The sequence below is a fragment of the Amblyomma americanum genome, chromosome 5 (assembly GCF_052857255.1).
Source record: "Amblyomma americanum isolate KBUSLIRL-KWMA chromosome 5, ASM5285725v1, whole genome shotgun sequence".
Lineage (NCBI taxonomy): Eukaryota > Metazoa > Arthropoda > Arachnida > Ixodida > Ixodidae > Amblyomma > Amblyomma americanum.
In genome coordinates, this window is record NC_135501.1 from 71103079 (window position 1) to 71175167 (window position 72089).

Sequence of the window (72089 nt, forward strand, 5' to 3'; positions counted from 1 at the left end):
TCCGAGTTTCATGAGCTTGTCGTTGGATGTATTTCTTGGGAGATGAAGAGCTGTTTTGTATGCCTTCCGGAGTATTGTCTCCGTTTGCTCCTTCTCTGCTTTGATAGTCACATGGTACGGTAATGAATATGTGGTCAGCCGGGTAAGGAGAGGAAAAATATCTTGGTGGACACCCGAACCGCGCTTTGAGGCAAGAAAAGCCAAAATAAGTTTTTTAAGGAAAGGAAAGGACGCTTGTCTGACATATCTCGGTGGACACCCGTACCAGGACGTAAGGGAATAAATTGAAATGAAAATTGATTTTAAGGAAAGCAAATGATGCCTGTCTCACAAATCTCGCTGGAAACCCGTAACCGCACCATAAGGGAAGGGAAATTTCCATTACGGCGCAGTTAATAATATTAATAATTGATTTGGGGGGAAATGAAATGGCGCAATATCTGTATCATGTATCGTTCGGCACCTGAACCGCGCCGCAAGGAAAGGGATATAGGAGGAAGTGAAAGAAGAAAGGAAGAGAGAGGTGCCGTAGTGGAGGGCTCCGGAACAATTTCGACCAGCTGGGGATCTTTAACGTGCACTGATATCTCACGCACACGGGCGCCTTAGCGTTTTGACTCCATAAAAACGCAGCCGCCGCGGTCAGGTTCGAACCCGGGAACTCCAGATCAGTAGCCGAGCGCGCTTACCACTGAGCCACCGCGGCGGGTGGCGTGGTTCAGGTGTCCACCGAGATGCGCCATTTTTCGCTCACGGCCAAAGACGCCGACGACACCGGCTTTTCTGCGACACGAGCACGATGTCGAGAACGATGTGCCGACGAAGTACGACTGCAACTTGAGTCCCGCGTGTTTCGGCAAGGCGCTTGGCAGCGCTTCTACGTGGTTTTCCGCTCCGCGCGTCCGTTTCATCGTACGTAGCAGAGCGGTTTGTCTAACGGGCAAGGCGTCGCGCCAAACGGGCGATGGCGTTCCGTGTACTCCTTGGCAGTGCTGCGACACGCTGTCGCGTTCCACTCTTAAACGCGAAGCTTAAGCGTCTTCCAATGTTTTGACCCCGTTTCAATCGTCTTTGTTATTTAGCGCACTTCATCTTCTGTGTTTAGCTGCGTTAATTCTTGGCTTCACCTTTGTTGTTAAATTTTTGTTTTCGTACCCGATCGCCATTGTGTTTTCATTGCGTGTTTTTTTCTTGCCACTACGCCTTTCTCATTTTCGCTATGTTTGATCTTTGTTTATGTGTATGTTCTGGTTCAATGTTATCGGACCATTTCTTGAAAATTCCTTTAGTCAAACCGCACCACTTCTTCACGTGTCAGAAGTTTTTCCTTCTTTAAGTGGCTTGGTAAAAATTATTTTTGTCTCATCTTGTTCTTGTTTTATCCTGCCAAGTTCTGTTCTTTGGTTTTGAGCCATTGTTGTTTTACCACTACTTCTCATATCATTTCTGTTGCCACGAGGGCATTATATTTTCGACGCTTGTGGCCCCTGCTATTTTTGGTATATATGCAGTATTTCGGTGGTTCTTGAATAAAGTTACTGTTCAGCGCCAGTGACGTCGTCTGCCATGTTTTCTGCCTTCTGTCCGCGCTTTTAAGCGCTGTCAACAACAAAAGTATGATTGAGCAATATATTCTAAACTCCAGGGGTTAACGGCGAAAGCTGTTTCCCTTTTCTTATTTTTATCCTTGAATTTCATGCCTGTGTGTTAGTGTGAATAAATACCTTAAATTTATTTTAAAATTTTTATTGTTTGTTTTCTGCTAGTACTAAATGCTTGTAGTTCTGCACTTCGCGCTTTTTCTTCAGCGTATCATAGTCTTGCAGTAGATTTTCTACTGTATAAATTTTCCTTCTATCTCTTTCCACTTCCTGTTCAATGACTTTTGTGTTCTGTATGGGTTTCGTGTAAAACTGCAATTTTTATGATTGGCGCATGCCCATCGTTTTTCCGCTTCGGCCTTCAGTATTTCCTGAGTAAAATAAATAAAACAATATGGTATAAATGGGCAAAACCCTCTACACCGGATGGAAGCTCTACGTCTTTGTGTCTTACAGCAGCTTTGGAAAGAACACTGTCAGGGACGATGTTCTGTGCGGCACCATAATTCGCGTTTTTAAACGCAGAAATCTTGGAAGCCCACGCAGCGCTCTGCAGTCGTTTCTTTTTGTAAATAAGCATGCAAAGAAAATACCATGAAAAAGTAATAAAAGTAACTAGCTTGAGTTCTCGAGGAATGGCGGAGCTGAGGGAAGCAAACAAATGGGGACTGCCAGATGCCGGCAGGTGGAGGGATATCCGGGAAATGCAAATAAATGCATGCGTAGCAATGGTTGAAAGTGGGACTTAAAGTATCAGAAATGAGGACGGGGGAATAAATTTAGTAGAACAAAAGAAAGATTGCGCGTTTGATTCATAGCACAAAAAATGGCTAATTCTATTCAACCGCTTTTTATTGGCTGCTGCTAAAATATCAAAACAACGAATTTCCGGAAAAGCCCTGCTATGCGTGCGCAATATATCTTGTATCAATATACATGTGTCCAGAAGAGGCAGGTTTAATCGCATTCCGGAGTGCCCGTCCTGAAGCGCACAAAGTGGCAGAGAAGAGATAACGGGCAAGCCATATTCTTTGCTCTCAGCGCTGACATGGGCTAAACTTCCTGAATATGAAGTACATACGTTGCCAGAAATTCTCACAAAGGTGCCCTGACGCAGTTTCTAAGACATTGCGAAATGTATGTGGGCAAGTTGGTTTGTAAAAATCGGAAGAAAAAGATATAAGAATTGCGCACGAACAAGGTATATTACGGCACCGCTTAGCGTGATGCAAAATATTGCTCATATTTAATAAATCAGCGTTGGAAAAGAACAAAAATACTTACAAAAGCTAACGAGGGATGTAAAACTCAGAAATAAATAAAGTACTTAAGAACACTAGTGAGTGTTCTTAATCCAGTGAGTGGCAGGGTTGCGGTACTGGGAAGAATTGCCGGCTGTAAACAGCGCTGGCAGCGAGCTTGACACGTAAAAAACCGAAGTAACAAACAAACAAGCAAACAAACTGTTGCGAGTAGCCAACGATTTTAGGGTGGGGTACGCAACCAAGACGCGTGCTCAAAGGAATAAAATTTTGTAAATGCGGGCAGAGTAGCATTCCCTAAAGCTTCCGCTGCTTCTCAACAAGGCAGGAAGCCCTATCCTCGATGAATATGGCTCAGGCGACAGGCCGAGAAAGAACCTAAATTCACGTAATACTTGCTCTGGAATTCTAATAAAGCTATCAAGCAGAGATGAGGTGTTTAGAATGAACTAGACTGCAAATATGCAGCAGGCCTTCTCGAGGGATTCTAGACTAGAAGGGTTTTTCGTGCCGAAAATTTAATGCGCTAAAAACAGACAGTATGATTCAGTTCTCACGTGGGCTAGCATAATTATATCTCACGGAACCTGAATACTGCGCGCACACGGAGACTTCAAGCACAAAAAACGGGCCACTTAAGGTAATACGCAGTTTTTTATCCCATATACTGTCTGAGGCGCTTGGACGCTGGCTGCTCCACTCACGTCCCTACAAAAACAATCATAAGCAGATAATAAATATGTGTCTGAACACAGATAAACCGTGGAGAAAAGTAACGCACGACTCATTAGTCATGTCAATCCTTCAGTCGTCGTAAAACCAGGCTCGAGTTTTTTCGTCGCCTCTCCAACAGACCTTGCAGTGCTGCCTTTCTCCGCTGTTTTCGCTGCCCAAGCTTGTCAGTGTCGACAAAGCCAAAAGTTTTAATGTCATTCACTTCAAAAACACGCATATGCTATACTCCTCACTGAATCAGTTCTTCAAACATGGCCGCCGCGCAAGCACCTATACAATGCCGCAAAGACGTAAAATTAAAAGCGCACACAGCGAAGCGGCAACGGCAACTGGTACTTTTTTGACGTTACCAAGTCATAAATCAGTCGTTTTAAGGATCTCCAGGACTTTAATTGTGTTCTACGAAGACAAAACACTATGCATTTTAAAACTTTTTATGGTAATGATTTCTCAACGCTGATGAAGTTTTCAATGCTTTTTCGTATGGCGCAATCCCGCTGTCTCATCGTGTAGAGCATACAGTATGGCCTGGCAGACGACAAGAAGACGAAGAGTGGAGGTGACAGTGGTGGCTTAAAATTTCGCGCACTGGAGGCTAAAATCAATTAGCTCTGAGGAAAAGCGAAGAGGTATATCCTATCTTAAGCCGGATAAGAAAGTCGAACCTTGGTAAATACAGCCCGAAAGAGATGGCGGAATACTGCAATATATAAAGAAATGACAATATCTAAGTTCATGTGCAGTCATGTGGAGTTCATGTGCAGAAGCAAGGTATGCATCTATTGAGTAAAGCTGAAGTTTGGGCGAGTTGGTAAGCATTTTGGTGGGTGAACAGCGGAATAAAGGCGCTGCTTTTGACTCAGTTGCTAGTCAGCGCTTGTCTTGCCTTTGTCCCGCCTTTGTTGCGCTGTTCACCCACCATGATATGCATCCAGGCTGCAGAAGCTATTCGTGCAACAACATTGCGCCCGCCACATGCTGGTAGCGCACCGCTCGCTTGAAAGTGCTAGGCCTAACACACTTTGCATCGAAGCAGCAATGTATGGTGCTTTTGAACTAGCTGCAGCCTTTCATAACTTGTATATTCCCGCTATCAGCAGGCAATATATGAAATTTTGCTTATTAAAATAAGAGTACAATTGGTTGCAGCTATGCCTTCGGTTCGAAGCGCGCCAGGCGACGGCCGTAGCTAGGCTTGAGTCGTGTTGCTTTCAACACATGGCAGTTATGTGGACTGGGAAATGAGTACAAGAGACCAAAGGCCTCCTCAAGCGCACCCCACATTCTCCTCGTGACGTGCCTTCACAATGCTCGTGTTGCCAACAGGTACCCCTAGTCGTGGACAAGACATTTGTTTAAGCGTGAAAAGTGATTGAAAAGTGAGAACTAATTGCAGGAGCATGGCGGGCCATTCGATGTATCGAATGACCGGAGAAAGTTGAGTTAGTTATACTGCGACAGTTTCCTATTTTTTACACTGAATTTTCGAGGAGATAATGTATGGATTCCCCAGCCTAATAATTCGAGATATCTTGAATTGATACATACGGACTTAACTATACAATGTATCATGTTCGAGCGAAAAAAGGGAGAGAATCTGTGATGAATGTATTTCAAGGCTACTCTCGACTACATAAAGTGGACAGGTAGACGTGTGGTTTTTCATCGGGCGGATTGCTTTGGTACAAAGAGCGGTATGAAACTCTTGTGGTAATTTCGTTGCTCATGTGCAAGAGACAGCTCAGTGACCTCGCATCCTGTTTTGCTGCACTTAAAACAGCAGGAAAATCGCGAATGGGATAGAGTCAGGTGTTTCGTTGAATTCACATTGTTCTCAGAACCCTGTGAAGGTCCTTTGCGCACGCGCAGTCATCCACGCAGCTGTTTAGAGCGCTCTGGCAGCGCGCTCGGTTTTTCATTTTCGAGTCGCCGCACCCTGGTGGGCGCTATACGGCGTTTAAAGGCATGACGAATTAAACGCCATCCATGTTAATGTACATGCGTGATGCGGTCTCGTTTCGAGCCCTAGGCCAGTCATAAATTACGCCAGTATACCACCTGGTGCGTCTTTAGAGCGATCTACGCAGGTCCGTGGAAGACTGCACGTGGACGATCGCAAGCCCTCCCAGCTCTGCGTCACGAAAGGTGAGGATCGCCTCGAAGACATATACTTGCACTGAGCGTCCGACACCACTAGCCCATGGGCGCAAAAAGCTGTTTACCTTTTCTACAAAAGCGTGCTTCAAGCTTTGCGTCATGCGCATCGATTCGTGCCCGACAATTAGACGCTTTCCGTTTACGTAACCGAATAGTGAGCAATTTACTTTGGAAATAGTTGCTTGGGGTATCATGAGCTCTCGGGGAATTAATGATAGCCTCATGTTATTCAACCAATCTCGGGGGCACCGGCTCAGCAGAGGCTGGAAGATGCCAGCTTTGTATTATCTTTACGCACGTTCGTTCGATCACGGCTGAAGTGTGCACGCTGTCTCCATGCATCGTTTTTTTTATATTTCCGTTCCACGTGTTTTTGTACTGTCCTGAGAAGAATGTTCGGCTAACGACGCAAAGGTCATCGGTTCGTATTCCCTTGCCAGTATCGTTTTTATTTCTCTTTGGCATTTTACGTTTTGAAAACAACCAACTGAATTATCCGCGAAATTTCTCTTATTACTTAAATTCACTCCGCCTTATGAAGAGACTCCGGTAGGGAGCTGAACATTTTCACTGAGTGGCCAGGACTCACGTGGGAAAGTTGCCCTAGAAGGTTGGATTTGTTTCGCTTTGGCGAGAGTAGCTCTATCACTTCTACTACTAGATCTTTCCAGCTTTATGAATTTAGATGATGGAGTTTTGTGCACATTTATTTCAGGCTTAAATTGGAAAGTTAGGTGTTATGCCCATGCACCATGATATGCTTGCAATACCTATTCACGATCAGAGTTAATTGGCTATTTGTATAAAATTTTGTAGGCTTAAGTTTTTCAATCAGCCATGTTACTATAGGTTCAATTTAGATTCCAGCTGTTACTTGCGGCTAGTCGGAGGACTCTCATTACGAGCTAATAATCCATCTGGAGTCCAGACGTCTATAAATTTATGTTTCCGCGAAAAGCAATTATAAAGTGAAATACCATTGACCGACAAGGACATGGTCAAACAACTTCAATATAGAATCTTCCAAAATTGTTGAAACTCTGCTGTACTGAATATATGTACACTCGGCACCTTTAAAGAGGCCTGAGAAGCTAACAGTATGTAGAAAGAAATAAACATCTAGAAAATTTCAATGAGCGTTTCTCAGCTAGAATGCATGGCGCCTTTCAAGCTGGCAAATTTGCAATCTGTTAAGATTACAATGTTGGGCCACTATTGGAAAATACTTTCAACTTCCAGCCCCCTACACTTGACAAATCTTCGCACAGGGCGGGCTTTTTTGAAATATTGGCACTAGGTAGCTTACGTCACCTGTACAAATATATGTATACCTTTAGTGATAGAAAAAATTTCTAAGGGTTTGAGGGAGACCGCTGATTCTCTTGCCGGCTCCTAGAGGTGCACTTACTTATTGTTCCATGTTTTTTTATTCGAAGCAGACTATGTAAAAATAATTTGTTCGACATTCATATATGCATTTCTCAATTTCGCAGTGCTTTCCTCTTTACTAAAACTGCATGGTTTAAGATGGCAGCATTGTAAAATCTTATTGTAGCATACAACGCTGAAACACAAAATAATTAATGATTACAACACGGAAGTAGTAGACATGCATGTACCATGCTGCCAAATGTAGCATGTCACGTTGTATGTGTTCATCTAACCAAAGGTATGTGCGTGCCAAACGCTTAAGTTTATATACCAGCAATTGATGGTATCTCCATACAGTTCACATCGAATACTTACCAAGGCTATGTATTTTGCATTTAATACCTTACCCTCAGGGCCCGTAAGGTACATTAGAGAGAGAGGGGGGGGGGGTCTGTCAAGGCAGTAAACAAGGAAATAGAAAAACTATCAGTCTAAAAAATACCATGGGCAGGCAAGACGATAACGCAGCAAATTCATAAATGAGGTGAGCTTAAGCGCGCACTGCGTAGTCAAAGCTTTTAGGTTGGTTGGTAGTGTGCGTCTAATCTGGTTTTTAATGCTTGTGTTTCATCCTAAATTTTGTTAAAAATTGTTGCTATGCAGCACACGTACATTGCTCCACTACTACACCAACTAGTCCCAACACAAGCAGTATTTAATGGACTGTGTGCGGCCCTTCTTTGTAAAGATCTCAATAAGGACTGAATTTGGTAGGTAGACCATGGTTTCCCCTAAACAGAATGCCAATGTGGTCTTACACAACTTTTTTTAATTTGTGCAAAGCGAAGTTCTTCATTTTCTATCTCAAAACGACTTTCCAGCTCTCTGCACCGCCTTTGCGAATTTTTGAGAGAACCATATTGCTTGAATAATGTTTTCTTCAAGAGTGGGATCTGCATCGCATACAGCGCTTCATATGAAAAGAAGAGGCAACTGTTGGGCTACTTAGTGATCATACATACCAATAAGATTTTGCGCCAAAACAACACGCACCAGAAAGACGACGATACGACGGGCGCCCGTGCTGTCGTCGTCTTTTTTGTGTGTGTTGTTTTAGCGCAAAGTCTTTTTAGTCATATGCCAAGATACGCGGTAAGTATTTCTTGTGCGATAGCTTGTACAGCATAGCTGTGATAGTGTTGTGTACCACAAACATCCACGCGTGGATCCATTCCATAGTCACATGACCACCCTCTGCACATGCCTCACGATGCCTTTATCGTCTTCATGTATGCTAGAGGGGATGCGTGCAAGAGGGCCTCACCCTACGGGCAACCCGCCTCTCACTTATTGCAGTCTTTGACGTCATCACGCGGCCAGCGGGGTCAAGAGACGCCCCAAACGCTTCAAAGCACCTCACCGACGTCGCACGCAGCCAGGTGAGAAACCAAACATATGCAATGGGTTCATCATAGGTAGCTTGCACATTGGTCGCGCTACCCGAAAACATCCCCAGATCGCTGCTTATATATTTGATAGACAATGGGAATGCAGATTATCGCCTGTCTTTGAATTTGCTACTGCGAAACACCAGTGTCACAAAAAAGCAGCCGTTGCGCAACACTGGCTGGCAGTGAAAAGCACACATACATTAATAAGTTATTTACATTTTAAATATAACCTACTGTTTTATTATCTTTGTTCTATTTTCCTAATTTCAACACTTTTTTGCGGCGAAGGGGCTGCGCTAGCACTCGTCTGTGAGGATGCCTAAAGTATGTCCGTTTGACAGTGATTATTCTGTCTTTAATGATAATGAATACTATCTCGCGATGTTTTCGACATGAACTATTCAATATACGAAAACAAAAAAATCGAAGACGCGTATTTTGAACTTAAATAAAAACTGGTTTTTATATGGTTCTTTTTTAGAACATTGCCAAGTACAAGGTTACGATGGAAATCTCATCTAGCTCTATCGGAGCAATAAACCCTGTACGACCAGAGAAAACAGGGCTGTCTGGCTGCAAAGTTCCTCAAAAACCGGCAGTTTTACAAAAAGTTTCAAGAATGTTATTACAACTCCGATATTGTTAACTAATAACCATTCACAACTATTCATTATCATGGGATACAAAAACCTTTATGGTTACCTAGTTTTTCCGGTTTTTAATGGTAGCATTGAGTTGTGGCCCCTTTTGGCAGCCTTCTCTCTCCGTTTCATAGCTAATAATAATAATTGGTTTTTTGGGGATAGGAAATGGCGCAGTATCTGTCTCATATATATTTGGACACCTGAACTGCGCCGTAAGGGAAGGAATAAAGGAGGGAGCGAAAGAATAAAGGAACAAACAGGTCCGTAGTGGAGGGCTCCGGAATAATTTCGACCACCTGGGGATATTTAACGTGCAATGACATCGCACAGCACACGGGCGCCTTAGCGTTTTTATGGAGATCACGAATTTAACCGTCACCTGGCGGGGTGGACGCGTTGCCTATCCAGGGTGCGGACTGCACTGAACATTACAGTCCAAGCCGTGTCTACTTATACGATCCACCGCAGCTTTCGCTCTCTAACCAGGCGCAGCAGTATTTCAACCTCCTATAATTTTTGTTGCGAAAAAGACACTGCGCAAGCCAGGCAACCACCTCGGCTCGTCCCGTGATCGCACTTCAGCCGTGCCGTGGCGATGCCTAGCAACGCCGCAGCCGAACTCCAACAGATGGCGCTGCAGTATACGCCGCTGCTGTCACCGGTCGCTCCACCAGATGCGCTCCGCTGGGGAACAGGGAGAGGAGGTGTTGCCTCGAGAGGGGAGGGGTATATATATATATATATATATATATATATATATATATATATATATATATATATATATATATATATATATATATATATATATATATATATATATATGCGCTTCGCCCCAGTGCATTATAATCGTCATTGAGAGTTCGAAAGAGAGGCAACAATGAAAGAGCGAAGCGAGGAAGAGACAACGCGCTCAAAAGACAGCACAAGAAGGTGCCGCAAGACTCGAGAGGCGTCGTAACGAAAATGCGGCTAGAAGAAGTCGTGCCACGCCCCGGAGTGACTCTTTAACTGCTGAAGAGAGTGCTCTGAGTTCCCGAAATTTTATGAAATATTTTGTAAATTAATTTTGCCACAGTCCCAATCAATCCAGTGGCGCCATACCGCGGCCGAACTGTATTAGATGGGACTTGCCATGCCTTGCGCACTCGAAGGGCTAGAGGTTTCGTCTTCTTCCTCGCTCGAGCGCCCTGCTGTCTTGCACGCCTAGCACGTGTAATTAAACCTTGTTTTTAGTGCTTCGACCGTGTATCGGTGATATATTTGTGGAGGTGCTGGGTAACGGTCCATGTACGCTGACCTCGAGGACCCTCTTGACTTCAGTTCTCAACGCGTGGCTACAACACCAGTCCACAAGGCGAGCCGGCGTCTGCGAGGCCTACAGCCAGAGCTCAGTTCACTCGCAAGACCAGCAAGGGCCATGACGTCCACTACGGCTAGCCAGACAAGTCAGCATTCAGGGAAAGCCCCACCGTTCGTCCTTCACACGCCTCGGTCGCCCCTGTCACTCAACAGTGAGAGGTTTCAGGGCGTCGAAGACTGGTTAGCCAGCTTTGACCGTGTGGCGGGCTTGTGACAAGTGTGACGGAGAGCGAAAATTGCGGAACGTGTACTTCGCACTGCAGGACTTGGCCGAGACGAGGTATGAGAACCACGAAGCTTCCTTGACTAACTGGGAGATCTTTTGCCTAGAGGTCATAGCCACCTTCAACAGCAGCGAACGAAAGGACAAGGCTGAAGTCGCCTTGCAATCGAGGTCGCAGCAGCCGAACGAGAGCGTCGCCATGTTCATCGAGGACATGACGCGACTGTTCAATCGCGCCGACCCTGCTATGCCCGAGTACAAAAGGTGCGCCACTTAATGCGCGGCGTCAAAGAGCAATTGTTTGCCGGACTGGTACGTGACCCGCCAAGAAAGGTGGCCGACTTTGCCAAGGAGGCAACAAGCATGGAGCGTTCTCTGCAAGAACGGGGCGCGCACTACGGCCGTCGGGATAGTGTTGCAGCCGCTCACCACTGCACACCCACGTCGCTACCCACTGAGGAGCTTTGAGAGCTTGTGAGGAGCCCGGTGCGTGAAGAACTAGACAAACTTCGCTTCGAAGCTCCACAGGCCAGCGTCGCTGCCGTACCGGACGTAGTCCGAGATGAAGTCCGGCGAGCTGTTCAGTAGCCACCAGCTCCGCAGCCAGCGCCCTATGTGATGACATACAGTGAAGCACTACAAAGTCGTTCAGGGCCAGTGAGAAAAGCCTTTTCTCCCGTCACTCCTGTGCGTTCACTGCGGTACCCAACTGCAGCTGTACCCGTCGTACCGCAGGAGCCCCTGTCCACCATGAGCAAAGCGCGCGTTTGGCGTACGCCAAACAATAGGCCGCTCTGCTACCACTGTGGGGAGCCCGGCCACATCCTCCGCCACTGTCCCTACCGCAGAATGGGCTTAAGGGGGTTTCCACTTGACTCACTGCGATCACGCCACGGAGAACGGCCGCGGCACATCCCGCAGTATTTGTCCGATAACGTGAAGCCAACGACCTCGTGGCGACGCCAGTCCCGGCCGCTAACCCCAAGGCGGTTTTCTTCGCCAAGCCGCCCGTCTTTTTATAGCCAATTCAGAGGCGCGTCCCCACATCGGGAAAACTGAAGACGGCGTCCCCCGAGGGTAGGGCCGCCGCTATTCGAAAGTCAAGAGCCTCCACCCGACGATTCGCGGCTACGCTCCGACCGACGACGACCTCACCCGACGACCTCAACGACAACGACGGGCTGTGACCGACTGGTGTCGGCCGAAATCCCAGTAATCGCTGATAATCGCGATGTGACCACACTTGTGGATACTAGCGCTGACATTTCTTTAAAGAGTAGTTGGCTAGCTACGGCCCTCGGAATGGTTCTGACAACCTGGTCTGGACCCCAGATTCGCACCGCCGGAGGCCATGTGGTTACGCCAATTGGCGTCTGCACGTCACGAATCCAGATCCGCGGTGCTACTTTCCCTTGTTGCTTTGCTGTGCTACCCGAGTGCTCCAAAGACCTGATACTTGGTTTAGATTTCCTTCCGGAGTACGGTGCTGTCATCAACCTTCAGGAGCTGGTCATGTCATTTTCAATTCAACCCCCTGTTGACGGCGATCCCGAGCCACGCGGGACTACGTTACGCGTCTTTGATGACGACGTATTAATTCCGTCAAGAGCTAGCATGTTTGTTACCGTAGATTGCGACATCACTGGTACTCGCGGCATCGCTGAAACCAACATGTCGCTGCTCCTTGGTCGGCAAGTCTGTGTTGCTCGCGAAATTGTCGAGCTGAACAATGGCCGAACCGCGCTCTTGTAACCAATTTTGGCTGTGAACCTCAGTGTTTGCCTGGCAGAACAGTTATTGCGTATTTCGAAGAACTCGGCGAATTCGCGGGACAGCACGCTTTGTCCGAAGCCTCGGTATCAGTGGAGGCACCGACCACTCCCATAAAAACTGACGTGAACCCGAACCTCCCGTCTAATCAGAAACGCTGCCACGAAAGCGTTATCCAGTCTTTCTGTGACTGCTTCGCCTCGAACTCTAAGTTTAGGCAGACACCGCTCACAAAGCACCGAATTATAGTCGACGCCAACCAGCGGCCGTTATGTCAGACGCCTTACCGGATCTCTTCAAAGGAGTGTGATGCCATTCGCCGCCAAGTTCAAGAAATACTCCAGGACAACGTGATACAGCCGTCGACGAGCCCGTTGGCGTCGCCTGTTCTAGTAGCAAATAAAAATGGAACCCTACGGTTCTGCGTTGATTACCGACGTTTAAACAAAATAAAAAAAAAGTTGTTTATTCTATGCCACGCATTGATGACTCCCTGGATCGGCTGCGCCACGCCAAGTACTTCTCATCGCTTGGTCTACTCAGCGGCTATTGGCAAATCGAGGTGGACGAATGCAACCGGGAAAAGACCGCCTTTATTACACCCAACGGTCTGTACGAATTTCGGGTGCTCTCTTTCGGCCTGTGCTCGGCTCCTGAAACCTTCCAGCGGATGATGGATACCGTTCTTGCCGATCTGAAATGGCAGTCTTGTCTCGTGTACTTGGATGACGTTTTCATCTTCTCTGATACGTTTGAGGAGCACCTGAGACGCCTGCGCGCTGTGTTCGAAGCAATTCGGTCGGCCGGTCTTTCCCTGAAGCCCGAAAAGTGTCACTTCGCTTTCGAAGAGTTGAAGTTTTTGGGCCACATCGTTGAGGGTTATCTCCGACCCCGATAAGACAGCCGCCGTGGCTGCTTTTCCTGTGCCCACCGATAAGCGAAGCGTGCGCCGTTTTCTGGGTCTCTGCGCCTATTATCGGCGTTTTGATCAGAACTTCTCCCAGATCGCTGAGCCCCTCACCTGCCTCAAGAAAGATTCCGAACAGTTCTTCTGAGGCCTGGAACAACAGAAGACCTTTGAAGACCTCCGAACTCGTCTCCAAAGTACGCCCATCCTTGGACACTTTGACGAGTCGGCCGCCACTGAACTGCACACAGACGCCAGCAACATTGGCCTCGGTGCGGTCTTTGTGCTGAGGCAAGATGGTCTCGAACGCGTAATCGCATACGCAAGCCGCACCTTGTCACAATCTAAGACGAACTATTCCACCACCGAAAAAGAATGCCTGGCCATTTTGTGGGCAGTGACCAAATTTCGCCCGTACTTATATGACCGCCCTTTCAGGGCTGTCAGTGACAACCACTTGTGTTGGCTGGCGAACCACAAAGATCCCAATGGACGGCTTGCACGCTGGAGCCTTCGCCTTCAAGAGTTCGATGTCACCATCGTTTATAAGTCCGGTAGGAAGCACAGTGAGGCCGACTGCCTGTCTCGTGCTCCTATCGAAGACAACCGAGCTGATCCCGACGACGATTCTATTTTTCTCAGTGCCATCTCCACGTCCGTCCTCACTCAACACCGAAGGGACGACAGCGAACTTCGGCCTTTCACTGAATATCTTGAGGAAGCTCTGCGTCGCCACCACGAATCTTTTCGCGCGGGCTGTCGTCGTTCTGTTTACGTGACGGCGTTCTGTATAAGAAAACTACAGTCCAACAGAAGCTGTCTATCTGCTCGTCGTGCCTACGGCCCTTCACGACGAAGTCCTGCAGGCGAGTCATGATGACCCATCTTCTGGTCAGATGGGTTTTTCCCGCACTTTGGTGCGGATACGCCAAAAGTACTACTGGCCCAGGGTTGCTTCCATTGTCCAGCGTTACGTCAGAACTTGCCGCGAGTGCCAACGTTACAAGATGCCGCCGACTAAGCCAGCCGGACTACTGCAGCCTAATAATTCGCCACAAGACTCCTTCCTCCAAGTCGGCATGGACTTACTCGGCCCATTTCCGGAGTTCTCGCTGGGTAACCGCTACATTGTGGTCGCCACCGACTACCTCAGCTGGTACTATGAAACTAAAACTCTCCCTCGTGGTACCGCTGACGAAATTGCGAAATTTTTCGTTCAAAATATTGTGCTTCGTCACGGTGCACCGATCGTCGTTGTAACTGACAGGGGAACAGTGCTCACCTCGGCCCTTACGCATGAGGTTATGCACTTTAGCGGCGTAAGTCACCGCAAAACAACAGCTTACCACCCTCAGACAAACGGACTCACCGAACGGCTCAACAAGCCGATCGCCGACATTATTTCCATGTATGTTGACGCAGACCACCGCAACGGGGACGCCATTCTCCTTTAACGTCAAATTTTCCTATAACAGTGCTCTACAAGAAACGAGACGTTTCACTACATTTCGTTTACTTCATGGTGGCGAAGCCACAACCATGCTGGGCGCCGTGTTGCTCCCGACTAGTAGTGCCTCATCTGTTATGGGTTTTGCCCAATACGTTCGTCACACCGAGGCCGCCCCCCAACTCGCCTGACAGCGCATCCGACACCAGCAAGCCCTCGACGCTCGCCGCTATAACCTCCGCCACCGAGCTGTTAGTTACCGGTCCGGCGAACAAGTCTGAGTTTGAAGCCCAATACGAATGCGTAAGCGCTCCGAAAAGATTATGTGCCGATATTTTGGCCCCTACGAGGTACTCCGCCATGTGAGTGAGGTGAACTGTGAATTTTTCCCTCAGGGTACAGTTCGCTCCTCTAGACGGCCCACCCCCGAAGTCGTCCATGTCGCACGGATGAAGCCTTACCAAGCCCGCTAGCGCTTCAGGCGTGTCTACACCAGCCGCTGGACACAAGCGCCGTCCCTTGTCTCCGTGCTTCTCCTTGTTGCGGTAACCAGCGTTGCTCTTCAGAGAGGGGGAGTAATGCCACAGTCTCAATCAATCCAGTGGCGCCATACCGCGGCCGAACTGTTTTAGATGGGACTTGCCATGCCTTGCGCACTCGAGGGGCTAGAGGTTTCGTCTTCTTCCTCGCTCGAGCCCCTTGCTGTCTTGCACGCCCAGCACGTCTAATTAAACCTGGTTTTGAGCGCTTCGACCGTTTATCGGTCACACTATAAATGAAAAATTTTATTTCATTTTCTCGGTCGTAACGTGCGTCGCGAAATTAATACGGCTATGATCCAAAAACAAAGGACGATAGTCCAACGCCAATTTATGTGGTAAAGGTATACGTAATCAAGAAAAACTTTACAGCGTTTACTGGATTACATTAAACATGAAATCCAACAATAACTAGAGTAAAGATGGTCATTTTCCAGAAACCTGCGCCACAACACATAGTCCTGAATTCTCTCCCTCGCAGTACATTCAAGCTGCTCACACAAAACACGTGTTTTTACAGAATAGTACATTCTCTCTTAGATGTAGTAGTGTAACGCGTTAAGGGTAAGTCAGCAATGAGACCACAGTGTGACGAAAAGAAGGTCCTTTTACCCACACGTGTTTTGGGCGCTTTCTATGGGCTCACAGAGAAAAGGAAATACCGCCCCTGCAGAAAGCAATGTCATACCGGGATCAAAAGTTTACGGTACAAGAGTGTATTGAAGATTCATTTTTCTTAGCAGTCACGTTATCTAGTCGCCTGAAATGTGTCACAGTATTAGGCGCAAGTACTGTCTATCGGCTGACATCAATACCACGCGACTGTGTGGCGAGGTAGAGCTGCAATAAACGTTTTTCCGAGAACATGCGTTCTGTACCATTGTGATCGCGATAGCACTTGCTAGCTGCACTGCCCATTCGTGCTAACGAGAATCGCAATTGATAACTATATGTGAAAAAGTTTGATACCGTGTTTTTATCATTAGTGAAGCGCACCTCAACTGAAGGGCTTTTAATCATGAGCATATTTAAAACTTGTTTGCATAGAGTTAGCGTTTCATTGATTAGTGAATTCTTTTTTTTTTTCAGAACTTTTGTCCTGAAGCTGCCGTGGCCGTCCGCAGCGTGGTGTACTGCTATCCGTCCTACTTGGTCGCTTGTACTTCTTATTTGATCACATAGCACTGCGGTGCACTTAACTCTGATTTCAGGCACTAAATCTGCGCCAGTATGTTTATAGCTGTCCTTACGACGTCGATTTCGGCGTGCGTGCTGGGATGGCTTGCAGTGTGCCTTTGGAGGCGGCGAAGGCGCGTTCCGCAAGGAGCAAGACTGCCTCCGATGCCACCGGCAAGCTCAATTTTTGGGCACGTAGAACTGCGCCAAAGGGATTTTCATCGCACGAAGGCTATAGAGTGGGCCAGTAAATACGGCTCCATCTTCAGGTATGAAGCTTCTGAAAGAGAGCACTTTGAGGTTGTGATCTTTACAAGTGAACAGCTTGCTTTCGTTACTACGTTTGCGACTGCGCATTGCCCACAGCCAGTCATTTTGTAGCACACTACAAAGGTTACAGACTTTATCTCATATGCTATTGATCGTATAATTGCTCTCAGTAACGATTGTTTGGTGCAGCAAGCTTGATTTTTCGAGTCAGAGCCCATAAAATGTTCGCCGGAATCAGCAAACGGGGACGCCAGCACAAGCGACAGCCACATATTCTTCGCGTGCAGTGAAGAAACTACGTTCAGTTTGAATTTATGGCCATGGCGCCTCAAGTGGCATGGCAATGTTGCTGTGAGGTCTTGTCAACAGACAAGGAAGTCTTTTCACTACCAGCCGTGCAAACAAAAACGCATGCACTGAACGAAAGAGGCACCCGTAATATTTCCATGTGTTATGAGACCCACCCTATTGGTGTGAACGGTGAGGATCATTATTCTATTCCATGACAGAAATGCGTGAATAACATACCCGCGCGCCTATTGGGCGCTCGATTTTTGGTGGTTTGTGTGCCGCACTTCAGGAAATGTTCAAATCGAATGAAATATGAGAGTCGTGGTGACCATACGAGAAGGACATTATTAACTAGGTGGGGAAGGCGATGATACCGGTAATAGTCTTGAGAGCATAGCTGGATGATTGCAGTCTAGCAGGAATAAGAAGATGACGTTACTGCAAATGTAATGGTATGAATACTCCGCCCCCTTTTGAGGACACCTTAGCCATGGTGAATTAACAACTGTTACGTGATCCTCGGTGGATCGTTTGAATGCATTGCGATGAAATGTATCTTACGTCCCAGGTTAACGCACTAGATTTTAGTATATACGATGTGCTACATCCTCAGTCTTGCTGTACCTCAGGCAACACACAAAAGTTAGTTTTATTCGAGTTTAAAACACGAAAGTTTGTTGTATCCAATGTTGCATATGTAGGTTATGTATATTCCAGGTTAACACACGAGAAGTGCTTATGTCCAAGCAGGCATACTGAGGCTTGTTAAATCTTAGGCAGTATACTAAGCTCTTCTGAGCAGTATACTAGGTGCGTTCGTAACCCGGTGAGCAGATTGCCTCCTATCCGCCCTGGCAGTTGGACCGCTTGCACTGCCACCATTTCCGCTTTCAGCGACCCCTCTAATTCTAACGCATTAAAAGCGATCAAGGAGAATCAACAATTTTAAACTAAGTTTTCCCGCAGCGCTACTGCTCTGGTTCGAAGTGTTTCTTATTTTATGCGGGAGAGCCAGAGCACAAATTCTCGCAGCATTTTTGCGTACGATCATTATCAAAAACATCTGCCTCTGCTTGGTAATAATAGGCGCCGAAAGTAGATGAAGGTTTCAGAAGAATTAGGCAATAGACTGCAAATGAATGAATCAAATGTAGCTGAGAGTACCTGCGCCCTACATAGTAACGCCTGTTGGCTTCAACAGGGTCGCAGTCTCACCAAAACGATAATATTAGACTCTTCCATAAAAAAGGAGTTGCTGAGGTTTTGAAAAATAATATTCTAATCAGCGTCCTGTCCGTTTTATAGAAGGAAGTTACTCAGGCAACTTCTGCTAGGTTAGACGACTTTACAGTTCAGTCGACAAAGAGTCGTCGTGACTATGGGAATTTCCTATCAGACAAGCTGCAATGTTCACAAGAACAAATAAATGAAATAAAAGAGCACAGAAAGAAACCAGCTCCTATATGTATTTTTCGTACACTACGAGAACGAGTATCACTAAGCTGAAGTTCTCCAGCCAAGGACGCACTTTCTGATAAGTCATTAGAAGAGGAACATGTAAAGTTGCTGAAAAATATCTAAACCGGCTCCGTAGCAACCAGAGTTCACATGGAAAGCGATAAAAGCCTAATCTGCAAGGGAATTGGGCAGGGCGACAGCATCTTTCTAGTACTGTTGGTCGCGTGTTCACTACAGGGATTCCATAACAGAGTTTGGAAGAATTGGGGTTTTAAGTTAAGGGGGACTAGCTTAGCAAAATTGAAATTACTGATGACTTTTTCATACTGGGCTAGCGTGCGGATCAATTGCAGAGCTTTAGTTCAGAGAACCAGACAGGGTCCTCATAAAAAAAAAACACATATTATTCAACAGTCTCGCAATGAGGAATAGTTTAGATGGGCCGCGATGCATTAAAGTGGTAAGGAAATGTTTCTATTTATATCAATTTGTCCCAGCAGATTTTCAACGTGAGACGAAAAATGAACAGTAAGAGTACGGGAACTGCGTTTGGCAGGTACTGTCAATGCACGAACCGGAGCTTAGCAGTATTACTCAATAGGAGTGCATGCAACAGTTCCATCCAGCCAGTACACATCTGTGGGGCGAAAGTTTGGTTGGTCACAAAAAAGTTTGAACTTAAATTTGGGACAGCACAATGAGATATGAAAAGGAAAATGATATATGCAACTTAAGGTGACCGGAAACCATCAGAGCAGGTCAATGAAGAAACCGGCGTATTGCTATCCGAGTGAAAATGAAAATGAATCGATAGGAATGAGGCGAACATGTAATGCGATCAGACGGTAACCGATGATACCTTAGCGTAACGTAGTTTATCTGATGAAAGAGCAGTAAGAAGGGAAAGTGAAAAATTTAGTTTCCTGACAGAATCTGAAAGTTCACGGGGATTCACCGCGAAAGTTCATGGCGAAAGCGGCCGCATTTGGTCCAGGCCAGCCTTAATAAAAGGGATATGGCAGAAGCCTTTGTTCTGTAGTGGAAGCAGGCAAATTATCAAATGGATCTGCGTTCAAACGCCAATTAAATAAACTCCGTGAAATATGAGAAAATGCTCGCTTCGGTGACAGTTTTCTGGAGTAAACAAAGAGCTGTCGCATTTAACTTGTTCGCAAATGCATTTATTTTACTGTAATGAAAACATTTTTTTGCTGCTTACTTCGCGAGCAACTTTTTCCAAAGCTCTCAGGGTTTCAAAACATATTATTGGCTGTTTCGGTGAGAGTGGTTGATATTCTTGCCCCAAATGTTTTTTTCTTTTCCTTGTTTCTGAGCTTTAAAGTTTTCCAACAGTGGTATAAACTAATACTTAAATTCCAGTCAGCTGATGCCTTGTGTAAGCAGATAAATTAGACTTCGAGCGACAGTCGAAGATTTTTCTTTTATGACAAGAGCGGATAGTTGAGCGAGCTGGTTTTGTTATCTCTGCATGATGAAGAGTTAGAACTCAGAGAGATTGAGTTACCAGACAAAATCTTTGCACACTCATTTCTCTTGGTTAATCGTGTGCCTGGACGTCGTCGCCGAGTTATGTAAAGCCTAGCTAATATTGGCTTGGACATTCTTCAGGCATTGGGCATAATATGGCAAAAATGAATTCATGACAATAGCACTCTTTCAATCTTGTTTCCTCTTTATATGCTCTTGTTTTCAGACTGAGAATAAACTTCACGGACGTCGTCGTGATGAACGACATCGAGAGCATCAGGAAGTTTGTAAACCATAATGAGCTCCTCTACCGCGCCGATGTCTTTCTGACTCCACTTAGCCCTAACCAAGGTAATTGCGTACGACGAGAAGTAACCTTAGCAAAGGTATGGGCAGGTTTAGTATTGGTTTACAGTAGAATTAAAGGAAAGACAGTTGAATATCCGTTAGCTCAAATCCTTCGGAGAGATTTTGATCTTCGTTTAGTTTTGAGATTTTGTATGCTTTGATTAATGTTTCCGTTTTTTATACAGCAGCCAGCGACGCCGGTACAGTTGCGTCGTAAGCAGTGTTATGGCTAATGTAAGCGGTAATAAAAATATATTAAAATTCACAATTGGTTATTCTAATGGGTTGACACGGCTTATTCTAGAAAAGCTGTTTGCGGCGGAGAGGTCGCCATATTTTCTGAGTCACCATTTTGAAGGCTCACGTCGGTGTTTGTACGTACCACCCAAGCAGCACAGGTCATCGACCCAATATTGCAACAGGATGATTCCATCCTGGTCCTTTGTAGGGCCGGCCTTTGCCGATATGGCTCCAATGTTGGGCCAATTACTTGTGCTACTTGGGCAGTAAGAATGAAGCGGCAGTAAATAAGTGAAATACTGTACTGGGTGGTGGTCAACCTTGTTCTTGCTATGCTCTGCAACTGTCAATGCCGCCCCTGGACGGAGGGGAGTTGAAAGAAAGAGGTGTGGAAGGACTGAAAGGTAAAACGCGCGTCACAGCCACCGCATCCACCATTGTGATGACGTCGGCTGCTTCAGGAACAGACACTGCAGTTCTTAATTTCAATACCCTCCGCTGCGCCCTTGAAAGTAAAGAGCGATATGCCGGTGCTTAATTTTATAGGTTATCCTGGCGTCCGTTACCTTGCCCATGCAGAAAGGACGGTGCCTTCTTTTGCCTTCGTTTCACCAAGCGGTAAGGCACTCACTGGACGGCCGCGGCGTTCACATTGAACATCCTTCCTTTCACGCCACCGCAAAGAAGTTTATCTGCCAGCAGAGATGACAGTCTGGAAACAAAAATGCAATAACTCACTGCGTTCAGCGGCGGCAAGTGGGACAGTTTCGGCAAATACATTTATCTATTAGAAGTAGGTCCGTCCGCCCTTAGCGGAAGGTAGTGGTTTCAGCGATGCATTAGGACTACCGATATTGTGAAAGGGCTGGTCACGTGATTACAGGTGAGAGCAAGCTACACCCGAAGACGGTTCAGGAAGCTTGAGGCGCGAGCAGGGTGTGCAGCGCATCCGTGTTTACGACCAAGTGAAGGGCATTGTGGTTCAGCTTTCTATGACAGGTTTGTGTGTGTGTGTGTGGGGGGGGGGGGGATAAGGCCGTGAGCACAAGCTTCACCTATGCTGGAAGCAGAAGCAGCAATAGTGAAATGATCGAGACAATTCCTAACCCTAATTTGTGAAGTAAAATGAAGATTACCAACAGTTTACCAAGGTAGCGAATGAAAAACTGCCCTTAGGCAGCCAGCCCATCATTGGGTCTTAAAGGTGTGATGACAGAAACGAAATCTGCAATAAAATATATTTTACTCACATCCAAGCAATTCATTTTAGATTAATTCCCTTTTTGCTTTCCAAGACAAATATCCCCAAACATCTTCAATAGCTCCATAAAAATAGAGACTGTCGGCTTTCCAAGACAAATATCCCCAAACATCTTCAATAGGTTCATAAAATAGAGAGAGAGAGAGAGAGAGAGAGAGATAGATAGAAAGAAAGAGAATCAACTTTTACTAATATAAAGTAATTAAGCGAATGGCTCACCCACGTCCGGGAAAGGATTGGCGAATAAGGCCCTGCAGGCCTGACCGATCAGCTGGCGCTGAAGGGGGAGGGCTGTGTGAGCTAGCTTCGCCTCCCAAAGCTCATGGCTGAGTTTCTATAAACCGTACGCTTTACGTTGATCAGGGCAGTTTCAAACCATGTGAATGATGTCGGAAATTTCTACTCGACAGTCATCATCGCCACAATTGTTACACAATCTTACCGATGCGGCTGTGGTCAAATATGTGAAGTTTCAAATGAGTCTACGAGTTTGCTTTCACCAAGGATATATTTCTAGCGCTTTATAAAGAAGATTGTTTGACATTATAGCATTAAAGACTATTAATTCTGAGAAGAAAAGCGTTATAATTGTTCTAAACATGAATGTTGGCTTTGTTGTGTAAAAAAAAAAATACCTACACTCTGTGGCGTTAGGAGCGGTTCTTTGTCTTGGGGAAAAACTTGAAAATTCAAGCATCTAGTGCCTAGCGTTGCTCATTCGTGATATTGATTCTCTTGATAACGATCCGCAAGATAAGCTTCGTAAATGTATTCATTTAACATTAAGCAGAAAATTAGGCCCACACCATTGTGGTGGTGCCTAATCACATCGAGCCTTGAGTGTTTAACCACTGTTGCTGCAAGTTAACACCATGCGTTTTTCCTTCACAGGATTAGGTGTCCTAAATGGCGCCGAGTGGAAAGCAAATAAGAAGTTCTGCATGAGTATGCTGCGAGATCTAGGATTTGCTGATACATCGCTTGAGGGCCGTTTGATGGTGAGAGCCGGATGGATCTAAGACGATCACAGGATGTTGGACGAGAGTAAATACTTTTGAACTAAAAATGACAAATAACGCAACCTAAATTCAAATGTAGCAACGGGACCTCGTCGGGTGACATTTAAAACGGGGTTTAAGTTGTTTTCCAACCTGAAACAATTTTACATTTTAGAATTTTTTTTTTCAGAAATTTACTGAAGAGAATTTTTCGGGGTCATTAAGTAAAACTTGGTGGTACTTATTTGGTGTATCATAAGCTGGTGAAAACACAAAAAAACCAAATGTGTAGTTTTGTGTAGTTTTACGTGTTACCTTCAAAGATTTTTGATGCGCTATTAACCACTGCCGATAGGAAGAACGGTCAGTACTTGGCAGCTAGTACTTACTTGGCAGCCATGTTGTCATTGCATCTTGGGATACTAATTTCTGCTAGCTGCGTGAGAACATCTTCTGTGGAACGCTGCAAAAGTGGCGTGGTAGAATTGCTAGTTAGCTATTATCTCTCCTGGGGGCAAAACCTAATTACTGTTATTATTTATATTTTCTAGTTTAGTACTTTCGATTTAGAAAAAAGGATCAGTGTACACAAAGAGAACTCTGCAAATACTTATTAAAGAGGGTTTTGACAAAAGAAACTATGAGGCGAAAAGAGAGGTGCATTCAAAGCAAAATTTCAATAAAACCAAAGATGGTATCATTGCACGCCTGATATGCCAGAAGAAAAATATAAGAAACATCTTTCTCAACCTCGATCAAAGATTTGGTTTATGCTTCTCTTCATGGGGTTCGATGTCCCAAAGCCTCTAAGGCTATGAGGGACGCCTTAGTAAAAGGCTCCTGATAATGTAGGCCATCGGGGGTTCTTTAAAGTGCACTGGCATTGTAGAGTGCACGGGCCTCTAGCATTTTGCCTTATTAGAAATGCGACCGCCGTTGGTCAGGATCGAACCAGCCCCTTTCGTGTCACCAGCCAAGCACCGTAACCACTGAGCCACAGGGACGTAACCGCCTATAAAAGCAGACTAGATACCTGTCAGTTGGCCGCTTCCAATGAAGGTTAACATTTCAAGGACACCTTATAGACGGGCACGGAAAAAAAACCTGTTATGTCGAAAAGATTTATGTACGAACTACAGATGATTGTAGTAGCACGTCGTACCTGATCGTACAAAAGGGAAGAGGAGAGCAAAATGATTTTTTTTATTCAGAAAACATTCACAAATGATGATAATGTCACCGTTTACTACACTTTGTAGTAAATTCTGACGGTCCTATTTTTGATAAAGCCTCTCTAATACAGAAACCAGCACATTTTATTTTCCACTTCCCTTTAAAGGCGCGAGAAGAATCTGCTGCTTTAATCATCAGTGGTTTGTACATGAATCTTTTCAACAATGTATTTTTTCCATGCCCGTCTATAAGGTGCCCCTCAAAAGAAGACCTTTATTGGAACCGGCTCGCGTCTTAAGAGCCCTTTTTACGCAATGCCCTGATATTAAATCATTTTAGTGACGATCAAATCAATGCCCCTTATGGTTGTCTACAAGTACCGGTAGTTTATGTGTGCAAAGCAGAACAAAATACGCCTCTTGTCCATGACAATTAAGTGCGTTGATTTGATCACCACAGTAGTTTTTCGCAAGACAAAGTACTGCGTAAGAACGGTTGTTGAGCCGCTAGCCTGGTCCCGCGCATTTACCTAACGCAGCACGGGTTATACAGTCCAAAGACACGTCCAGCTAAACGAAATCAGGCAGGAATATACGTCATATCGTTCAGAATTTTTTTAGGACTGCGCAAGGCGATTTCATCCCTTCTAAATGGCAATGTGCTGCCGACCATTCAAGCCTTCAGTAAAGAATATATCTGTGATTGGGCATGCGCGTACAAAATTCTCACTGAAGATAACAAAAGCGTCCCTAAATTACCTCATCGAATTATGTGCACCACCAAGTTTTTGTTTCGAAAGCGGCCCTATCATGAAACGAATCGTTATGTCTTTGCAATAAGGAGGCATATGTTTGCATAGCTGTGCGCATGTTTTGTAGCCGATTTCAAACTAATGGTGAAAGCTTGAGTCCTGCACGGCCAGGGCTTCTTGAAAAGAGGCACCGACACTGACTCAGGAGAGCAGATGCGAAAGTGGTTGGTGCCTTTTGTTGAAACACATAATAGGCTGCGGTGATCATTTCACAGCGATAAAAAATTGTTGCGACACTACTTATGTAATGAAAAAGAGCGAATCTCCGGTGATAGTGGCGGTAATGCCGAGTTAACTGACCGTTATAAAAGGATAACAGAGTTTTACTTATGAAAAGCATCCATTATATTATTTCTTTCATTATTTGCATTCAGAGCAGATCAAGCACACCGCAGCCAACTCAGCCACGTTAGTGCACTTGGATCTCAGAACATTTAGCCCGTTATAGTTTGAAATATAAGATGCCTGAATGAACTGACAAAGAGTATAAAATAAGAAGCAGCGCAAATAGCCAAGGATGAACACAAGACAACGGGGCTGCCACCAGTCCTGCTACCTTGTGTTCGTTCTTGTCTATTCGCGCTTCTTTTTAATAATATGCATTCTGACCAACAAGCCTAAATCCAGACTCTAGTGAAAATGAGCAGTTTAAGTACCTCATATAGGGTCTATTTTATGACCACTACATAAAGTTCTAAATTTCCTTCCTATTCTTCAATTGAGATCATAATAAATTAAACTCGAACTGCAACTATACTTCTTGACTGGTGCCCATACTGAATTACTTTTCTTCACTTTTTCTTGTTTTGACAGAAGGAATATTGCAAACTGTCTGATCGAATCGGTGAAGCAAACGGCAACCCTATGTTCATATTTTCGGATATCTTGGCGGCTGCCTCCAACAACATTGCCTCCTTTTTCTATGCATCTAATGAGCCGGAAGAAGAAGCGTGGCGGAAAGATATGAACCAGATGCTGGGCATGATTAATGCAGTCATTATAAAAGCAGGTTTCTTACAGTTCCTTCCGAAGTTTGTACGCCGATTGTTCCAGTATATTCCATTTACCGTCGCCGGTAAGGTTAGGACCATCATGGTGAACTTGGAAGACATAATCATGTAAGTCGTCCTCATTTACTCACACTGAATATGCTCCATAGCATCGGCTGATTTGCATAGAATTGCAGGTGGCTGCGAATTTACTGCACCGAAACCGTCCAGTCCTTTTCAAAATCATTTTTACTACTCTCTGGTATTCTTTAAAATCTGCTAAGATAAATAATTACCCAAGATGACTGGTACTTTCTGCACTGTGGCGTCAGGAGCGAAATGTGTCTAGGAAGTGTGCCGATAAGCATCACAAAGAAATGGCCAGGAGTGTTTACGACAATGTAAGCTAATGCCAACACCCTAAAAATTGTTTAACAACGTCACACTAGTGCCAAATAAACAGCAATGGAGCGGCTCTTGAAAAAGGCAGGTGGTGAAATGAGCTAGAAAACGCACATGCGCGCAAAGTGTGTGTTAGTTGCGGCTCGTTTTTGGCTCCGCTCCATCAGAAAGCGTGTTAGGAAGCACGTTCAACACTCAAATCACGCTGTTAAAGAAATAGCCGGGTGTACCTTTTTACTTATATCATAGCATATGATACCACGGATAACATTTTTACGGATATGATATTATGATATGATTTTTACGGATATCTTACCATAGAATTTTTTCGGATATCATATGAAGGCTCTCAAAAAAAAAATTAAACCCATTAGAACAGGCTTCGTTTCGCGCTCTCAGGGAGCTAAATGCTTTATCTCAGAAGTGCAGTACCCACGGCGTGGTTACAGTGCCCACTGAGAAGTCCGTTACGGTGCCATTTCCTCCCCTCCCTCTCGCCCCCCCCCCCCCCCTCCAAAAAGAAAAACTATTTGTCAGAAGCGCAATCCATGATATGCATTAACGTGTCTCTGCGCTGTAACTTTGCCCTGGAATCTGAAGATGTGTCGTGCGAAACGAAAACGCTTTTGTTTCAAAGGCAGTAAACTGTGAAGACCAAAGAACACAACAGGATGCTTGCTTTTGTTTCGCATACGAAATTGCTATTAGACAAAATTTGTTCAGAACCTTGATTCATTTCACTTGACGGCGACCTGGCACGATATTGTACACGGAAAACGTTTATTGTACATGAAAAGCATTGGTGCTTGATTGCACTGCCATGCAATGACTGCTTGACACAGATGTATAGTAGTTGCTCAGTTGTTTTACGCGAACTCGCTTTTCATGATATATCAGCAGTTTCTGGTGCGTCCCTGAATGCCACCGCATAAGTCTGTGGCCGTCGGAGACAGCGCATTCGATATGAATGGCTTAGTTCTTTGAGATCGCGTACGGGAGGGCTAGTGCGAATAGGTATCTTTGAACTTGACGCACGTTCTTCTGCAACCTCATGAAAATAAGTATTGAAGCCGTAGTTTGATGCAAATATTACAGACTATCTCTTTCAAAGCTTTCTAGAACGTACTTATTGACACTTTATACCTGAGACTAACGGTTGAGGAGTAAGCAAAATATATCTAATTGTAAAACAGGCTAAGTAAAGAGACCCCAAAATGTCCTTAGTTTGTTACGCTTGTGTAAGACGCCCCGTAGTTTTGCCTGTGGTCATCGAAGTTAAATTAAATCGATTGTGCGGTGTATTTTAACAGAAGACTTGGTACCGTATACAGCAGATTGAATTTAATCGCTCTTTCCGACTCTAACTTCTTATAACTCGCCAAAATATTGTGATGACGTTTCAGTTTGTTTGCTTCATTGTGAGGCTCTGCATCTGGACGCGCAGGATAGCTGAAGGTCAAGCTCAGGTTATCTCATTGCGCGCGAGTTGCACAATTTATATTACTAGGCCTGAAGTGCAGTTCTACGCCGCGTCACTTTATCGCAGAAAAGCAGGAACGACTGCGAGCCACGATCTCGACCGTCCTCGTAAAGATGCTTCATTGTTAGTGTTGCCATGGTCAATTATTTTGGACACTAAATACCTTACACAAATAAAAGTTCACCTGAGATATAATTAACGATCCAGCATTATTGAAACTAATCCTGCACGTAGGCACTTTTAAGAGCGGCCACAACTGAAAGGACTGAACTTAAAAGTGTACCATAAATACTGCAGTTTGAAATGAAAAAAAAATGGCTGTGGTTCAACTCTGGTTAAACCTGGAGTGACGCGAGAGCTGCAGCTTCCTGACTATGCTTAGGTTCGGCTTGAAAGTGAGGACAAAATGGTTTTGCACACATAGTAGTCACGTAACGGCTTGAGCGACGTGACCAGCCACGTGACCAACCACGGCGCCGCCACAGAGCTCAAGAAGTGGCCCCGGAGCTCAAGGGGTGGCTACAATGGCCACGGTCGGCACACTAAAGTCTCGAAGAGCTGGCGTAGTGTAGCTCTCGCTACCAAAACCATCTTAGTTCGCCTGTAAAAGTGTATCACGCTAATTGAGGCAGTGAAAACCATGACACAAAGGCAGCGCCAGGTCCAAATGCGACTAAAGGCCAATCATTTTAATGTAGGCATAGCGAGAGGAGCACGCTTCGAGCGCAATCAAGAAAGGCATTTATTAACACGCTCGGTATAAACAGGAAGCCAAAAAACTAAGATAAAGAAAGAAAGGAAGACAAAAAAGATTAGCCATTAGAATGTAAAAAGTAAACCTCTTTCGCCGTCGGTGTGCAAGGAATGGGTCGCTAACACAATGATAAGACTTGGCAATGTAGCAGGCTTCCATAACCTCCGGAGTCTTCTGATCCTGATATGTCAAGATTTCCTGGGCCGAACATCAGTAATGTACACATCAGGATTTGCAGACTAGAGAGATTATGGACGCCGGATGCATTGCCAAGAGAGATCATTGTGTTAGCGATCCATCCCTAGCATTCAGGGGGAAAGAGATTTCCTTTTAATGCCCCTGTCACACGGGACTTCTTCACGGCCTTTGGCGTAAAGTGGTCTTAATGCACTAAAGGAGGAAAACCGAAAAGGAGCAACGGCGCTGCTACACGGCAAATCCAAAGGAGCTAGAACGCGGCCTCCGTGAATGGCAAAAGTCACCGCCGTGTGTGAAACGGCGCTAATAACATTATGAAATTGAAGCAGACGGTAGCACTTCAGCTAAGAGGATAAGAGTGCTTTCGTGTATGTTTGAAAGAGTAGCTATCACGATAATAAACGAGCGTTCTGACGGTGAGAAACGAATATTTTGAAACTAAAGTTTCATTTTTTTTTTAATCGTTCCCGGTCCGACCACGGTAGGCGCACTTTTCCGTTCGGCTCCTCGTTGTGTGCGAGAAACGTGCTTTGCTGCTTATGTCCTAGTGCGTATTTCGAAGAAATTATGTTGTGCCTGGTTAGCGTGCTGCCGTAATCATGAGGGACGAACCGCAAGACGTTAGAACAAAGTGTGTAATTGCCGTGAAGAGCAAACGAAGAAAAAACAGAAAAGCGAGAAACGCAAGCACGTGTGTGTCGATGCGGCTGCTGAAAAGCGTCAAGTCCTTTCTTAGCAGTGCAGATGTCTTAATTCATAGCCTCCTCTACGGTTAAGTGCACTGTAACGCAAAAATTAACCATTAAATAAGATAAATTAGATATCTTTACGTTTCAGAACTAAAAATTGCGTCAATTTTTTATTCTTTGAGCTCGCTAGCTCGCGCTGCCGTCTGGGTTGCTCCTTTAAGCAACTTTAAGGCCGCTGACGGCCGCCTTTGCGGCTACGGACCTTTTTCGCAAAGGTCTCGACGCTTTGCCGTGTAGATGCGCGTCACGCGCCTTTGGGGCAAAGGACCTTAATTCCCAAGGCCTTACAAGTGCCCGTGTGACAGGGGTATTAGATTGTAATGGCTAATATTTGGTTTTTGCTCCTTTCTTGCTTTGTCTTGCTTCTTATGGTCCATATTTATAGCGAGCCTGTGAATAAACGCCTTTGTTGATAAAAAGCGCTCGTAATTTGTTATTTCAAGGTTCTCGTCCATTTTTTTTTTTTGCACAGGCCTTCCATCAAAATGAGACAAAACCGACGTGCCCAATTGTTCGCTCTGATAAATGTCAATAGCTTTGCGCTGCGGAAGCGGTTGATATACTGAGCAACTCATGTATTGTTTCAGAGATAACCATGCTCTTCCGTTATAGAAAAAGCAGTAAATGTACTTGGTGCGTTTGTGTAAGAACCAACGCTAAGACAGCCCGACGCATCGTTCTTATACGGCATTTACTCTCTGGGTATCAATTCCTAGCCGATGATCACGATGCATGCAGTATCTTAAGCTCAAAAGCTTTCACTGCAATCAGAAAACCCCCACACCTGTTTATATGAACGGGCATGACAAGGAGGCCGTAAATGTTTGTATTGGTTCTCCTGATAAAAGTCCAATGACATCTGGGTCGCTAGGGATTTCGAAATTTCGAAGTGTATTGTAACACTGGGTAAGGATAAATTTTCATTAAGGGCTCTTGTAGGTCTCTAGTGATAGCGCGTGGAATTCATCTTTTCTCGCAAGTTGTTTCCGCAACCGGAGCCTAACTATTTATTTATTTATTTCAGTATACTGCAAGCCAGAGTTGACCCAAGCAGGAGGGGCATACAACTAAAAAAATTTCTAAAAGAGCACCACCTACAAAACCGCGAGTCAGTAAACAGGACATAAAACCAGAGTCATCAAACATAAGTCACCATACAATAAGTTCCTGAGCTCCTTCTCAAAATTCCTAGACTTACATAGACCCGAAGGAAGGCCATTCCACTCCGCGACAGTGTTCGGAAAAAAACTGTTCTTAAACCCACTTGTTCGCGCTAAAATTGGTGCTAATGACTGCTCATGTACATGACGTGTTCTCCTAGTGCTCGCCAGCTTCACACAATCAGGAAGATCTGCCTTCAGATTTCCAGACATGTAATTATGAAGCAGTACTAGACGGGTAACTTTTCCTCTTATTGCCAAGCACTGTAAATTACTCTTTCGAATTAATGTAGTTGGAGAGTCTATCCTTCTATATTTCCCATAAATAAAACGAACTGCTTTTCGCTGAACACGCTCCAGTTGAGCAATGTCTTTCTTGTTATGCGGGTCCCACACTGCTGCCGCATATTCAAGTCGGGACCTAACACAAGCCTTGTAGGCAGTGATTCTGGTGCTCACGGGAGAGTTTCTGAGTTTTCTTTTAATAAACCATAATTTCTTTACTGCTGATGAGCAGATGTCAGCGATATGAGTGGAGCAAGTAAGTTTGTTCGTGAGGGTTACTCCGAGGTACTTATAGCTTTCTACTTCTAAAATGGGATGATTGTGATGTATATAACTGTGAAATCTGGGCACTTTTTTCCTTGTGATTCTTAATAGTACGGTTTTGTTTGGGTTAATATCCATGCCCCAGCGCTCACACCAGTCCGCAATTGCTAATACAGTTTTTTGAAGTGACAAGTGGTCAGAATCACCTACTACCTCTTTAAAAACTATACAATCATCGTCAAACAGCCTCACCTCTACATCCTTTTCAACAATATCCACTAGGTCATTTACATAGATTAAATATAACAGGGGTCCCAAGACACTGCCTTGAGGAACCCCTGAAGTCACATGCAGCATGTCAGAACAAGAGTCCTGGATTGCTACAAATTGCTGCCTATCTGTAAGACAGGCATGCACCCACTGAATTATAAAAGAGGGAAGTCCAATCGATTCAAGTTTAAACAATAATTTTCCGTGAGGCACCTTGTCAAATGCTTTACTAAAGTCAAAAAATAAGACGTCTGTTTGTCCGGAAGCATCCAGCACTCTTGAAAATTCATGCACTACAGATAAAAGTTGGGTAACAGTAGACATACCTCTCCTAAAACCATGTTGGTAAGCTGTTAAAATATTACGGTCCTCTAAAAATTTTACAATATAACAAAAAATAGCATGCTCTAACAACTTACAGCAATTATTCGTCAAAGAAACAGGGCGATAATTGGTAACTAGTTGGCAGTCACCTTTCTTAAGAATAGGGACAACTCGAGCCTTACGCCAATCAGACGGTATAACACCTGTTGTCAAAGACAAGTTAAACATATCAGTTAAGTATTGAGATATTTGTTCCGCGTAGCGTTTAAGAAATGAATTCGGAACACCATCGGGTCCGGAAGATTTTTTTGTGTTAAGTTTAAGTAACATTGCTAAAACTCCTTCGCGACTAATTATCAGTTCGTTACTACAAACAGAAGAATAATCATTACTACAAACACACTGAGATTTAAAATCATCTAGCTTCGTGAAAACACTCTGGAAGTAATTGTTAAAATGCGTTGCAATCTCATTAGCGTCTGTTATAGTCACCTCGTCAATTTTTATCTTCGTAATTTCGTGCCTGGAAGGATTCAAATGGCGCCAGAACTTTGATGGGTCCGACCTCATGAACTCTTCAAGCCTGTTTTTGAAAAAGCTATTTCTGGCTTCTCTTACTTTGTCTGCCATCTTGCTTTTTAATGACCCAAACAGTGGAGTTCCTGTCCTCTGCTGTTTCCTAAGTCTTTTAAGTTTCCGTTTAACGTGAATTATCTCTCTATTAATCCAAGGATTTTCACTGCGTTTAACGACTTTCTTGAGCGGAACAAATTTGTCAATACAAAACTTAACTGCATTGCAGAATTGTTTCCAACAACCCTCAACATCACTGGTAACAGAGCTAAGGTGACATTCCAAATAATCAAGAATCGCGACATCATCAGCTCTGCTAAAATCTCTGAAGCTGATCACTTTAACGGTTTTATCGGTCTTATCACCAGTGATTTTCCCGCAAAAGCATATTAATTTGTGGTCGGAGATGCCACGCTCTACGTGAACAGTGCCATTACTGAACGACTCGCTCACAAACAACAGGTCCAAGATCGCTGATCCCCGTGTACAGTCATTCACAATGTGTGCAAGATTGAGCGAGAACATCATATCTAAAATGAAATCATTAGACGAAGAGAGGCCATAGTTCAAGTCATTCCAGTTAACAGACGGCAAATTAAAGTCACCTGTAATAATTATATTCTTACCACGAAATTTCAGCAAATAATCGTATAGCCTGCTCAAAAACAAATCATCCGAGTCCGGCGCACGATAAACTGCACAAAGAACAATCGTGTTCCCCCAAATAGAAACCTTCAAACACAAACTTTCATGGTCTTCTAACTGGTCGATTTCAAAGACATCGATACTGTTTTTTAGAATGATCGCTACTCCCCCACCACGGGAAGCCCTATCTCTTCTTTGCATTTTATATCCTGGTGGTATAATCTCATCATCTCTAATCATATCGTGCAACCAGGTTTCAGTTAGCACGCAGATGTGCGGATCATACTGCAATAACATGTGTTCAAGTTCGTTCACCTTATTAACTATACTTCTAGCATTCAGAGAAATCATATGGAGCTGGTGTGACTTTCGTTGCTAGCTTTGGGAAAGCGCACTGCACAAATCAGGAACCAAACGGCGAGAGCCTGTCTTTTCATCCCACGTGTAAACTTTGCCATCAATTCGAAGCTTATCGTGTTTCAGTGACACCTTTTTCCCGGCTGCCTTATCTGCTCTAGCACTTTCCCACAGCTGCTTGCGTATGCGCTGCGTGTCAGCGGTGTAATCATTCTGCAAACTTATTCCAGTTCCTTTCAGCTTCCTGGCATTTCGCAAAACTTCTTGTTTCTCTGCATAGTTGTGAAAACTTAAAATAACCGGCCTTACCAACGAACCCTTTCCTAGTCTTTGAATTTTTGCAATAGAAGAACAGGTCACTCCCAATCTATGCTTGATAACATCGTTGACTATTGCATTACGCAATTCAAGTTCAGATTCATTTTCGAGCTCTGAAATCCCAAAAACCACAAGGTTAGATTTCCGATCACGGTCTTCAAATTTGGGAAATATTTCTTGCTGGTTCCTCAGGATATCCTTAACATTAGCTGTGAAAGCGTTTAGTTGCTCCGTCCCCGCCCCATTTGATTTCAACTCATTGATGCTTACTTCAAGGTTAATCAGACGCCTACCAATACCAGACACGATTTCTTCAGTGAGTTTAAGGCATGCTTTGATGTCTGCAATGTCAGCCCTAATGGCCTGTTGTCCATCAATAATTCTGAGATAAGTTTCCTCCAGTGGGGGACCAGGGTTAACCTCGATATCCCCGCACAACACCAGCATACAGGAGCAGAAACAGTTGTAGGCAATATTCAAACACATGCGTGGGCACGGGAGGACTACAAGAAATCTATCGTCGCTACGAAAGGAAGAGCAATAACTAACCTGCGCCACAAAGAAAAGACGCATGGTGAACGTCCGCCGCCGTGCGTCCTCTCCGCGCCCACTGACGATGTTAGCTGTCGTTGCAGTCTTTATAGGCGTCGATCCTGATGACGTCTGCCATCCTGATGACGTGTTCCAGCTTTGATTATGAACTGTCACTGTGTCGTCGCTGATAAGGGAATGATTCCCAGCTTGCGTCCCGCTGAAGCCTGACCAGGGTATGGTAGGTGTGATGTGAAGCCACGCTGATGCATTGCCCGAAAGCAGCAACCCTGCGCCACAAAGAAAAGACGCATGGTGAACGTTCGCCGCCGTGCGTCCTCTCCGCGCCCACTGACGATGTTAGCTGTCGTTGCAGTCTTTATAGGCGTCGATCCTGATGACGTCTGCCATCCTGATGACGTGTTCCAGCTTTGATTATGAACTGTCACTGTGTCGTCGCTGATAAGGGAATGATTCCCAGCTTGCGTCCCGCTGAAGCCTGACCAGGGTGTGGTAGGTGTGTTGTGAAGCCACGCTGATGCATTGCCCGAAAGCAGCAAAGCCTGCGCCACAAAGAAAAGACGCATGGTGAACGTCCGCCGCCGTGCGTTATTTCTGTAGCGCTCGCTAAGGGCCATGTATCCCGTGAAAGAGGCCGTATGAGCCCGTGCACAAAAATTTCCGTAATGATAAACTAGCATGCAAGGGACGGCACCACACCGCAACATCACCGAAGTAGTCGGAAAGACTTTCAAGACATTCAAAGACTTTATTTCTTCCTTACGAAGAAAGGGGAGGCTGGGGCAAAAGGCCTGTAGCGCTTGACGATGCCCCAGCTTCCTTGCACAGTTTGCAGTACTGTGCAGCGGTAAAAAAATTGAACATGTAAGAAATCAAACAAACATTCAACGTATTAGAGAGCAAAACAAAGAGAAAGAGGCTCGCACATTGCATGAAACGTGATCAGAGCAGAGCAACAAAAATGACCTAAAACCAGACTTCGCTTGCGCGCAGAAAATAAATAGGTGAAATACACAAGACTTTTCAACAGTAACAATGCTGTTCAGACACAAAAATGGACTGTATTTAATTGGTAAGCTAAGATTGTGTCAGAGCGTCAGTGCACAGAAGTTTAAGGATTTAACATGTCATTTTGCATTAAGTAGCGCCTGGGTATTGCACCAAAATGTTTGATAGAAACCCTAAAATTATGATCACCCGAAAAATTATTTAGGGCGGTAGGTGCTTGATCATTTTCTGTTTCCCGTAGTTGGTACGAGTCCTAGGGACGAGTTTCCTATGGGCTCGGAGGCTATACTGTGATTAGAAATTTCCTGGAATAGTATTATACAGCCGGTTTTTGTAGATGTGTTGGAACAAACGATAAAAATATACTTGATCTACTTTAAGCAAACAGTGTTCTTAAGACAGTTCTCGAAACCCCATACTCGATTCTTTTTGTGAGAAAGGTTGTTAGAGGAAGCTAGGGACTGAGGAATTGATGTGAGAACTACTGCCTGCCATAGTCCTCGCTCAGAGTAGAGGTGATGATGTCAAGGTTTGCGAATTGCCAACGAATAGTGTAAGCAGCCAAGATTTAGCTGCTTACCGCACGCTGTTCGAGCCTTTGTCGATGCTGTTGCTCCAAAATACAAGTTAATGTCCGCTTAGAAGAAAGAAATCAGAAAGTTCCACCACCCACATGTCTTACATATATCAAATCAATAAAGTCAGGCACAGTTCAAGAAAGCAAAACTAGCTGTACAACGGAGCACAGTATCGGCATTGCATACGTGACTACCTTCGCTCATGCTGATAGAAAGAACGAATTTAGAATCCTTTTCACAATCACTGATCTACCGCAGCGGAAAATCTAAGCGAATTTTAAGCTATGATATTGCAACAAATGTACAAAAATAGTTACAAAAAAAGAGTTGAAGTGAAGGTGTTAAACAAAAGATGACGCCAAAACGAGAGATAGCTGCAAAAGTCAAACAGAAAATGAGTCGAAATCAGAACTGCTATCTTATGCGCCTTCCCAGCCTAGAGTGCGGGCCTGGCGTCGTTTGTATTTACGAGATTTGTTTTGCAGTACTGCGAAGCTTTGCATTTTTTATTCTTGTGACATTTACTTTTATTTGTAATGCGTTTTCTGCCTGTTTTTTTTTTCCATTCAGTGCATGTGATTTAAAGTTTTGTACTTAAATAGCGTGTGTATTTCCCCACCTTGAAATGTGAGATGAAATTTTAAGTTATCTATTTGACAAATCATATTTATCAGTTGCACTCGGTTACATTTATACGAGGCCTAACTTGAAAAGTGGAGCGTTATGCAAGGAAACTTGATATGAAAGGTTCATTTATAAGGCTAAAAAACGTGCAAAGTTGTGAACACAATGCCCCCCTCCCACCCCCCCCCCCCCACTAAGCGTATTTAAGGCTAAATATTTGACAATGGTTATAATGCTAAGCTCTTCATACTAAAAAGCTTGCTTTATGAACGAAAAACAGGATATGTGTATGAAGTGTTTCCAACTATATATTTCTCTTAAAGGAAGCAAAATCAAAAGTTTCTAACCGAAAGAAGCAGGGAATCAGAGGAAAACTTCATCCAAGCTTACATGAAGAAGATTGACGAAGCCAACCACGATCCAAGGGCAGTGTTTCAGTGTAAGTTTTTTCTAGCGATAATATGCGTTGAAAACCAGCGTCATAGCATTTCCTAAGCGCTGATTTTTGTACGTGCAACTGTGTGCAATGACTATGTGGACGGGAACCTCTTCGCATTTTTCGCCTTCACACGGCTCTCTCATATAGCGTAATCTCCGGTATTTGTGAAAGCTTAAAGTGGACTGGAGATGTTTGGCAAAGGCGGTGCGTCAGAGTGAGCAAGATGGCCGAAGTACTAGCCACTAGAAACCAACCTGCAAGCGTGGTCCGCAACGTGTCTCTGGGTTAAATGTGAACATATCGCAGGTTTTGTTCGAATGTTTTGAGGCTATGTAAAGTTTGTCCAAGGGATGCTGTGCCAATGATGCCCCAGCTATTCAGGAGAATCACTGCGAATCCGCCAAATGAACGTATGCTTATTTATATCACGGTATATATCTATGTACCCCGCGTGCCAAATGCAGATTATACTACAGAAAAGGCGCCCATTAAGACCTAATACTTTGCACATTTTCTTAAGGGAGAAGAAATCAGTTCTGAAAGTGAAGGAACCACTTTGTTTTGGTCGTATATCAACTGGGTATAATTCTTCAATAACTGTCCTAGGGTTTGTGCCCTTCCCACAAATTACAAAGACACTATCGAGTTTTTCATAAGTGTATTCACGCCATTCTGTATTATTGTCTAGATCCTCAGCGAGGAATTATAATTCAAGCACCGGAGCACCGTTTTCGCCAAAACAAACAAGACCGCATGATTTGCTCCATACTCGTGTAGCGGAGCATTTTCGGCATCCACCAAGGGATAAAGAACTTTTATGGCGAGAAAAACAGTCGCCTTCAATTTTCAAGGCCGTTTGTTTTCCTTTATGGGTGCCCTGAGGTCTCCAGTTCAAAAATCAGGAGGAAACCAGGCACCCTGGTCACTTTTCACCAATGTGTCACAATGAAGTTCAGTGCCATTCCCAATTTTTAATATTCTAAGGAGCTAATCGCCAACATTTACCCCCAATTTTCCAAACACAACTATCAGAATGTTTGGTTTATACATGCGGTGAAAGGCACCAAACAAGTTGCGACAATTCTCTTGATTCCCTGAATCCTCCGTCCAGCTGGCCGAAGCTCCACCACGGCCCTTGTTCGCCTTGTTTATGTATTGGCAATAACACCATCCGGCCGTTTTTCTACCGCGGTTCGCTTTTTAACTCCTTCTTTAATAATTCTTATTGCCTGCTTCTCAAAAATACAATAAATATGCTTAAAAAATCCTTTCCTTTGCATGAGAACGGTCTCAGAGCAGTTTGCGCAGACACTTTCTAGCCTGTTAAATGTGCCTTTTTACATCTTTATCTTGCAAGACCTACAGAGCCGTTGATCGTTTTATTACTTGAGAATTTTTTTTAGTCCACAGGCGCTGAGAGCCCCATTTTCAGATTTCGCCGATGTTTGTCCGGAGCTCTTGGCATGAGCCTGTGCACCGGATTGTGGGCAACCGGTCAGCAGACTTCACAGCCAACTATGGAACGCAATTTATACCAAAAAACTCTATGGCTGCAAGTAGGCTTCGAACCCGCGGCGGTGCGAAGATATCAGCTTCGCTGGTCACTGCAATAGTGCACTACGTCATCGCCTCAGCCGAACATTGCATGTGTTTAACTGCCACTCCGTCGCGCTGTGCTTGGTATGTCGTTGTCTTCACTAACTTCCATCCGTGCTCATGCGATCCAGAACATACCGCTATCGCATTGCCACCTTGAAGTGAACGTCGAACCGAAACGAAAACTGAAGCGAAAACCCAAGTGCGAGCGCATATAATTCGCATTTGGCATCATTGTAAGAGAGCTTGATATAGACCCTCTCAATACTACGCTCATTGCAAGGAAGGTAGACAAGGGTCTGATGTTTCCTTGTCGAGTACCCTTTTCAAAAATCAGCCGGCTATATTGTGGACGCGAGGTCTTAATGCTGCTGTGGTACTTTATTGAGTTCGATTAGTAAACAACTTTTAAGCAATGAAGGTTGAAAAAATCGATATCTAGTCTTTCAAGGCTTTAAAATTTTCCATCTCATGGACATATGTGCTTACCTGGTTGTATGCTGCCGGCACGCCCGAGGTGTCAGTCGTTGCGGGTTGACGGTCGTATGTTTTGAAGCACAATGGCACGCGCTGAAATGGGAGCGATTAGTTGAGGCTGCCTGAGGAACAGTTAGGACTGCAGCCTCGATGTTGGGGCATGATCTGAGCGCATATTCCTACTACAGCCAGTATTCACGCTGGTCCCATTGGTCCAGTAATGTACTCCACCCCCCCCCCCCCCCCTCCTCGCCCTCTTGCTGTTCAATCTCGAGAGGAAGCTCGGCTATATCGGCTGATAGAGCCTGACACAATCCCCTCGCCTCAAACACAACATACCCCTCACCGCGCTGACACCAATGTAACTTACAGCTTTGCAAAGGCCCCCGACATTGTCGGATCGTCTGGGAATGTGCTAGCAGCCACCAGTCCGCCCTTCAGACATCCCTTAATTTCCTCGTTTGAGCGCTGGCTGCTCGTGCGCTCGCTATGATGTTCACAGAGCGAACTAGCAAGATCTCTCGGGTAGTCGAGTGAGATAATACACACAAATTGAAGGCTATCAACTTTAGCAAGAAAAAATAAATCATCAGCAGCAATTTCACATATATTCTTAGCAGCCTTGCCGCAACCACATGAGCGACGTCGGCTCTCCTTATGTGCAAAAATTGAGTTTTATTTGGAACGTGGTCGCTAAGTACGCTATTTTGAATCAGGTTAGTTTTAATCGAAATGAAGTGTTGTTGTTCCATTTATCTTCTTTGTCATTTTTATTTACCTCCAATTCCTGTCTAACGCCTAAATTCCTCTGGAGCAGAAAACAACGCGTGCTACCAAACAATAAACATTGATTAAGTGTTGTTCCTTTATGTGCTCCTCTTTTGACTTTAAGTACAAGCCCAATAAAAAGCGTTGTTTTCAATTTAGCCATGTGTGAAACAATTTTGTCTATGACATTGCTATTTAAGGAGGTGAAAATCATTGATTATGGGGGACAACTCAGACCTATTATATTGTTACGAGAAATTCCAAGAAGAACCTCCGGAGTAGGCACGTAAAACTGCGGCGGTTGATGATGATGATGATGGCCTCTGGCTGCGGTTCCTAAGTGGTCCGAGCGCCCGAGCGAGAGAGAACCATCTTCTTTGTCTACAAATGCAGGTGTTTCTGCTTTTTCTACAGTGGCACGTATCAATATTGTGCACAGGCATTTGCGCTTCAATAATTATTATTTTAGCTGCGAAACAGTAGGGGAGCACGCATTCAACTATGTTAAGCTCGTGTTTTAATTCTTGTGGGTATCCTCGCGTTTTTGCACTGCCACTTCATGCGGTGCACAATCTATTGCACACACTTCTTGCACTGTTATCTCAAGACAGGGCAAGATGTCACTTCTGTAAACCCGGTTGTTCAGCATCATTGTAGGAGCTTTGAACACAGCATATCATAGCGTTCTGTGCGCCTTTATTAAAAGTGATCAGCCTTGTGCTACATGGTATGTTGACACCTCAGGCCCCTTGAAGTTTTCGCAGAGGCAGCCAAAGCCATTCAGTGCAATTTACGCTGCGACAGTTGTTCCAGAATTATCGTGACAAAGTGCGAAAAAGTTCTCGCTATCATTTACGAATTACACTTTCTGATTATATATGTTTATTTGCACGTTTCGAAAGTCCCCCTGAAGCTTACATTTAACAAGTTAGAATAAAAAAGGTAAATTACAATGGACCGTAATTTGAAAAATTTTGTAAAACAAAATAATTTAGCATTTTTCAAACCTTGTTTACTACTATCTTCAACAATCTACATATATGGAGCAAACCGCCAAACATAGCTGCGCAAAACGAATAAGTCTAGGAAGAGGTGTAGTAGAGCTATTTAATTCTTGCTATTTTTTATAGGGAGGAAAAATAACACGGGTTAGAATACGCAGCTAGAAAAATTGGCCGTGGCTCAAATCGGCTGAGCCAAGTTATGCAGAGTGGACGTTCGATAAAGCATGGTTAAACACGGTTTGGCTTTGGCGCAGCAGCGGTGCAGCTTAGGCGGCGATCGGTGCCCATTATTCAGCTAGAGCGAATCATGTGGTTGGTCACGTGACCCAACTGGTGAGAGGGAGCGGTCGGAACGAGCGGTGACAGCTGCATCAAGGCACCTGGTATGACGTCAGAGCCAAACATGTGGCGAGCTTCCAGTTAGAGGTAAAATCCAAGCGTCATTTTACCTTCAGCTTCGCATGCGAGAAGTGGAGATCTCGCTCCAAAATAATGAACGAACATAAGATTTCTCTTTACTGATTGTCAATAACTTCGCGAAAATATTGATGCACTTTAAAACGTAGATCAGAAAACAGAGATGCAGACTGAGCGCCATATAGACTTACTCTTGGACATCGAAGAGAGTCAGTGAATTCTTTATCACGTGATTTCTCGACAGTTGTGTTTTTCTCTTCATGCAGACCGATTTCTGGTGGGAAACATAACGGCCTTCATCCTGGCAGGAACATTCAACACGACGATAACACTCCTGTTTCACTTGTTGAATTTCGCCGCCCATCGAGACACAATTCAGGCCCATGTGCAAAAAGAGATCGACGAGGTTATCGGTTCGCGGAGGCTGCCGACGTGGCAAGACCGGAAGGACATGCCCTTCACACTCGCCTGCGTGTGGGAGATGAATCGATGGCAGACGGCAGCTCCTCTCGGACTGCCAAGGGTGTGAGTGTCTTTTGCTCCTGGCTTTACTAATGACATCAGAGAGAGCGCTGCGAGAAGAAAAACATCACATAACGCTGCAAGGGTCCATGACTGCAGAAGAGCCAAAGTGGGCGGGCTTGACTGCTCCATTTTGAATGAAGAAATGTTGGCTGCCAAGATAAAAAACGAAAGGTAACATAGCAAATCGGCTGCCTTGGGAATAGATTAACGATAATCGTGGTCCTAAATTTCGCATCCAGATTGAATAAGTAGAAAGTGCTTTCGAGTAGGATATTTTTTTTTTGCTTCATCTAGAATTTCCTCACAGACTACCAGAAAGAAGATAAACATGGGGTGCAAGATGAGCGTTCTGTTTCCTGCAATTTCAAAAAATTGCGACCCGTTATTCAACGCTCTATCAAGAGTTAAGCACCATGCAGCATAACAAAATTATCGCAAAGATTGCAGTTTATCATGTGGTCATGAGCAGGTGTCAGTATGAAATGCACTACAGGATACGGTTAGCAAAATTTAGTTAGCTCATAAAGCGTTCCAGCCGAGCTCATTAAATGGGCCTCAACCAGATCTCTTGCCTTCCTGAAGGTCCTCCGAATTCAGCCGAACGTTTTCTTCGAGGTGAGCAGTGCACTCTGTCACGCTCGCTGCTCCGGTGGCTCGACGAGCCTCAGCCATCATCCACTTCTTGTTGAGCTGTAGTGTTTTGATGAACAGTAGCGATATTTATGAGCGTTAACACGAAAGCGCCCGTAACGTCGTACAGGCAGCACTACCTGGTGTCTCGCGAGTGATTTTCATGACTTTGGCTCTTGTACCAGTGGATGCACGCCCAGACGGCGTTTCCGCGCCGTCTTCTAGCGTACTGTCGGCAAGTCACTGCGACAATTGTTAACAAAGCTGCGGAAAAGGGAAGGCTGCTTTTGCACTTTCGTATGAATGTCGAGAGAGATAATTTGATGGCTTTTTCAAGCCGCGGATTTAATGAACCTTTAGAGCTACAGACCTGAAATGCTGGACGCACTCCTATATGGAGGAGTGGAGTCAACACGATATTCCGGTCGCGTGAGAGCAACCATTTGCGGCACAACGTCGACAATTCTACACGTAACTATTCAAACTTTTTTTATAAACGCTAGATTTGCTTTGCGCTGGCAACTGTAATTGGCATTTTTGCAGCCCCTTCCTGTGAGAACGGTAAGGGCATTGCGCTCGCAGGAAAAATGATTGCTTTTCAAAACCAAGAAAGAGAGATGGACGTCACGACGCTGCATGGTGCTGTAACTTATTTCTTTTCTCATAGAGTGAAAAGCTTAACTGAAAGACACTGAAGCTCATCTGTCGTGGAGGAAGCAGCTTGGGATGATACAAAGGAAACAATTTAGCATATACACGTATATCTCTTTGAGGACTGCCGTGCAGAAAAAAGAACAGAAAAGAGGCTTCGTTATGACATTCATGATGGAAGCCAATAGTCACCGAAAGCAAGGAGCGTAGGGAATGTGTTTTCGTTTACAATGCAAGGTATTCCATGCGATGAGCTCCGAAATGTTTGTCTAGCGTTAGGTAAAATGTTTTTAATCATTCATGTTATTTTAGTCAAATCGATGGTTCCAAATATAGAGCCAAAATTTTCTACATTTTCGCTAGCGTATACGGCATAATTCCTGTTACGAAGCAATGAAGGCATGAGGAGTTTTTCAGCCTTTCTCAAGAAGTGTATCGAAAATTAAACGCGAAGCTTGACTGTTAGAGAATGATCCTTCCCAAGCATGCGTTACACGCCGCGCTCCTGTTTTCCGTCTTATTTTGTGTGTTGTCGCCGCGGGTTTTTTGAGTGCGAAGGCAGCAGACTACACTGCAGGACTAATCAACACAAGACTAGGTGTCTGGGAGTCTGGCCGTATGCTTAACAGCTGTAACCGCCCGAGTGCCATGTTATTACGCCACTCACAGCGCAATCATGGCGGCGCTATCTGTAATCAGCGAAACGCTGTTCCATGTTAACGGTCATGAATGCTGTGAGTGTAGGTTCTCTTCTGGATATTTTCCGATATTAACTTCTTCTTGTGTGGTATATTTCTCCTATAAGATTTGATAAGTGCAAGCAAAGTGCCTTTTTTGCATATGGCAAGTTTCACCAGTTTTTTTTTTTTTTTGAAAGAAACTTTTGTGACCGAAAATCATAAGTGTTTAGTTCAGTTGCAAAAAACTATCTGACCTCAAATTTCGAGCTTGTAGTCTTAATGACATTCTTTTGAACCGCCAGAAGAATTTTCTGTGACTAAGTTCTAAAACAATTTCGCACTTTTAGCGCGCGCAAAGAGTGTCAAGTTTAGTTGCTATTATTAGGTTTTTGTTCGAAAAGATAGAAGCATGTTTCGTGCTACGGCTTTTTGGTTAGCCTGAGGTAGCCGGAATCTCCGCCGCCTGAGAGAAGTTGACCAGCGTCGAGACTACTTTATTGACCGAGGAGCACAGGAAGTCAGAAGATAAGCAAAGTCAAATAAACAACAGATAGTGAAGCACAAAGATGGTAGCAAGATGATTACGCAGACAATAGCTTTGAAAACAAAGGGTCAGAAAATAATAGCACAACGAAAAATTTCGCTGTGAGCTTATACAAATTTTGTGCAACGAGAGTTCTATTTAAAAACATAGGTGGCTAATACTTTTCGGCATTTTCTATTTCTGTGTCTTTTTTATATAATCGTGTGGTACTGTACGAAAGATAACTTATACATACATGTAATGAGCAGTCGTGATATTAGAAAAATGACCAGCAGCAAATGTGTCTTAAATATAGTTTTGAAGGGTCAAACTTTCAAAAATGATAGTGTGATTTCTTTCTAACGGTTTTAGTTGAACGGAACGGACCAGACTCCCTTAACAAAATTTAGAAGAGGGTGCCTCCATTGGTTAATCAGAAAAGTGTAACAGAACATGGCCTGGGATATAGAAAAAGGATAGTCTTTAGCCCTGTCTATTCAATTCTTTATAAAGTTTTCTTCATCTGTAGCAGTGAAAAAGCACACATCGCGTATTAGAATCAGTAGTTTTCCAATGAACAAATACAAGACTCTGAATTGCCATAGACGAACTCTAAATCGTGGACATGCAAAAAAGTTTTTTAAATTTCTGAAGCGTTGTTGTTTTGGCTGAAAAATATAATATAATTTCTGTTGTGGCGTTACAACAAGAAATTTCGCATCGGTTGCCGTAAACATACTGAAGGCACTAAATTTGTTATCGTCGCCCCATTCTGCCGCTCCCTATTACAGTGTGACCTGACGTCTCAACAAAATTATTTCGGGCGCGAATAAAGAACACGCAAAAAAGAAATCTAGAAACTAATAACAAGCGCATACTGTGATTTATTCTAAGTTGTTTTACTTTGTTACTCTCATCATTGGCTCCACGATCTAATACGCACTGGAGCGCTTCAGGGCGAATAAACTCATTTTGGCCGATTCGGCTCTCCACGAACGAATTTCAGCGTTGCTTAATTTTTTTTAAACGTTTCATTTCTATATCTATAGAATTTTTCGAAACCAGCGTGCCTAGTTAACACCTGCTCTATTTCTTCATACACATCCTATTTTTCCGAACAAATTCATGCAAGATGTTTGAGATCTGTCCTATCCAGACAGTTTGCATCTATCAGAGTTGTTAAAACGTGACATTAAAGACGCGGGCCACAGCAAAAAAAAACACACAAACTACGTTTCATCTCCCATATGGGAACCTTGTTCACAGTAAAAAAACGAGAAGCGGGTGTACGAGCTTATGTATGCTTGAAAAGGGGGCGCAGGGAGCGTGCGTAAGCAGTTGTCAGATTTCCGCAGTTTCGGTTCAAGGTGTGACAGGTCGTTTGTATAATCAAATATTCCAGAGTTGTTCCGGGTACCAGTGTCTAAGGGTAGCCAGATTAGGAAATGTTCTGTTTTTAAGCGCATGCAACGCTTTCTCTGTTATTAGTTAGGGTCGAGGGTATTCTACTCTGCTTAGCCCATAGTGCTGAGTAATTTATTTGTAGCTTACTAGCCTGTCCCTGCTCAGAGGATACTGATGGTCAAAGCCTATCCGGAAGCTAAGACCGCTGGCTAGCTCGTAGGCTTGCTCATTTCCTTCGTGCTGGGGGTGGGCTGGTATTCATAACAGCATGTTTTTTCCGTCATCCTGACATATTATTCGTCATCCTTTTTGCTTGCGGACAGAACAGATTACTTTTGGGAGACTACTGCTCAGCTCAAACCTTGAGATACAGCCAAGAAGCATTCGACTAGCCGATGACACCGCCTTAGTCCATGCACTCCAGACTACCGTCTAGGCTTTAGGCTCACCGCTTATGCTACGTCTTAAAGTTTTTATACCACCATTACATGGTGATAAAGGCACACTTCAATAGCCCAGAAATGAGAACAACAAAAAAAGCGATAGATCTTTAAAACTGCTCACTAAAATTATGTTACGCCACAACCGTGAAAGGAGACAACTACCATCAAAGAGTATTTAAACCGTTACCCGTGGTGGTTTAATGATGCACAAGAATGGAGATTATTACATGTAACCACTTAAGCGTTAGGCGCTCCTCTCCCCCCCAAAAAACTATTGCTTACAGCTGTAGATTCAAAACACGTTTGCAAACACTGCTTGTACCTTCAGACTAAAAAAAATTGTTAATATTATGGCTGTCTTGAACACATACTGAAACAATTCAAAACTAAATTTTACAAAACTTGCTTTTTTAGGTCTTGACACAGGCATTTACGTGCCATTTGCGATCAGGGATGTATTCGAATATGGCAGCAAGCAATCCATTATCTCCTAGTTATCTCATAACTGTGTGATACCATGCTCTGTTTATATTTATAGAGCAGTCGATGACATCGTGGTGGATGGAGTGTTCATACCAAAACATACTGTGGTTCTATTTAATATCTGGGCTGTACACAATGATCCAGCATCCTGGGAAGAACCGCATTTGTTCAAACCAAGCCGATTTCTGAATGAAGACGGGTCAATCATAGATCAAAAACCTCCAGAACTGATACCTTTTTCACTTGGTGAGTGGTTTGTTTTGTCGCTATTACTTCTAGCATGGCAATCAGTTCGGCGCTGCTTGCTATAACTAAAATGATAGTAAAAGAGACTACAATAATAAAATACTTGCGAAATAGATACCGTATTGAGGGAAAGAGGTCACTTATTCCATACAATATAGTATTAAGCATAGGAGGGCTCATTTTACCTTTATGCAAAAAAAAATCTTATCTGCATGTCTGGTTTGTGAAGGTGCACTTCAGAGCTTATGGCCAGGGTGGCTATAACTGAGTAAAATCTTAATGCCGCGTGAATAAGGACCAAAATATTATAAAATTATTCCCCGGAAACTAGCGCCACACATGAGCAGGCTGTCATTCAGTGCGCATATGGGGAAAGTTGGAAAGGAATACAGTTATAAACTGACGTGTTCAATTTGGAAAAATTTAACCCACACCGTTATGTCTAGACATATCGAGACACCCCTCTACGTATCAGTTAGGAGGGAACACGCAACAGAAAACTCAAACCAATAAAATACACTTTTTGGGCTCTGTCTTCAGATGCCTTCAATACCTTTTTCCTCTCAATGTCGTGATACTGAGGCGCTAGTTCAAAGAGGCCTCCTGCAATCATAGGGAACGTTCACAACCTATGATTTCATCTTAACTCTCGAACGTTTCCGCTCGGATCCCAGGCTCTCTGTGATGCCGACGCCAGTGGACTATTAGACGCATATGAGCCAACTTTACAGGACGTTGTGTCCTTTTGGTTCCTCCTCCTCCTCCTCCTCCTCCTCCTCCTCCTCCTCCTCCTCCTCCTCCTCCTCCTCCTCCTCCTCCTCATTTCTGCGTGAATACAGGCCACTGCTTCCGCGCAAGAACTACGTAGCCAGATCCAGCACCCTGTTTAAAACGGTTTTTTGGTGCATCCAGTAGGAATTATGGCCGGAGTTTTGAAAGGTATCTATGAGCGTCAGAAGAAAGCATGAATTCCTAGTTTGTCGAAACTTTCGCTAAGCACGCTGAGGCTCACAACTTCCTTGGTCGCTTCGTGCTGTCAGTTCACAAGTGGTTCAATGTTTTCCTACGAATTCTTAGCATGAGAAGCGGAAGTAGAGAGGGGAAGGTCCCTTGTCACTGGCCGGAGTCTAATCTTCAGTGAAATTATAAAAAAGTGACCATCCGGTCGTGCGAGTCAGTCTAGAAACTGTTGGGGAGTTTACCTCCTCTCACTGCGTTTTATCAGTGCTGCTGTTCCGTATAGACGACTGCTGCGGAAGGCGGACCATCAGCGATTTATAGATGGCACAAGCGACTTCTGTCCGAAAGGTTACGATTTGTTTGTAAAAACACAATAAATAGAAAACAATAAATAAATAAATAAATAAATAAATAAATAAATAAATAAATAAATAAATAAATAAATAAATAAATAAATAAATAAATAAATAAAACTAATGAAGTTGTTTGTAAAACACAGTAAAGAAGACGCAACGTCTCTAGTGCCATTTTTCGCGCTGCTTATTTTGCAACAGTTTTTCCTTGCCTCTTTCATGGTGATACAGCTCATATATAGTTAGACCATTTATCTTTCCTAGAGTTGCCGAGGTAATATGCGGTACACTCAGCGTCTGCCTAATCATTGGGAGTCAAGACAGTTACAACGGATCTGATAATTGAAAAATGGCATCTAGTATTGAATCCGTCAGCGCGAGGATAATGTTGTTTGAGAAATTGAAACACTAAATGGAAGCACGAAACAGAAGGTGTATTTTGTTTCTTCTGTGATATTTCGTTTTTATATCAATTTCTGGCAAATGCGTTGCTATTATGAACCTTGTTAGCTGTATTTTTGTTGCGCCTTGCTTTCAGTATGCCGGCTTTTCCTTTTGTTTGCGCTATATGTATGAAGTTGTTTGAAAAGGTCGAGAGTAAATTTTTTGCACTGAAGTTTGATGCTAGCCTATATTAGCTCCAAGTCATCGCTGACATGAGCGCATCGGCAAGCAAACTGTTGGTTAATGGCTAAGACAAGATGTGACGCGCTGTGCAAAGCCATAGAAAAACTGAAAATATATTTTGAGTCAAAAATACCTTCCGATCTCTCATGTGTGAACGCAGACAGGTTTATGTTACAGAGAAGGCGTCAGTTCTTTACATGTAATACGACTAGGTTATTAGCACTACGACTTGCCTGTATACCAAGCACTAAAAATCACGCTTGTTGAGAAAAGAGCATACACACCGTGAAATTAAGATCCTGTACTTCTCGCACTTTCCGAATATGTGGCAGGGAGCACTGTGATCTTGCTTGGTTGGTGGTTATCTACATTTCTATCAGATATCTTTAAGACATACTCCTTATAATTTAGACTTTCATTTGCATGCATATTTGCTGAGGCTGTTTATTCCTGGGTTGAAGCATTACCGAAGTAATAAACCGATCGTCGTGCAGTCAATAGAAGCAGTACAAATAACACTTTCTCTAACACGTGGGTGCAAACCGTAGCAAGATATCAACATCATCGTCAGCCTGACTACACCCAGTGCGCGGAAAAAGCCTCTCCCATGTCTCTCCAATTTACCCGGTTCTATACCAGCTGCGCACTCCCTATCCCATCAAACTTCCTAATCTCATCAGCCCACCTTACCTACTGCCACCCCCTGCTACGCATGTCTTCTCGTGTAATCCACTCCGTTACGATTAAGGACCAGCGGTTGACCTGGCTTTGCACTACATGCTCTGCCCAAGCCTCTTTTCCTATTGATTTCGACTACGATGCCATTAACACACGTTTCTTCTCATACCCACTCTTCCCGCTTCCAGTCTCTTAATGTTACACGTAACATTTTTCCTTGCATGGCTCGGTGCGTTGTCCTTCACTTAAGGCGAACCCTTTTCGTTAGCCTACACGTTTGTGCCCCGTAGGTGAGTACAGGTAAGACACAGCTGTACAAAAGCAGGATATATGTAGGCCCATTTATGTGCGTCCGCAGTACTGCTTGAGTTAGACCATTCGTATGATTGCTTTTGTTGTCATAGCCCTTCACTGCTCCGCAAACAAGTGTTTTAGCGAACTATAGCTACTAAACGAGTCAGTTTTTGAAACTAAACGCCTCTACGGTGAGGAGCTCGCGCCGCAGTTTTTTCATGCATGCATTCGAAGTATTTTCAATTCTGTCCTGTTTTGCAACTTGCTCCTTCGGCACACCTTGCAGGTCGTAGATCATGCCCCGGAGAAATGTTCGCCTCGATAGAAATCTTCCTGCTCATAACACTATTGCTGCAGCGGTATGACGTGGTTCTGGATCAGCCCTTGAAAGGCGACCTGAGTGACCCCAATGCAGCTTTCGCTCTACTGGGGCAAACGAAGCTCCGTTTTATGCCCCGAAATGTTAATAAAGCGTGAATATTTTGTTGTGTTCGGTGGTTCAATTTTCTCATCACTGCTCGCAGCGGTGACACAAAGCATCGGAAGCATACGTGCTGATCCCAAGGTCGCCGTTTCGAACCCGGATCCTGTCGGTGTTTTTCGATTGAGGCAAGAGGGAAAAACGCCCCTGTCAATTTCGACGTGTGCGGAAGTTAGACCCCACCTGTGGCCTAAAGTAATTTGGAGCCCTCCACCACGGCGTTTCTGACGGCAGTGTGTTGCTTCGGGACGTTAAAACTCAGAGCTTACAACTTCTCTTTGATATCGCCATCTAAAGAATACAAACACATGAGGCCCATATAAGTGCTATTGTTGGCTTTGGCTTGATTTTAAACTGACACAGACATATAAAAATATCAGTGGTGATTAGAGCGCGATCTCGGGTCACTGATCTGAGAATGAATGTGGGGAGAGTATGGGCGTGGCGAAAGAGACAATGCGGAGAAGAGGTAATTCTCGATTTTTAAGGCAGAAGCAATGGACTCAAGAGGGCGAGAGTCACCAAAGGCGAGAGCGAGCCTTCTGGGGATATGAATTTGAAGAACTTGCTGGGACATGGTAGCCGTTAGGCTGGACGGCCTGCTGAATTGCAGGTTACATGGAGGTGGTTTTGCCTTTTTCTGGACGCAATACAAAGTGTGGTTGGGAGAACGTAAATCGAAACTTTCATCGTAACATGTGGTGTCAGAACAAAAAACTATTTAAATTATGCCTCGGCGAAACTGGCCCCGAAAATCTGTGGGCGCTGCGAAGGGCATCAGGCGCGCCAGTGTGGCTGCCTCATAGTCGTGGCCAGCTTGAGTGTTCACTGGACGAGTCATCGTAGCCGCGGCTCTCGCAAAGACATGGACACTTCATGTCACTACTCACAACGGAGCACTTTGGCATGCTACAAAGGTCGGCGATGCGGTCGACGCCGACAACTGCGGAACATTTGAGAACTAGATAAGAGCTTACGCACTAAATGTATAATGAATCAAAAGCAGGAGGACTATAATGCCCAAACGTTGTTTAAATGCATTCCTAAATAAATGAGAACTACTATGGCTCTGCCTATAATAATAAAAAGGAACATAGATCTATGCAGCAAATAAGTGTGTACATTCTTTGATTGGAATGTTTCGCAGTGCGCTGGAAAGAAATCTCCGCAAGTCTATAGCACCTCACTATTATATCTCCAATGAAGAGAAGTCGCCATCTTCAGCTTCGAATGCTTTGTCCTAGGGATGACTTCGGGAATCATCACGAGGAATTGGACTGGAAATAGCGTGCTAGATGACTACAGTGTTTCTTTTTCAAGTTTTTACCTGCTAGCATAGACATCTAGTTTCTATTGTTGGTGCAGTTGTAGAAATGATTTTTCTTTTTCTCAAAGTGAAAAAGTGGTTAGCAGCAAGTTTTCTCTGACAATAGGCGGCAGTGATTTGCATCCGCCATTTTCTCCTTTGTGCAGTCTTGTTTGGCGTGTACTATTCGCCGGTCAGCGCTTCGCTCCGAAGCGCGCTAATATTGCGAAGCCAGCGCGTCATGCTCCGCTTACTCTTGAAGGGAGGGTGCATTCATCGGGTACATCTAAAAGCAGCTGTTATGAATGCCTCTAGATGACACACTTAGCTGTGCTAGTTCTGAAGCAGGCCCCTACATTCTTAGAACACTTTAATATAGCTTCTTGCAGATTTGAAGTGATTGCAAAAAATATTTCCGATTCTAGCCTTTCAGGCGCACTTTTGTTTGCATCGAAAGCAGTTATTCTTCCGCCTGAGTTGTGCATTCAGGCCTCAAGAAAGCAAAATTTTTAATTTTCAGGAGCGAAATACCAGCGAATATTTTTTACAAATATTCCAAAATTTTCGCAAAGCGCGTCTAATTGATAGAAATAGCAACATCAAAATGCCAGGGCTTGTCAGTCAAACACCTGATAGATCGTGAAATCAAGCTGTGTAATACCCATACACAATTAGCTCGAACTTGAGAAACACAAAATGATGTTACCACCTGACAAAATGTGTATGCATGAAAGTGTTGGATGTCATACTACCTTGCTCATTATTTTGCGCAGCAATAGTTACGGCGTTCGCTATACAGGAAAAAAAAATTGCCTTTTATTCGGCGCGAGGGCTGCTGAATTTGCCTGAAGCGAACCGTTCACTTCTTAGTGCAGCATAATCTTATAAAAGCTGTGAGATCGCTTTGTACACCTTAGGCCTCAAAGCATCTAAATAAACAAGAACGATGAACATGCGTTTGAATGCTCCCGGTGTCATGTGGTGGTGATGGTATGCAACAAATAGGGGCTTTTTTGATTCATGTAATGAATAGTGTGAGTGCTTTGCGCGAACTTTCACCTCTTTCATCTGTATATCCCCATCATCATCATCGTCGCTTGCCTGGGCTCCGGGGAGCGCACGCTGTGTGCCCGGCTGTTCCCGAATAAAAGACGCCTGTGCAAGCGGTGGCTCACAAGTGGTGGAGGTGCCTGCCTGCGCAAAGTCACAACTCCATACACCGGTTCGCCTCTCCGTGGAGCCAATGGCACGCTCATCCACCCCACTGACCAATGCACTGTGCGTGTTTTCATCCCTAACCAGCGCTATCATATTGAATTCGTTATCCTCCCATCCTGCGTTCATCCGCTAATCCTGGGGTGGGACTTTTTGTCGTCTTCTGCCCTCATCTCTTGCAACGACCGCCTCATCCACATAGCAGATCCAGACTTGGCACCCTGGTCTGACGGTTCGCCACCACGTGTGGTCGCTGCTGTCGACTTCGCCCTGCCCCCTGGCCGTGAACAGCTCATCCTTGCAACTTTAGACTTCGCTTTTGACGGCGATGCCTTAGTCATGCCTTCGTCACGCTGGACCTCCCAAGGCATCGCTCTTGCCTCTTGCCTCACATCTTTCGTCCGTGGTTGCGCGGTCATCACGGCGCTGAACACTACCAGCCAGTCCATGTTACTACCTAAAGGCGCTACTATTGGTCTCCTGTTTCAGGGTAAACCTGTCCCTCTCGACACCGACCCGATTTCATGTGCTGTGCTACCAGCTGATACTCCCGCTCCGTGTTCTTCCTTTGCGCTCGCAGCCGCCATCAGTGCTGACCTTACGTCTGAGCAGTCGACGGCCTTACTAGAAGTTCTTATGACCCACCAGAACTCCTTTGATGTGTGCACGTCCGCTTTAGGCCAGACTTCTGGAACGTTTCATCGCATAGAGACGGACGGCTCAGCTATTGTACGGCGCCGTCCGTACCGCGTTTCCGCATCTGAGCGCAAGATCATTGAGGACCATGTTGCAGACATGCTTTCGCGCCACATTATTCGACCGTCTACAAGCTCTTGGTCATCTCCTGTCGTTCTCGTCCGTAAAAAAGATGGCTCAATTCGTTTCTGCGTGGATTACCGTGCCCTTAACAAGATAACCCATAAAGATGTCTACCCGCTCCCTCGCATCGACGACGCGTTGGACTGCCTCCAATGCGCTGAGTACTTTTCAAGCCTCGACCTCCGCTCGGGCTATTGGCAAATCCCCATGCACGAATCATACAAGGAGAAGACCGCATTTGTTACCCCGGAGGGTCTTTACGAATTCAATGTGATGCCTTTCGAACTGTGCAATGCCCCGGCCACATTTCAGCGCATGATTGACACCGTGCTACGGGACATGAAATGGAAGACCTGCCTTTGCTATCTGGACGACATTTTCATCTTTTCGTCCGACTTCTCCCAGCACTTGCACCGTCTCAACGCAGTTCTCACGTGCCTTGCGAAAGCCGGCCTTCAATTAAATACCAAAAAGTGCCATTTTGCCAGCAAAAGCATCAAAGTACTCGGCCTCATTGTTAGTAAGGCCAGAATCCGACCTGATCCTGAAAAAATTGCCACTGTCATCAATTTTTCTCGCCCCCAGCGCCTGAAAGAACTACGCAGCTTCCTGGGCTTAGCGTCCTACTTCCGCCGTTTCATATGTAATTTTGTATCCATAGCGTCCCCCCTCCATAAACTATTGACTTCTAAGACGCTTTATCTGTGGTCCACTGAATGCGAAGAGGCCTTCCAAGTCCTCAAGCAGGCGCTCACTTCAACGCCTGTGCTTCGCCATTTTGATGAGGCAGCCCCCACCATTCTCCATACCGACGCCAGTGGACAAGGCCTTGGCGCTGTTTTCTTACAACGCAACGATGCCAATCAAGAGCAGGTTGTAGCGTACGCCAGCCGTTCTCTTACTACAGCGGAGCGTAACTACTCCATAACAGAGCAAGAGTGTCTCGCCGTTGTTTGGGCAATCCGGAAATTTCGCCCCTACTTGTACGGCCGTCACTTCACCATTGTCACCGATCATCACGCGCTCTGTTTGGTGTCGACACTGAAGAACTTGTCCAGCCGTTTGGGTCGCTGGGTGCTACGTCTTCAGGAGTACTCCTTCACTATTACCTACAAATCCGAGAGAAAACACCTCGACGCTGACGCCCTGTCTCGATGCCCGTTGCCTGACTCCCGGACTCACGCTGCGGCCGCCTCAACAACGTGCCCTTCACCTCAGGCGTCCGACCTCCCTCTGGATTGTGTACCCATTGTTGTTGCACCATTCGACGTCCACGCCGATTTTCCCTCCCATCAGCTGGCTGATCCATACTACCGCACTATCATCGATCGTCTCCGAGGCCAATCAGCGGCACCAAACCGTCGCTCGCGCCGCCAGCTTCGCCAGTTCAGATTTCAGCACGGCACACTCTACCGCTACACCAACCACCCTACGGGTCATCGGTGGGTTCCCGTTGGGCCTCGCTCCCTTCGTCTTCAAGTTTTGCAGGCTTACCGCGACGACGCCTCTGCCGGTCATTTGGGTCACCTGAAGACGTATGATTGTATCAAGAGCCGATACTTCTGGCCTGGGCTCTCTACTAGCGTCGCCAAATACATATCCTCCTTTGCGTCTTGCCAGCGTCGCAAGCGGTCAACATCCGTTCATGCCGGCCTCCTACAGCCTCTTCCTTGCCCATCCGTGCCTTTCGACACCGTCGCCATCGACTTGTTTGGTCCCTTTCCCCTTACGCCAGCTGGCCACCGTTGGGTTGTCACCGCCATTGACCACCTGACGCGGTATGCTGAAACAGCCCCGCTTCACTCCGGTGCCGCTTCTGAAGTCGCCGACTTTTTCTTGCATGCGATAGTGTTGCGCCATGGTGCTCCTCGTGTCCTAATCAGCAGCCGTGGGAAGACATTTTTGTCCCATGTGCTTGAAGAGGTCCTCCGCGCCACCAACACTGTCCACAAGACATGTTCTAGCTACCATCCTCAAACCAATGGTCTCATCGAGCGCTTTCACCGTACCTTGTCTTACATGATATCTATGTACATTCGGCCTGACCATAAGAACTGGGACAACATTTTGCCCTTTGTCACCTTTGCCTACAATTCCGCAGTTCAACGCACCACTGGCTACAGCCCTTTCTTCTTGGTTTATGACCGTGTTCCATCCTCATTGTTCGATACCGCCTTCTTTTCTGCTCCTGCATCTCCGTCTGCGTCTCTCGGCGAAGAGTTCGCTTCTCGGATGGCATATTGTTGCCACCTCGGACGCGTCAACACTGAAGCCACTCAGCAAGACCGCAAACACCGCCTTGACCTGCACCACCGTACGGTCTCCTTCCGACCCGGAGATAAGGTCCTCCTGTGGAGACCCGTCCGCACGCCTGGACTGTGCGCAAAGTTTCTCCAGCGCTTGTTCGGACCTTATCTTGTCGTCCAGCAAACATCTCCGGTCAACTACGCCGTTGTTCCCTCGCACCCCGTCATCGACCGCCGTCGCCGCTCTCAAGAAGTGGTTCATGTATCGCGGATGAAACTATACACCCGTCGCCCCTCTTCTATTTAATTCGCGGCCAGGATGGCCACTTTCCTGCCGGGGAACTATTTGTGTGAGCGCTTTGCGCGAACTTTCACCTCTTTCATCTGTATATCCCCATCATCATCATCGTCGCTTGCCTGGGCTCCGGGGAGCGCGGGCTGTGTACCCGGCTGTTCCCGAATAAAAGACGCCTGTGCAAGCGGTGGCTCACAATAGCTATAGACCTGCGGAACTTCACGCATTTCAATCCAGCCTTCTAGTTAAGGAAACTTTCCGCCGCGGTGGCTCAGCGGTTATGGCGCTCGGCTGCAGATCCGACAGACGCGGGTTCGATCCCGGCCGCGGCTGTCGAAGTTTCTTTGGAGGCGAACTTCTAGAGTCGCGTGTACTGTGCGGTTTCAGTGGACATTAAGGAACCCCATAAGGTTGAAATTTCCGGACCCTTTCACTAACGCGTTCCTGGTAGCCTGAGTCGCTTTTGGGTTTAAATCTTCTTAAATAAAACCTTTTTAATTTTTGTGGCGCAGCAATTCCGATCAGGAGTGTGCGTGCATGTGTGCCGGCTCAATTCTATCCTCCGAAGATTCAAGCGAGGTATTTTGGACTACTTCTCCAAAATATATTTCATTATCTCTTCTGCATTTAAACTTAGAGAAGGTATAACTTGCCTCTACGATCTTCAGTCGCTCATACTTTGTAAGTGTCCGAGGCCCCTCCGACTGTAATGAGCTTGTTCTAGTGTCACGCCAGAAACGTCTGCAGCATAACGTGTTCCTTGTAGGAGGCATTAACTAACATTTCAAGTAAAAGTGCACATCTCGTAGTGTCGTGAATTTGTTTGCACCACTTAATACAACGATCCAGGGGCAACATCCTTTTGTGCACAAAATATGCGCGAGATCAAGAAACCATTAATGAAAGGAGAATTATACATAAAAGCAGAAGACGCGAGCTTTAATTTGCGTTACCAAACTGGAGCCATAAGGCTCAGCCTAATTAAGATCATCTAAATTTCCGCGCACACAAATCACGAACACAAATCACACAAATCACAGGCTTGCAGTCAAATCGAAGTTACAGCTGTCCATGTAGTTTGATGGAGAGTATAAACTTTTCTTTTTTTTCCGAAATTTCTCTTTACATTTGTTGATGTGAGCTCCAGGCGGCCAGCTAGCTCTTAAGCATTTCTTTGTTTGTTTGATTTAGCCGAAAGAGCACGGCCGTGCTGCTAATGCAGTAAATAAACTAGATGCTTGCCCTGCTAGCCCATGCCCCGTTACTCTTTTTTTTAGGTTTGTTAGAAATATATATAAAGTGAGCGGCACTAAGCGTTTTATTCACTTTTACTCGCTGGAGGTGAATCAGCCCATATCTGAATATTCTGCCTGAATACTTGGACGTCGAATTACAGACGGCCTCAGAAAACTACCGAGTCTATTCACTTTGCACTGCTCTCTGAGCAACAGATTTCCGACTCCGACGAGCAAGCGTGTGATTTTAGTCGTTGAACATCGACACAGTAGCACCGCCCTCCGTCACCACGACATGGGCGCACTTTGGATCCGGCCCCGTGTGAAAGATCATAAACCAGTGATAAGCTGTCTTAGCTTACCGACAGAAAATTAACGCAACGACCTTCCATAAAAGAAACGCGCTGACATGGCTGAGAAATATATTTAGATGCTATTCCTGTCCAGGCAATATGTGACACTATGGTGGAGACGGCCTCGATGAAACTGCATGTGCACTTTAGCCTCCATTTAGCTTTCTTCTGTTCCTCGGGAGGGCCTCCAGTTTGCTCCTCTTGACACCTGTGTGCGTGTGTCATATAAAGCCTGCACATGCTTAACACTGAGCACAACGACACTCCTTGCCGATGATGAATGCGTCACTGCACCAATCACCGAGGTGCTGCTAGACCGTGAAGTTTCATTGGCCAGCACCTCCACAAACACTACACGGCTGCAGGATGATTGCTTATCAAAAATTGGTGCTGCATAATTGCTGAGCAATTCAGGGAATTTTAATGAGAAGAGTTGAAGATAACAGTAAATTTTGAGTACCACAGTAATCTGAAATTCGCTGATTCAAATTAAAATTAATTTTTTGTCCATTAGGACACAATAAAAGCGAGTTCTACACTGTTTGGACACGTAGCCGTAGGCTAGTTATGGGTTCGAAAATTGAAATTCTATAATGCAGACACTTCGTCACATGCACAATTAAAACTTAGAACAGCGCAGAGAGGGATATATATATATATATATATATATATATATATATATATATATATATATATATATATATATATATATATATATATATATATATATATATATATATATATATATATATATATATATATATATATAATGGAAATGACCAAAAAAAGCCTAACAAGCGACAGTCGCTTCAATTAAAAAATCTCGTGCATGCTAAATTACAATAACAAATCGGATGCGAACAGCAGATAGATGTCCTTTCGCATTTTTAATGCATGCGCTGAAAGAGTTTCGTAGTTGTAAGTGCAAAAGCTTGAGCGTATTTTATTTCTTGTGGAAGAATATTCCATATATGAACACCAATGGAAGAGAGCCGTTGCACTCTAAATACGTTGTGCGTGGGCGGCAGATTAAAGGAGCCTAATTCTACATTTCTAGTAGTACGCGATGATGTATGGAAGAGGGGAGAATGAAAGAGCTGGTTGTTTCTTACGCTAATGTTTACGGCAGTTGCTGTGCTTAGGAGGCGTAGTGAATCGAAGGGCAATATCCGTAGGTCGTGGAACAATGGGTCGCTGGAGTGATCCTGTTTAGAATGCGTTATGATTCGTAATGATCGTTTCTGAAATTTTCTGATTGGCTAGAGATAACTATTGTGGGTCCATCTTCGATTCCAGACAGTATGAGAGATGAGTTTGGATGAAGGAGAAATATAAAATACGTATGGTGTTCTTGTGAAAAAAATCGCGTGCTTGTAGCATTTTATAGCACCCCAATGCCACGTTCGCCCCGACTGCTAATAAATGGTTTTGCCAGTGCAGGTATGCATCAAAGATTAAGCCAATTTATTTTAAACAAGGATTATATTCTGGCAGAGCGTTGACATTACAAATGCTCACGTATTTATTTTATTTATTTATTTATTTATTCATAATGCCTGCACTGGCCTGGACAGCAGTTCCACGTTTACAAGTACACAATTTATTAGAGTTATTGCATGTAACATACATCAAACAGAGAAAAATTATGAACTCTTTGAACATAAGAAATTCTTGCGCGTTACTTCCAGCACGTGATAGGACAAAATGTTGACAAAGAGGAAAAATAAGTACACAAAGAAACGAATATTTGAAAAGTGCACAACTTGTAAGTTGCAGTAGTGCGATGTGAAAAGAGGAAAGGCGCGTGGACGAAATAACAAAGATGAAACATTTGTAATTAAGAGCAGATTCGAGTGGCAAAATTTAAATAAGAGAAAACAGAGAGCAATGTACACAAATCACTTCGAGAATGACAGGTAACAAGGCTAGTATACGAAGCATTTTTTATGCATTCATAGAATATTCCCGTATAGCAGCTTCAAATCCCTTAGTGTCAATTTATTACTTCACTCGGTAGTTCGTTGCAGCACCGACTGTCCTCACGAGAAAACAATGAAAGGAGTCGGTCCTGTAAGTCAGTGGTTTGATATGTTTAGTGTGTTTTCTCCTAGACTGGGTGGAGCTGTCTGCTATAATGTACCTTTCGAGGTTTACTTTGTAATAGCCACGCAAAATATGATAGAAGAAAACAATACTATTTTGTTCCATTTTCTTTTTAACAGTAATTAATCCAGCCTTTTTCTACGTTCTGAAACAGACTGCATTCTAGGATAAGCATTATAAATGCACCTGACATTTCAAAATCTGCTCATTGTATGGGCTCGCTAACGGGGCTTGCGTAAGTAATACCCCTGTCACACAGGCACTTTCGATCCTCATTGAACTCGATCTGCATCGAGGTTTTTGAGCACGCTCGAAACATCCGGTCCTACACGGGCATTTTCAATGCTCATTGAGAATTTTCCCTCATGTGTGTTAGGTGGCGCCAAAGGTTCCGCCGACAGCCATAACATGGCGATGTCCGGCAACACTGTGCCGTCGGGGGAAGCGGCAGCCAAATCCGTAGCCAAATCGATACATCTGCGTATCTGCGTTAGGTTTTTAAACTTGTGGCGCACCCCTGCTGCTGTGCGATGGAACCCGAGGGTCCGCAACACCTCCGCGATTTCTGCATAGACTGCGGCGTTTCTCTTCTGGCGCCGCAAATCATTTAGGCGGTCTTGCCAGCAGTCGATGAAAGCGGCTGTGTCGTGCTCCCTCCACAGTTTCCGCACCGACGAGCAAGAGGACGCCATATTTGTTTAAACTGACGGCGAAGCTTGGAGCGTGGTGTAGAGATTATTTTCAAATGTTTGCATATAAGCAGGCATAGTACACCGAAAATGTTCTGTCTTACATTTTAATCAATTACAAAAAGAAAAATTGTGGTTTTTTTTTGTTAACTTGCGTTTATTTTTATACCTTCATGAGAGCGAGAGTACTTTCGATTGTGCTTGGAACCTCAAGCACTCTTGAGGAATCGGCATCGAATCAAGCAGGATCGAGCTCGGCTGCGCTTGAAAGTGGCCGTGTGACAATCGTCGATCTGCATTGAGTTCGATGAGCGTTGACTCAATGAGGATCGAAAGTGCCCGTGTGGCAGGAGTATAAGTAGTGGCAGGATTGTCATTTTATATGCTAACAACTTCAAATCTGGCGTGGCGTCAGGAAGCTTCTTCCGTAGCGTTCAAAGCTCTCTGATCGCCTTATCACAAACTTGATATACATGCGATTACCAATTTAGATCATGCCTTAGTCACAAGCCCAAGTAGCTGGACTCAGCGACATCTTTTAGAATGACATCACGAATTTGATAAGAAAATGCAATGGGTTGTTTTTACGCGCCATACGCATAAAAAGGGTCTTCCCCTTTGTTCATGTCCATTTGCCACCGTTGGCACCAGGTACTAATTATGTCCGAATGGTCATTCAGTCTCCTTTGGTGATCACAAGATTTTATATTACAATAAATGATAGTATCATCTTTCTAATGTTTGATCGTTCTCTCTGGTGAGGACCGGTGCTCATATCGCTAACATACAAAGAAAAAAGCAAAGGACTTATCACAGAGCCTTGTGGAACAACTGATCTTATATTGTTGCTTAAGCTGGCAACGTTATCAAGAGAAACAGACTCTTGTCTATGCGTTCGGTATGGCTCAATCCTTTTTATTACCATATTATTCTTCAATAAGTTGTTTGGTGGGATATTCTACCACTCCCCTAAAACCGATAAAGTTGATATCTATTTGCAGTCTTTCGGCAGTGTCACGTACAACGTCACTTAATATGGTAATAGTGGAATATCCGCGTCGGAAACCATGCTGGTGGCTCCCTAGAACCCGATTTGCCTCAGCAAATTCCATGAAGTGTTTAGTTAAATATATTCAAATGTTGTGCAACACGTAACTGTCAAAGATATTGGTCGGTAGTTTGCTACATCATGTTTTGCTCCTATCTTATGTATTGATATTACTTCTGCATACTTTCAGTCGGCAGGGACGTCGCCAGATTGAAGAGACATATTAAGTATTTCCATAAGATAGTAAGAGAATCATTCTGCGTACCTTTTATTTGTTGGTGTCGAGATTAAGAAGAAGGCGAAGAACTTCGCCCTAATTTTTATATCTAGTAAAGACGGTATATTGGGTGATTCTTCTAGATGCGGTGTTGTACCATCATGCCAGGTAAATACGGACTCAGGGTTTAAACGGGTGCGTCTCAGGAATTGCGAAAAGGGTCGGCAGCGTGTAGCGTACATCGAAGGAAGAAGGTCAGGTTACTCCAACGCTTCCACCACTTGTAATCATAAATATTGGGCTTGATGCGACACGCTGTTTGATTGAGCATTACTCTTGCTAGCGACTAGTGACCTTCCAGTGGCCTCGAGCCAGTATTCCTACATCTTTTCTTTTGGCGTTATCCGGCTCTGCTTACAGTGCGGATAGGCTTCCGTGCACCTATTATATGTCCTTAAATTATTTTCCCCATAAGAAAAATTGGAGATGACACTTAATCCCCGCCCAAAGGGTACGGCACAGTTACATGTTGGGTTCATTCACGTTTATATTGGGATAGCTGGCATGCGATAATCGTTTGGCCGAGGAATATTCCAGCCAGCATGGTTGCCAGAGGGTGTCAGTGCCTCCTTTTCCTATTGCACCCTCTCCTTCCTCCAAAGACCTTTAGCAACAAGGAGGCAAATTTACTGCGAAGACCGAAGTGGCTTTCCATAATGACGGAAAGTTGTTGTTAAGGACAGAAACTGCGTTCGCGTAATGGTCACGTGATTGAACCCTAGTGGCATGGCAAATCATGCAGTATGGCCGTGTGGTGTGCTAGTCCTGCACCCCTCCCCCCCTTTGGTCCTTGCTCCACTTGCCCCTACCTGTTTTCGCAGAAAGCGGAATCTGCCGACGATGGTTAAATATTGGGTCACCAGCGAACATAAGGGGCTGAAACTAAACCGCCATACTTGAATATTTTAGGCAAGAGAAACCTCTAATTCGCACGAAAGGAACCTCAAGGGCTGTCGTGTTGCGCATCAAAACTTCTCTACCAATTTCATTCCATGATACGTACGTAATGAAGTTAAGAAGTGTGCCACGGCAAGAACAGCAAAAAATGCCTAGTGATGAGTTTTTTCCTAAGATGATGTGTAAAAATAGTATTAATGAACAACTAGACAGGATGAATCACTTCGAGAAAGTAGAGTGCGTTACAGAAATTGGAAACAACAACAGCCTTATGCTCCTCGAGTTCACTCAGCCATAGTTATATTCAAGTCTTAGGCGCATGGTTTTTGAACTGTTGACAAATTTATTGCTAAATTTAACTCAGGACAGGCGTAGTTTGCGGCACATTTAGACTCACTCCTTGGACACTGGAAACAAAATAATGTTGCTCCGTCGGCTGCTGCAAGCACAATGCAGAGACGCCTTTTCTCTCTTTCAAAACGGAAGACGACTTTCCTGCCTGCGGATTGTTCTCGTGCGGGAATATATAAGTCGTAGTGCTGTCTCTCTTATTTGTTAATTCATTCGGCCCATATGTTCAAGCGCGTCATATATACCGAGGGATGTCGGAAAACGAAACCTTGTGTACGCCGGAAATAATAAATGATTTATTGAATATATTTTCTTACAAGAAAATTTTAGAAGTAGATTCTCCCACATGGAATGCGGCAGACATTTTCTTCTTCCTCATATTATACGGTAGACATTACAGAAAAAGTGCACAAACAAGTTTATTCAACAGGGCAAGACCGCAAAGTAAATTCCAAGAATTGGTGACAAAAGGAAGTGCGCGTGCAGCTTGCAAGATGAAAAGACCTACGCAGCAATATAGGCAACACACTTGCGTGGCAGGTGCACAGAGATTATTTGAATATCATCCTCTTCCTAATATAGACGCAAAAATAAAGAAGTAAAATTATCAAACCATGCGGTACAAGAACATTTTCTTGCGTCCCAGATAAAAGTTTTAGCGTGATTTCTAACTAAAGCAGACATCTGTATCGAATCCCTTGATAAACAGCACTGCCTTGAGAGTCAGAATGAAGAAATATCTGATGTCTTAAGCCTCTGTTTCGTTCCGTTTTCACCAGGGATGATAAAGCTATTTCGGTTTCCAACGCCTTTGGCCAACTTCTTTGATAAAGGTTATAGCGTTCTTTGGACAGGGTATATTTCAACTGCTGCTAAGTGTAGGCTTCAAAAGGCTGCAGAGAATGGACGTCATTTCCACTTCCTTTCGTTCCTGATGCGCTGAATGGTGTACACAGTGTTTATGCAGTTCTAATAGAGCTTTCTGTTCAAGAAACGTTTGCTTGCTATCAGAGCAGCCTGACATTAAAATATCCGAAATGCTCCAGCAGATAAAAGAGGAGGCGTTCAATGTGTTCTCTGGCATTTCAGTGTTTTTTAACCGCTTTAGGCTTCCAGCTTTTTCACTGTAGGGTTTGTCAGATGACAAAATGATGCCAAGACTTTCTTACTGGGTACAGAAGGTACCATCCTCCCGTTCGCAATCACACTCCTAAACGAATTGCGTTTTTCATTCTAGAGTCCTTGCAGTACTTCAACGGAGGGATATTTGTAGCGCACACGGCGAATTCTTTCATGTTCCGAGATTTCTGTCCGTTTTTTGTTTGGCCTGTTAAGTTTATTGAAGAGGAAATCTACTGCCTGATAGGCGACGTTCTACGATAGACAGACAGAAGAGTGGCGTAAGCAATTCTGGACCTTAGTGCCTTACGCTGTAGCGCGCAACCACGTGGCAAACGTTATTGCTTCCGAGCTACTTTACGTTGGTTCTTTTATAAAACTCAGATGCTCATTTAATTGAAGAATTAAAAAAAAGCATCGATTTGGCCATAAGAAGTGGTTCTACTCTTATTAATCTATGTAAAGCTGCTTTAAGGATTTTTTTTCGGCATACAACACTTTGAAAGCTGTGAGTGGTGTCGGGGGTGCAACTTCGGTCGATGTAAATATAGAGAGCTCCGAATGAATAATCTTATTTTAAGCAGTGCTTCTTTTGCACAATGAGGTGCTTCAGATGGTAAATACATGATGCACAGTTCCGGCCATAAATTCTTGGAGGACAATTTGGTGATCAACCTGCTCTCAGGCTTGCCCCATTAAACGTTATGCAGCACTTTATAAATTGGTTAGCACAACGTCCTGGGGAGCTTGTGACTTGTGACTACAAGGAGCTGTAAGCTTTATCTGACAGAGCTCCGGACAAACTTTCAAATGCCAAGTTGTTTGTGTATTTTAAAGCACGGATGGCGTAGAGTAATAATAATAATTGGTTTTTTGGGGAAAGAAAATAGCGCAGTATCTGTCTCATATATCGTTGGACACCTAAAGCGCGCCGTAAGGGAAGGGATAAAGGAGGGAGTGAAAGAAGAAAGGAAGAATAGGTGCCGTAGTGGAGGGCTCCGGAATAATTTCGACCACCTGGGGATCTTTAACGTGCACTGACATCGCACAGCACACGGGCGCTTTAGCATTTTGCCTCCATAAAAACGCAGCCGCCGCGATCGGGTTCGAACCCGGGAACTCCGGATCAGTAGCCGAGCGCCCTAACCACTGAGCCACCGCGGCGGGTTGCGTAGAGGCCGAGAATTCGTTCTGAGGGGAAGAGGACCGGGGTGCAAACACTGATGCCGCATAATTTTCTATGGGGGTTAAAAAACAAACTGCACGCCTGGATAGATTTGCATAATCCACTAATCCGGAGTTTGGTTATGGTTTATCTCGGAGACAAGAGCAAGCAACGCACGCCCTCACCAGAACTGGATTGGATGCCTTGGCGTAGTACATGGCCACAACATCCTATATTGTTACGTATTAGTAACTGTAGTCCGGAAAGCAGGAGAACAACGGCCACTGGCTGCCAAATGAAATATGAATGGGCTGGCTTGCGCCCGCATACAATTGAATGACTGTGTGGCGGCGTAGCAACAAGCGAGCTCGGCGGTTGTCGGGCTGAATGCCCGCCGCTCTCGCCCGTGGTCAATTCAAACCTGACGACGAGCATTGGATATACGACGTACAAAATAATCACAATCGTCTGGAACAACGTAGATACACTGCAGCCTGGCTGAGATGCTTCGAGGTAAATCTGGTGGCGTCTTGCATCGCAAATAGAGAGTTTCAGAATAGGGGACCTGAAGCATTGGGGGGCCCAAATATAATAGCGCGCGCTTACGATATCAACGCGTACGTCGCTACCATTTCGAATAGGGGTTTCCTCTACGCAGCGATGCTAGGCTTCAACAATACGCCCAAGAAGGAAAATTCTTAGAAAGAAAAATAAAGAAACAAAATGTTTCTATTTCATATAGCTGGTTACTTTTCTGCAGCACTAAATTCGCATAAATTAATTGAAACAAATGCTACAAGCAAGAAATGCTTCTGTGATTTTTTGGATTGTTTGCCACGCACAGCGCTATCTCGAGTTGAACCCGCAATGGTAACTCTCGCAAATGTAACTGTTTTCAATGTTGTTTACGGCCGGGCAAATAAAAATTACCACATAATTAAGAAAAATGTTACCGGATTGCCGGTTTTTTGTCACCCGTATTTTGATCAAAATCGCAAACCTGTTTGTGGAGATCGGTCATTTGAACTTCCCGCGCTTCCTGACGTCAAACGACGCGTGTACGCTAAGCCTAGCGGACTCAGTAAACACGGAAGCAATTTGAAAATTTCGTGTGTTTATTGCTAAATTTTTGTGAGTCGGGCAAATTCAGACAACGGGAAAGCCTCATGCGCCTTTAGTTTGCAGTCAACATTAGACACAGCTTATCGGCAACGACTAATCGGTGGTGAAGCAAGAAACTCTGGTTCGACGGCCGCCGCCATGTTGGCCGAACATAAAGCGGCGATGGGGAGCCAGCTCTTGGGCCAAAATAGCATTCACCGCTCACGTTAACCGAAGACGCAAGGCGGGCCGTGTATTCTGTGCATGCGCACTTCGACGCTCCAAACTTCTTGAGGCCCCTAAAGCTTGGGGTCCGCTGTTCTCAAACTCCCTAATAAAGCGTTAAAGCCGCGTGCCGGTGGTGTTAAACGCGAAAAAATAGACATTACAAAGCTTCGCGGCATTATGTGCAAAACTGATTAATCCCCGGCCGTCTGTCAGAGCTGTGACGAAGCGGAGGGTGCTAAAAATTTTTCGCTCCGCACAGGCCGCCGTTGAAACTGAAGCTGGCAACGTTTAACGGCAAGACCACGTAATTTCGTATCATGAATTACCGTACAGACGAGAACTAGACCTGGAATTCGTCATCAATCAGGATATAGCTCTCTACATACACTTATATAGTATTATCTAGAGTGTAGCAGGTATTGTAATTACGCTTATTAACAGGTAGCAAGTAAAGTGGTACAGGCGTACGTGCATACATCTAGCTATAATGACCTGATCGTAGAAACCTTAAGTGAGGACATGGAATCAACAATGAGCCAAGAAGGAACACAGCGCACTGTACTGCTGGGCGACTTGAATGTCGGGGTGAGAAAGAAGAAGGCCGGAGAGCCAGACAGTAAAGGAGAATATGGTGTAGGCTCTAGGAATAGCAGAGCGAGTTTTTAGTAGAGTTTCTGCAGAGAAATATTTTAGGGATCATGAATACCTGCATCCGCAAACGAGAAATCAGGAAATGGATGTGGACGAGCCCCGATGGCAAGTCTAAAAATGAAATTGACTTATACTATGCGCTCAACCTGGCATCACGTATGTGGAGGTTTTCACAAAGTTGCGTTGTAGCACCCACAGAAAAGTAAGGCTTCGAATACGCCTAGGCTGTAAGTGAGAACGGAAGAAACAAGTGAAGCGGAGGCCCATTAAAAAGTCAATTCCTAGAGAGAAAGTAGAGGAATTCAGGGTCTCGTTGCAGAACAGATATTCGGCTTTAACAGAAGACGATAACAACAATGTTAAAGAAATGAACGATAATCTCACGGCTATTATTACGGAATACGACGTAGAAGCAGGCGGTTGGTTGATTCGACAGTATACTGGCAGGCTATCGCCAGAAACGAAAGGTCTGATTAAGAAACGACTAAACATAAAGGAGCGTAACTCCACCGACAGAATATAAGAGGCAGAGCTACAAATTAATAATTGCAAGGTAGCCAACATAAGGAAGTTTAAGAAGGAGACAAGAGAGCATGCTCCATATAACAGGTAGCCTACATAAGTGAAGAGGAAAGCAGGCATATGCAATAACCGGATGGTTTTGATAAGAAGCAAAGAGGGAAATATCATTAGCATTATGAAGAGGGTAGTTAAGACAATCTACGATATCTACACAAATCTCTTTCAGTGGCCAATGTAATAACAACCCTCGAAAATTTGGGCAAGTAATAAACCCCAGCAGTCATCCTGAAATTACGCTTACTGATCACACAGGCGCCACTGTTCTCGAGTCAGAGTGCGCACAGATATTAAAAAACGCATATTTATCTGTGTTCACCTGCGAGGACGTCTCTTTATGCCGAAACATAGGTACTCTTTCTGATGTGATTATGCAACAGATTACCATCAGCGAGTCCGGTATCATATCACTACTTAATAATAGCAAAATGTCGTCTGCATCTGACCACGTTTGCTTCAACAAGTTGTTAAAAAGCACATCACAAAGCATTTCGGTAATCTTATGTGCACTTTTTTCACAGTCATTGTCATCCGGCCGGATTCCTAACGATTGGCGCATAGCCAAGGTCATACCAATTTTTAAATCTGGCGATCGCACATCCCCTCTTAACTATCAACCCATTTCATTAACTAGTACCGTCTCTAAACTACTGGAGCACATCATACATTCGCAAATCATAACATATCTAGAAGAGCATAACATAATCTTCAAATACCAGTACGGCTTCCCCAAGGAATATTCATGCGATGGGGCAGTTAGCGGGATTTACTAATGACCTGCTATCTTTTATGGACGTCGGCAACCAGGTGGATGCCATATTTCTGGATTTTTCTCAAGTTTTTCTCCGCGTTCCTCACCATCGGCTACTAATGAAACTAAAACATCCTAACATTGACACACAAGTCATTTTATGGATAAAAGATTTTTGTCATTCCGAACATAGTTTACAAATATAAGCCACTAAAAAATGGTGCGGTCTAGCTGTACGGTTTCCCTGATCCGAGCCACAGTGTTTTCACTCCATGAGCTTGAAAGGCGCCCGTGCCTTGTGTCGTCTTCTACTGACGTTCTCCCTGACGCGAACCTCTTGTTCCCCTCGAAAACTCGCGCCCGCGATAAAATCTAGTTTTGCGTAAGCGTCACGGAGGAGCTCATACGTCTGTGTGGCTGTCTTGCCAAGCTTCACAGAGAATGTTATGTTTACACGCTGTTCGACGTGGCCGTTCATCTCTCCACATTCACTCACAGTAGAATGCGCAGACGACTTGTGGCAACGTATTTTTCTACATGTAGTGCTATCTAGCAGTAGCCACAACAATTACCATAAATAGCTCTTGTTAGCCCGAAAAGATGGCGGTTCACATACAAACCATTTGTTTTGGGGAATAATTCCTAGAGAAGAAAATAATCCAGTCTCGGAACTTAAAGGACAAAGGTCATAACTATTGCAAATTGCCGCCCATTCTGCAGGGAAAAGGACATGCCCTGGAGAGTCATTCGCACTGATGGAGGCATTCTTAATGATTACCCCCTTGCTGCAAAGATACCGGGTGGTCCTGCATGAGCCATCTCACATGGATCTGGAAGATCACATGATTCGCCGCGGCACAGTGGACAGCGTGAAGCTTCGTTTTCTATCACTACATGCCACTAAGACTTGACACCGTGTTTTGGAGACGTTTAGAACGCCCGCTTTTTACCAGGGGAGTGGAACCTTGTATGGTGAAATGCATTTGTATGCATTCAATAATGTGATTTGTTTTTTGTAACAATAAAGGCAGGTGGCTAATTGATGTAAAAAGTTTTGAGCGAAAATCATCCGGCATCATATTCGCTGGTGCTCGCCGCACGGTCGATTCGCCCACTTCCACTTGTGATTTTTCTTGTGAAAATACACGCGGACAGAATGCGGCGAGTGTGAGCCACCGTTGCATCTGAGCTAAAGTGTGACGAAATTGTTGACGTAGCTTTGTAACACTGCTCATATCAAAGCAATCCGCTTGTGCGGGTCACACAAATGAAAGCAAAAGAACATGTTCATATGGCATGAGCATATACACCTCCTTCACGCAGCGACGTCAGGAAGATGCAGTGGCACTGAAGTCAGTAGTGACTTCTGTACGGTGGTCAAAATATCTTCAGCCTGACGATGCCTACCGCCGCTGCCGCAGCTACTGGTAGGGACAGTGCGGCTGCATTGTTGCCCAGCGCGTTGCAGAAGCAGAGCTGTTATATAATTATGAATAAAATAGCGTACTTTATAGTGTGCGAGAAGCAACGTAAGCAAGCTAAGCACTTAGTCATGCATGATGTGTGATAGGTTATTTCATGAAGCGGTTCGTCATTGCGAGCCTATCTGTTTTTAGAACATTTTACTTCAGATTTACAGTACAGTACGTAGTTATAGCGTGCATATACAACAGGAGGCCCAACAGGAGGCCCAACAGGAGGCCCGATTTGAAAAAAATAAAGGAAAGGAACAAAGAACTGAAGACGTATAAGTGTAGAGTAAACGAATGTAAATATATAATAATAAATGAATAGGAATGACAGTGGTGAGCAAATGATATCAATAATAGGGCGGAAAAAGTCTGAGCGGTTCTAGCTGCGTCAATTGCTCGTAGTTAGGAGGCCAGTGTCATTTTTCGTACCACCCCGCTGCGTCTTTCGTTCACCTGCGTGTGTCGCCAGCCAATTCATTACGTGGTAAACTACCAAAGTGACCGGTAAAACAACTTAGCACAATATAGAGGATTGAGTTGATTAAGTGCAGCGGCAACTAGCAACGTACTGCGCGGCAGGCTTGACAAGAGACGGCGAGAGCACATCTGCTCGGCAGAGATGATGCCAAAGCGTCTCCTATTTTCCTGAAGTAAGATCACACCTCCTAGTCGAGACTATCAGGCACTGGTGAGTTTATTCAATGCATCGCACAGAAATCAACGACTGCAGCGCTTTTTTCTTGCCACCAACCTCATGCACAACGCGCAGTGCCAAAGTATTTCTCTGCAATACGCCGTACGTCGTTAACGAAACCCGGTTTACTTTGAGCTTAATTATTACGTTAAAAGAACCAACCGCTCTTCTCATTCGAAGAAGGTAAAAACACGCCCACAGGCCTCCAACACCCACGCACAAGATCTCTCCGCAAATACGCTTCCTGGCTTTTTTTCCTACCGCGAAGCCGCTAGCGTCAGCAGCGCCACCTCGGTTGCTTACAAACCTGCAGGAGGTCGATAAGAAGTTTGCACATATAAATGAGAATAAATTTAACACAGTTCCCAGTAGGAGCAGCTCCGTACACGCCCGAGCAGGAGAGAACAAGAGCTTCTTGCCGCACTTGGGAATATCTTCTCCGGTTGTGGAAAACCTGTTAACCCCCCCGCTTTGACGCGGCCTACCATCCTCATCACCAAGCGCCAGGACAGAGTCGGCTGCGCGAGGGAAGTGCCCGCACGCTCTCGTTGCCTCCCCCGGCAGGCGCACGTACGGCATGACGTGTCTTGTCCTCGGATTTCTGGTTCCGGACAGTCAAGCGCGTTTAAACGTTCGTCGCGCATACCGCCGAAGTCTATCCACTGCCCTACACGCTAAGCCCGAAGCCCTTCTGGCGTAGTCTTTTTTCTGGTGAGGAATGCCTCGTTGATGTTGTGTAGTTAGCTGGCCCGTTGTGTGTATTATCTTCAGGAGTAATAAGTAGCATATTTGTGTACACAGATTAGAATGGCTCAAGTGGCCTGTCATCGTGGTGGCTGAGTATTATGGCGCTGGACTGCTGACCAGAAAGATGCGCTGTCGAATCTCGATGGAGGCAAAATTTTAGAAGCCATGTGCTGTGTGATGTCAGTGCACGCTAAAGAACCCCAGGTGGTAGAAATTTCCGGAGCCCTTCACTACGGCGTCCCTCATAGACTTAGTCGCTCTGAAACTTTAAACCCCCCTAAACCGTACCATGGCTCACGTAGCCGATGGCCTCAGAGATTAGGATAGTGAGCATAGGCGGTACCGCTGCGTTTATATTTTTAATTTCTGCGCCGTCAATTGCACTCCTCTATTTTCTCCGGATAATTCGTCCTTTCTTTCTCCCATCACCGCCTCTTCATTCGTTATCTAATATTTTCAAGCAGTTTACTTCCATCGATGACCATAATTGGGCTCTGCCCACTCGTCGGCTCGAAATGGGCTTGGTATAAAGGATCACACTTTAAAAGCTCTGTGTTCG

The 72089-nt window shown here is 44.7% G+C and overlaps 1 protein-coding gene across 4 annotated transcripts; it reads left to right on the forward strand.

Annotated features, from left to right (window-relative positions):
• Positions 1-5439: 5439 nt before the first annotated feature.
• On the forward strand, positions 5440-50191 carry LOC144132529 (cytochrome P450 2U1-like). Of its 4 annotated transcripts, XM_077665006.1 has the most exons (10): positions 5445-5743; positions 8483-8565; positions 16556-16911; positions 20376-20500; positions 22890-22996; positions 25794-26098; positions 36834-36949; positions 41478-41736; positions 46606-46796; positions 49995-50191. In XM_077665006.1, the coding sequence occupies exons 3-10, from the start codon at positions 16697-16699 to the stop codon at positions 50183-50185; spliced, it is 1509 nt and encodes a 502-aa protein (XP_077521132.1). In that variant the 5' UTR covers positions 5445-5743; positions 8483-8565; positions 16556-16696; the 3' UTR covers positions 50186-50191. The 4 variants fall into 4 exon arrangements, with proteins under 4 accessions (XP_077521136.1, XP_077521135.1, XP_077521132.1 ...); XM_077665010.1 differs by lacking the exon at positions 49995-50191 and having other exon boundaries at positions 5440-5743; positions 46611-46750; XM_077665009.1 differs by lacking the exon at positions 16556-16911 and having other exon boundaries at positions 5442-5743.
• The last annotated feature ends 21898 nt before the right edge of the window (positions 50192-72089 follow it).

Coding starts and splice junctions, on each gene's coding strand:
- LOC144132529 (XM_077665006.1), top strand. CDS start 16,697: ATGTTTATAGCTGTCCTTACGACGTCGATTTCGGCGTGCGTGCTGGGA. Junction 26,099..36,833: donor AACTTGGAAGACATAATCAT/GTAAGTCGTCCT, acceptor TTTCTCTTAAAG/GAAGCAAAATCAAAAGTTTC. Junction 36,950..41,477: donor TCCAAGGGCAGTGTTTCAGT/GTAAGTTTTTTC, acceptor CTCTTCATGCAG/ACCGATTTCTGGTGGGAAAC.